Consider the following 72,089-nt stretch of genomic DNA (forward strand, 5'->3'; position numbering starts at 1 on the left):
AGAAACACACCAAGACACATATTAATCGAACTATCAAAAGTTAAATACAAAGAAAAAATATTAAAAGCAGTAAGGGAAAAGCAACAAATAACATACAGGGAGTTCCCATAAGTTTAACAGCTGATCTTTCAGCATAAGCTCTGCAAGCCAGAAGGGAGTGGCAGGACATATTTAAAGTGATGAAAGGGAAAAACCTACAACCAAGATTACTCTACTCTGCATGGATCTCATTCAGATTTGATGGAGAACTTAAAACCTTTACAGACAAGCAAAAGCTAACAGAATTCAGCACCACCAAAAAAGCTTTACAACAAATGCTAAAGGAATTTCTCTGGGGAGGAAACACAAAAGAAGGAAAAGACCTACAATAAGAAACCCAAATATTTAAGAAAATGTTAATAGGAATAAACATATCGATAATTACCTTACATGTAAATGGATTATGTGCTCCAACCAAAAGACACAGACTGGTTGAATGGATACAAAAGCAAGACTCATATATATGCTGTCTACAAGAGACCCACTTCAGACCTAAAGACACATACATACTGAAAGTGAGAGGATGGAGAAAGATATTCCATGCAAATGGAAATCAAAAGAAAGCTGGAGTAGCAATTCTCATATCAGAAAAAAACACTTTAAAATAAAGACTATTACAAAAGACAAAGAAGGACATGACATAACGATCAAGGGATCAATCCAAGAAGAAGATATAAGAATTGTAAATATTTATGCACCCACCATAGGAGCACCTCAATACATAAGGCAAATGCTAACAGCCATAAAAGGGGAAATTGACAGTAACCCAGTCATATTAGTGTACTTTAACAACCCACTTTCACCAATGGACAGATCAACCAAAATGAAAATGAATAAGGAAACACAAGCTTTAAATGACACATTAGATCAGATGGGCTTAACTGATATTTATAGGATATTCCATCCAAACACAACAGAATACATTTTCTTCTCAAGTGCTCATGGAACATTCTCCAGGATACATCATATCTTGGGTCACAAATCAAGACTTAGTAAATTTAAGAAAATTGAAGTCATTTCAAATATCTTTTCTGACCACAATACTATGAAAAAAAGATATCAATTACAGGAAAGAAACTGTAAAAAATATAAAAAACATAGATGCTAAACACTATGCTAGTAAATAACTTAGAGATCACTGAAGAAATCAAAGAGGAAATAAAAAAATACCTAGAAACAAATAATGGTGAAAACACGAAGACCCAAAACCTATGGGATGCAGCAAAAGCAGTCTTAAGAGGGAAGTTTATAGCAATACAATCCTACATCAAGAAAGAAGAAAAATCTCATATAAACAAAAATACCTTACACCTAAAGCAATTAGAGAAAGAAGGACAAAAAAGTCCAAAGTTAGCAGAAGGAAAGAAATCATAAAGATCAGATCAGATATAAATAAAAGAGAAATGAAGTAAACAAAAGCAAAAATCAATACAAGCAAAAGCTGGTTCTTTGAGAAGATAAACAAAATTGATAAACCATTAGCCAGACTCACCAAGGGAAAAAGGGAGAAGACTCAAATCTATAGAATTAGAAATGAAAATGAAGAACTTACAATGGACACCACAGAAATACAAAGGATCATAAGAGACTACTACAGGCAACTATATGCTAATAAAATGGACAAACTGGAAGAAATGGACAAATTCTTAGAAAAGTACAACCTTCCAAACTGAACCAGGAAGAAATAGAAAATATGAACAGACCAATCACAAGCACTGAAATTGAAGCTGTGTATAAAAATCTTCCAACAATCAAAAGCCCAGGAGCAGATGGCTTCACAGGTGAATTCTATGAAACATTTAGAGAAGAGCTAACACCTATCCTTATCAAACTCTTCCAAAGTATAGCAGAGGAAGGAACACTCCCAAACTCATTCTGCAAGGCAATCATCACCCTGATACCAAAATCAGACAAGGACATCACAAAGAAAGAAAACTACAGGCCAATATCACTGATGAACATAGATGCAAAAATACTCAACAAAATACTAGCACACAGAATCCAACAGCACATTGAAAGGATCACACACAATCATCAAGTAGGGTTGATCCCAGGAATTCAAGGATTCTTCAATGTATGCAAATCAATCTGTGTGATAATCCATAATAACAAATTGAAGGATGAAAACACATGATAATCTCAATAGATGCAGAAAAAGCTTTTGACAACATTCAACACCCATTTAGGAGAAAAACTCTCCAGAAAGTAGGCATAGGGGGAAACTACCTCAACATAATAAAGGCCAATTATGACAAACCCACAGGCAACATCATTCTCAATGCTGACAAACTGAAACCATCAGTTTGCAATCAGGAATAAGACAAGGTTGCCCACTCTGCAACACTATTATTCAACATAGATTTGGAAGTCCTAGGAGTGGCAAGAAGGGGAGAAAAAGAAATAAAAGAAATCCAAATCAGAAAAGAAGAAGTAAAACTGTCACTGTTTGCAGATGACATAATACTATATACATAGAGAATCCTAAAGATGCTACCAGAAAATTACTAGTGCTAATCAATGAATTTGGTAAAATAGCAGGATACAAAATTTAGGCACAGAAATCTCTGGCATTCCTATACACTAACGACAAAATATCTAAAAGAGAAATTAAGGAAACTCTCCCATTTACCATTGCAACAGAAAGAATAAAATACCTAGGAATAAACCTACCTAAGGAGATAAAAGACCTCTATGCAGAAAACTATAAGACACAGATGAAAGAAATCAAAGACTATACAAACAGATGGAGAGATATACCATGTTTTTGGATTGGCGGAATCAACATTGTGAAAATGACTATAATACCCAAAGCAATCTACAGATTCAGTGCAATCCCTATCAAACTACCAATGGCATTTTTCACACAACTAGAACAAAAACTTTCACAATTTGTATGGAAACAGAAAAGACCCGGAAGAGCCAACATAATACTGAGAAAGAAAAATGGACCTGGAGGAATCAGGCTGTCTGACTTCAGACTATACTGCAAATCTACAGTAATCAAGACAATATGGTACTGGCACAAAAACAGAAATATAGATCAATGGAACAGGAGAGGAAGCCCAGAGAAAAAACCATGCACATATGGTCACCTTATCTTTGATAAAGGAGGCAAGAATATACAATGGAGAAAAGGCAGCCTCTTCAATAATTGGTGCCGGGAAAACTCTACTGATACATGTAAAAGAATGAAATTAGAACACTTGTGAACACCATACACAAAAATAAACTCAAAATGGATTAAAGACTAAATGTAAGGCCAGACACTATAAAACACTTAGAGGAAAACATACGCAAAACACTCTGACATAAATCACAGCAAGACCCTTTTTGACCCACCTCTTAGAGAAATGGGAATAAAAACAAAAATAAACAAATGGGACCTAATGAAACTTAAAACCTTTTGCACAGCAAATGAAACCAAACAAGATGAAAAGACAACACTCAGAATGAGATAAAATATTTGCAATTGAAGCAACTGACAAAGGATTAATATCCAAAATATACAAGCAACACATGCACCTCAATAGCAAAAAAAAAAAAAACCCAAACAAACCAGTCCAAAATTGGGTGGAAAACCTAAATAGACATTTCTCCAAAGAAGATATACAGACTATCAACAAACACATGAAAGGATGGTTAACATCACTAATCATTAGAGAAATGCAAATCAAAACCACAATGAGGTATCACCTCACACCCGTCAGAATGGCCATCATAAAAAATTGTACAAACAAAAAATGCTGGAGAGGGTGTAGAGAAAAGGGAACCCTCTTGTACTGTTGGTGGGAATGTAAATTGATACAGCCACTATGGAGAAGAGTATGACGGTTCCTTAAAAAAGTAAAAATAGAACTACCATATGGCCCAGGAATCCCACTACTGGGCATATACCCTGTGAAAATCATAATTCAAAAACACACATGTAAGCCAATGTTCATTGCAGCTCTATTTACAATAGCCAGGACATGGAAGCAACCTAAGTGTCCACACAGAATTCAACAGTACCTTAAAAGGATCATACACCATGATCAAGTGGAACTTATCCCAGCTATGCAAGGCTTCTTCATTAAATACAAATCAATCAATGTGATACACCATGTTAACAAATTGAAGAATAAAAACCATATGATATTCTCAGTAGATCCAGAGAAAGCTTTTGGCAAAATTCAAGACAAATTTATGATAAAATACTCTCCAGATAGTGGGCATTGAGGGAACCTACCCCAACATAATAAAGGCCATGTACAACAAACACACATCAAACATCATTCTCAGTGGTCAAACACTGAAAGTATTTCCTCTATCTAACATCAGGAAGAAGACAAGGATGTCTTTTCTTGCCACTAGTTTTCAACATAGTTTTGGAACTCCTAGCCACGGCACTTAGAAAAGAGAAATAAATAAAAGGAATACAAATTAGAAAAGAAGAAGTAAAACTGTCACTGTTTGTAGATGACATGATACTATACATAGAGAATCCTAAAGATGCCACCAGAAAACTACTAGAGCTAATCAATGAATTTGGTAAAGTAGCAGGATACAAAATTAATGCACAGAAATCTCTTGCATTCCTATACACTAACAACGAAAAATCTGAAAGAAAAATTAAGGAAACACTCTGACTTACCATTGCAACAGAAAGAATAAAATACCTAGGAATAAACCTACCTAAGGAGGCAAAAGTCCTGTATACAGAAAACTATAAGGCACTGATGAAAGAAATCAAAGATGACACAAACAGATGGAGAGATATACCTTGTTCTCAGACTGGAAGAATCAATATTGTGAAAATGACTATACTACCCAAAGCAATCTACAGATTCATTGCAATCCCTATCAAATTACCAATGGCATTTTCCACAGAATTGGAACAAAATATTTTTACAATTTGTATGGAAACAGAAAAGCCCCTGAATACCCAAAGCAATCTTGAGAAAGAAAAATGGAGCTGGAGGAATCAGGCTACCTGACTTCACACTATACTACAAAGCTACAGTAATCAAGACAATATGGTACTGGCAAAAACCCCAGAAATATAGATCAGTAGAACAGTATAGAAAACCCAGAGATAAACCCACATACGTATGGTCAACTAATCTATGACAAAGGAGACAAGGATATACAATGGAGAAAAGACAGCCTCTTCAATAAACGGTGCTGGTAAAACTGGACAGCTACATTTAAAGGAATGAAATTAGAGCACTCCCTAACACCATACACAAAAATAACCTCAAAATGGATTAAAGACCTAAATGCAAGACCGGACAGTATAAAACTCTTAGAAGAAAACATAGGCAAAACACTCTTTGACATAAATCACAGCAAGATCCTTTTTGACTCACCTCCTAGAGTAATGGAAATAAAAACAAAAATAAACAAATGGGACTTAATGAAACTTAAAGGCTTTCTCACAGCAAAGAAAGGAAACTATAAAAAAGACAAAAAGACAACACTCAGAATGGGAGAAAATATTTGCAAACAAAGTAACTGACAAGGATTAATCTCCAAAATATACAAACAGCTCATACAGCTCAATATCAAAAACAAAAACAGCCTAATCCAAAAATGGGCAGAAGACCTAACTAGACATTTCTCCAAAGAAGTCATACAGATGGCCAAGAGGCAGATGAAAAGATGCTCAACATCACTAATTATTAGCGAAATGCTAATCAAAACTACCAAGAGTTATCACCTCACACTGGTTAGAATGGGCATCATCAGAAAATCTACAAACAATAAATTCTGGAGAGGGTGTGGAGAAAAGGGAACCAGCTTGCCCTGTTGGTGAGAATGTAAATTGTACAGCCACTATGGAGAACAGTATGGGTCCTGAAAAAACAAAAATAGGACTACCATATGACCCAACAATCCCACTACTGGGCATATACCCAGAGAAAACCATAATTCAAAAAGACACCTGCAGAGAGGAAGAGAGAATAAACTTTTTCTTTAGAAAAAAAAAGACACATGCACACCAATGTTCTTTGCAGCACTATTTACAATAGCCAGGTCATGGAAGCAACCTAAATGCCCATCGACAGACAAATGAATAAAGAAGATGTGGCACATATATGCAATGGAATATTACTCAGCCATAAAAAGGAACGACATTGGGTCATTTGTAGAGACATGGATGGACCTAGAGACTGTCATACAGAGTGAAGTAAATCAGAAAGAGAAAAACAAATATCGTATATTAACGCATATATGTGGAATCTAGAAAAATGGTACAGATGAACCAGTTTGCAAGGCAGAAATAGAGACACAGATGTAGAGAACAAACGTATGGACACCAAGGGGGAAAAGTTGTGGGGGTGTGTGTGATGAATGGGGAGATTGGAATAGACATATATACACTAATATGTATAAAGTGGGTAACTAATAAGATCCTACTGTGTAGCACAGGGAGCTCCACTTCTCTGTACAGTAGAAACTAACACATCATTGTAAAGCAACTATACCTCAATAAAAAAATTCAAAAAAAAACTTTATTAAAGTCATTACAGAAAATCTGCCTTATCTCTCTGTTTCTGATGACCTGAGTGCTGGCTCATATTTGGCTAAATTAAACCTCTGGTAATGCTGAGGGGAATGGATAAAGGACAATGAATCTGGAACAAATTTTTATTTGTATCTTCCAGGCACCAAAGGACAATACCAACCTTTAATCACAGTAATTTTGGGGGCTGGGAATTTTTTCTTCCAAGAAAATACACCAGCAGAATCAGCAAGAATAATCAGTCCAATGATTATAAATTCTCAGAGGATTCCATTATTGTTTTCAATGAGCAGGTAAAGAAACAGATTTCCTCATTTGAGACCTTTGCAGGAAGGCAGATTCTCCCACACATAATCCCTCAATGAGAGTACCCTTGAGTGTCTCATATATAAGAAAGTGCTTCTTTACAGCCTAAACCTGCTTAGAGGTAAAGCTGATATTCCAATTCCCAGTGGTTATTCTTCTCACAAAGGGTGATTTAGCATGTCTCTCTGTTCTCTGATGGACTTTTGATTGATGCTCTCCTTGCATCTATGTTAAAAAAATGTTTATTGAACTCTGACTATGTATAGACTATACCAGGTAAACTGGAATGAAACACAGATACCAACTATACGATAGTTTATTATCTATTTAGTGTTATGCATTACTCATGTCTAAAGAAATAACTACAAAGTCAGATAACAAAAGATGCATATTGAAAATAAATGTATCTAACAGCTTATGCAAACACCGCAGGAAAAAACAACAACAACCTCCCTGCAAACAAAAGTCCAGAACCCTATGGCTTGACTGGGGATTTCTACAAAACATACAAAAAGAGCTTATATCTATCTTTCTCAAACTACTCCAAAAGATTGAAGAGGAGGGAATATTCCCAAAGTCACTCTATGAAGCCACCATCACCCTGATACCAAAACCAGACAAAGATACTACCCAAAATAAGAAAATTACAGGATAATATCTTTAATGAGTATAGATGCAGTGTAACTATATTTGAAGATAGGATCTGTAAGGAGGTAATTAGGGTTAAATGAAGTCATAGGGCGGGTCCTGATCCAATAGGATTAATGTCCTTTAAGAGAAGACACAAGACAGCTCACTGTCTCTCTGTTTGCCATGTGAAGACAGCACCAAAATAGCTGTCTGCAAGCCAGGGTGAGGGTTTCACCAGAAACCAAAGCAATCAGCATCTTTTCTTCGAGTTCCCAGCTTCCAGAACTGTGAGACAGTGTCTGCTGTTTAAGCAATCTGCAGTATTTTTCTGCAGCAGCGCAAGCAGAATACTACAGTAGAAAAATAACAGCTCATCTCTACCTAGTATGTGAAGATATATTAATAATACTACAGTACCCTGCATATGAGAATCTCATGTTCGTGTTTAAAACAAGAAACCAAGACTCTTGTTGTTATTTCTTGGGATAATGTTAGCTTTCTCCTAAAATCTTTATTGTTTTATATTTCAGGTTCATATCTATATTTCTCTTGAGATAATGTTGTATGCATATTATGAGACAGGGATCAAGTTTCTTTTTTTAAGTTATTTATTCAGTTGACTCAATACCATTTATGGAAAAAACTGTCTTCAATACTCTGAAGTTCCACACTTGTTAAGAATTAAACGTCCTTGTGTGGGGGTCTATTTCTGAACTCTCTGTTTTATTCAGTTTTCCCTCTATGATTGTACCAGCATCCACTCTTTTAATCACAGTTAGCCTTGAAATGCATTTTGATGTCTGGTAAAAGCAATTCTTCTTTTTTTTCTCCTTCAAGGTTGCCTAATTATATTTGGTTATTAGCATTTGCATATGCATTTCCTCTGACCCTTTCAAGTTATACACACAGACTCATTTTTTTTTTTTTTTTGCAGTATGCAGGCCTCTCACTGTTGTGGTCTCTCCTGCTGCGGAGCACAGGCTCCAGAGGCGCAGGACCAGTGGCCATAACTCACGGGCCCAGCCACTCCATGGCACGTGGGATCCTCCAGGGCCGGGGCACGAACCCGTGTCCCCTGCAACGGCAGGTGTACTCTCAACCACTGCGCCACCAGGAAAGCCCAACAATTGGTTTTTATATACTGATTTCTTCTCAATGGCTTTGCTAAATTTATTACTTCAAGTAGTTCAACTGTAGATTCTTCTGGATTTTCCACTGTCCTTCTGTTAATAACTCATTTCCAATTATAATAACTTGTATTTCTTTACTTGCCTTATTACAGTAGCTAAGACCTTAAGTAAAAATTTAAATATAAATGTTGGTTGATGGCATTGTGGCCTCATTCTTGGTGTCAGAGGGAAATCTTTGTACATTTCAACATTTATATAAATCAATATGACTTTTATCTAGAGTTCTTAAAGAGGATCTCTTTAATCAGTCAGGGAAATTCTTTTCTATTCCTAGTGTCCCAAGAGCTTTATCATAAATGCATATTGTTTAAACATAAAAATCTGGGTTTTTGAGAGTTTATTACTTTATTTTTCTCCTTTAATATTTTAATGTTGTTGTTTACACTGACTGATTTTGTTTGTTTTCATCATTCCTAGAAATATCTTTATTTCAAGTGCTCTTAAACACTTCTTTGCATGTATTACAGACGGATATAACTTCCACTCACTGGTATGGCGCTGTTCTCAACGCATCTCACAAGAGGAATCTTAGAAATGTCTTAACTACAAGTATTCTCAAACACTTCTCTGAATGAATTTCAGAATGGTTGTAACTTCCATTCACTGATATAACACTGTTCTCAGTGCAGCTTGCAAGCAGCATCTTAGAAACATCTTTATTACAAGTGTTCTTAAAAACTTCTCTATGTGCTTAACAGAATGGGTATAAATTTATTTCACTCATAAAACACTTTTGAATGCAGCTTACAATTAGTGTTCTGAGAAACACCCTTGTGTGTTTGTGTGTGTGTTGTGTGTGCGTATAAATCAGCTCTTTCATTTTATTTATTTTTTATTGATATATGCACAACTTAAACCATTATATTAGTTACAGGTGTACAATCAAATGATTTGATATTTGTATATGTTGTGAAATGATCACCACTATGAGTCTAGTTACAACATCCATCACCACACAGTTACAATGTTTTTCTTGTGATGAGAACTTTTAAGATCTACTCTCTAAGTGACTTTCAATACACAATACAGTATTATTAGCTATAGTCACCACGCTGTACATTACATCCCCAGGACTTATTTATTTTAGAACTGGAAGTTTGTACCTTTTGGCCACTTTCACCCATTTCACTCAGCCCCATCCCTGCCTCTGGCAACCACTAATCTGTTTTCTACATGCATAAGCTTGTTGTTTTTCAATTGATTTTCAAATATTGATATTACCTTACATTATGAGAACAAACCCTTTTTGGTTTTGTTATGTATAACCCTTTTATAGATCATTGGACTTCATTTTTCAATTTTCCTGAAATTTGCATCAACGTTTATGAGCACCGTGTGTCTGTAATGATCCTTCTTACATACTTCATAGAATTTATTGTGAATCTATCTGCGCCTGGAGTTTTCTTTTTAAGAAGGTGTTTATTTATAATTAATTTCTTTTAAAAGCTAGAAGGCTATTTATATTTCCCATTTACTTCCATTTTATTTATGATAATTTGTATTTTCTAGGAAGTTAAACATTTCAACTACATTTTTATATTGAATGGCCTAATGCTGTTCATGGTACATTTTTCATTCTTGATATTGGTTAGTTGAGAAATCTCCATTTTATTTTTTCAGTGAAACATACTAGAGGTTTATCTGAATTATTAATCCTATTAAAGAACGAGCCTCTGGCTATTCTACTTGTTATATATTTGCTTTCTTTTATTAATTTCTGTTCTTGTTTTTGTTATTTCCTTCCACATATATTCTTTTGGCTAAATTTGTTGTCAATTTTGTAATGTAATGTACATTTGTAATTACCCGAATTTAGTGATTGTATCAGAAATAATATTACTTTCTCACTTTCTAATATATTCATTTCAAGCTACAAAATTTTCTGCAAGCATTGCTTTCCACCCAGCGCACAAACTTTTATATAAGCAAACTCATTATTAATCAAAGCATAATATTTTCTGATTGCTTTTGTGATTTTTTCATTGACCTGTGGGTGATTTAGAAATATAATTATTAATATCCCGACCTATAAATTATTTTTCTAATTTTTTTTATTGATCTCTGGCTCAATTTCAATCTGGGGTCGGAGAATATACTCTGAATTATTTCAATCCTTTGAAATTATTAGACATCTATAGGCCCAATATGTAAATTGTAACAAATGTCTGGTGTGCAATTTTCACGGACTATATTTGGTGAATGTAGTGTTTTTATACACAGTTAGATCAGCAGTATTAATAGCGTATCACAATCTATCACTTTACTGGATTTTCCCCCCCCTTTGCTTATTCAATCAATTACATCCACGTCCTCTAGTAGCCATAAATAATAATGCACTTTATAATGTTCTTGTGGGAAACCAACATTTGTCTGGTCAGTCGTGCGTGATTGTTCACAATTCTCTTTAATAATTGCCTAAATGTTTTGGAGGAGGAAAGAAACAGGGCAAATAACATGGAAAACTATGAGTATTTTTATGTTTTAAAATATAAAAATCACTCCTTCTTCAAGGAACGAAGATTCAGATTCTGTCCTTTTTTCCCTGTGGCCACAGCATTCAGGTCTGAGTGTACACCTGGCATAGCATCTATGTCCTCTTCTAAAGGGGAAGAGGCAGTAGGACTCCAGCGTCATCACATGACATTCCCCTCCCATCTCTGTTCATCTTTCTTTTCCTACCACCTGGAAGCAAAGTTTCTTCCTTCCTTATGAATATATTTAAGGCTATACATTGTGCCTCTATGCATGGCTGTAGGTGTATCCTAAGTGTTTTCATAAGTCATATTTTCGTTGTCATTTGAAGTATTTTTCATTTTCTTTGTGATTTCTTCTATAACTCATAGGTGATTTAGGTTATTTAATGCCTCTTGAACTCTCACCATATTAGCTATTTTCTAAGTCTTTCAAGCATTTACTTTTCATATTTATCCAGTTTCTATCATGGTTCTGCATGGAGCTATCAGCCTTATAAAAACTATTTAATCTGGGTTATGGCTAGAAATTAAAATTTAAGTATGTTTTAGGTCTGTAAAATAAATGAATATGAATAAATTCTGTTAACCACACTACAGTATACACATAGCTTAATTCTTGGCACTTATAGAAAAGCTTTCAGAATATTTCTTGAAATTTTCTGTGTTTGATTACAATATAGATAGCTCAGTGTAATTTTCATAATCAGAGTTTTGTGATACTGTATTTGAATGGCTTTAAGATAATTTATACCTTTTTATGTCCATATTAAAATATGGAATTAGAAAGACATCTTTGAGTATATTTCTTTTTATCAAGTTGTTCACTCATGGTGACTAGATTTTTCAAAACAGTCTACCCTCTCCTAGGATAAGCCTAGAGGACTCCTGTCCCATGCAGACACCCATGCAATTACAAATGATGTGGGGACAAAAAGTGCTGCACAAAGGTACCTAAAACTGAACTTCTTTTTGTGATAATATATTTAATTGTGCCTGGTTTTAAGTTATTTACAGCTTTCTTGAGGTATAATTGATATACAAAAAACTGCACATAATTAATGTATGGAATTTGGTGAGTTTGGACTTCTGAACTGGAGTTGGAGAAAAATGCCTCTGTAAATTTCAAATAAAAATCAGTTTGTCCATCAGTATAAGAAAATACGTACTTATTCCCTATCTCTTATGTGCCAGGAACTTGCAGGGATCCTATAGACATATTACTGCTGTATCCAGACAGCAGAAAATGGAGCTTGACACGGTCACTCTAGTCACAGTGATTCTAAAATACAAAAGAATTTTATCTCAAATATTGTCCTTGTAACAGGCACTGTTCCAATAATTTTATAATAATTATTTCATTTATTGCAACAAACCTGTGAGTTGATTGCTCTTATTATTGGTGGTGGCTCTTGTTGTTTGCCAGATGAGATAAAAGAGTGATTAATTTGCCCAAGATGAATTCCTCAGAGAGCAGTGCATCCTGGATTTGAACCCCTGATGCCTTATTCTAGACAATTGCTTTTAATTCGCCCTCCATCCCCCCCAGTAATGTCTAAATGTCAGACCTGAAGTAGGTGTGTGTGCTGGAGGAAACTGCTTGGAGACAAATGTGTCTCCTTTAAATATGGACACATGAGCCACTTGGGGCTGGGCCCAGCAGGCCTGAGATGTTTAGAATAAAAGACTGGGGGCATCTCTGGTTCTTTTCCACCCATGGCCATAGTCCACCTCATAACTAGTCTCCTGCCTGTCAGGCTTCTGTTACACTGCCTGGACTGTGTCTCAGCTCTGTCAGCCACCTCCCCCTTGTCATCTGTTCCCTGGTAACCAGGTTCTCAGCCCAGCCTGCTCAGGTGGAACACTACTTCCCTTTGTTCCACTTGGACACCCCAATGCTGACCATCCAGGAGATCTCCTGCTGCCCTGCACACCACTGTGTACACAAATTGGTCTCAGCCGGGTCCCAGACCTGGAGGCCCTCAGTGGTTTTTTGGGAAAAGAGGGCTCAGCTGAGCCAAATAACTGGAGCAGGATCAGATGTGTATTCTCAGAGACTGTGTGAAAGCAACATCAGTGCTCACATTTTAAAAAAATCAGGATAAGATTTTGAAGTATGATGGTCAGAGAAAATTCTCTGAGGATAGAGATTTGACTGGGATGGAAAATATTTGATTATTTCTCTCAAGATGCATTGCCTAATATTTCCAGTTATTCAATCTCAGATGATATTTAAAATCATGGGGTACAATTTTAGTTTCTAATAGTGAGCACGGAATATGTCATTGTAAAACGAGATGTGCTTCACTGTGAGATGGCAGGACACAAACATGATTGGGAGCCACACAGGCGGGGATCTGAAAGCAAATACTGTCCCACGCCAGCTGCATAGCTGGGTAGGTTAGAAAATATTATTTTTCTCCATTTCTTCATGTTTGAGGAGAAAGATGGTCAGATACTATCTGGAATTTTGCTGTCCAACAGTAGCTACTACTCAGCCACATTTCAAGTGCTCAAGAGCCATGTGAGCTAATGACTACTGTGCAGAACAACACATAAAAAATCATCATGGAACATCCTATCTGGTGGTGCTGGTCTGTAAAACGTCAATCAAATTAATTTAGACATGGTGCTGAGAACATACTACCATTAAACAAATAATAGATTTATATTCAGGATTTTTATGTTTGTGAATTTGTGGAGAGCCTGGTATATAAGCCCAATATCTGTTTCAAGCCATTTTCTGTAAAAATTTGGGGGGCTGTCAAAGGAATATTCATTAACCAATGAATTTAGAGGAGAAAAAAGAATGCAAGTGAGCCAAACTTTGAAAGAGTTGGCATCCAAAATACAAAACTCAATATAAAGGAGGAAAACATAACATCACCAAGATTTCCTAGATTTGCAGTGGAAAACAGCAACATTCTCGCATGATTTATCTAATGAGGAAAAGTTTACCTTCTGAAAATACTGAGCCTTCTACTGCATGATCAGAATAAACCTCAATTTCTTTAGGTTTTCAGAAATAAAATGATTTTAATGTTTTAGAACTTTAATTCCCAGGATAGTTAACTTTTAATGTTATAAATGTTATGAATTCTAAATGTCTATGTATCATTGATTGTATACATGAATATATACATATAAATATAAATACAAATGATTGTGTATTGCAATACCATTCATTGTCCTTGCTAAATGTGTTTAAGTCTAATAGTTTATCAGTAAATTATTCTTAATTTTCTGCTGTCTTCCATTAATAATTCCTTTGCAATTCTAACATCTTCTATTTCTTTGTTTGCCTATTGTACTGGCTAGGACTTGCAATAACACATATAGACCGTTTTGTCTTTCTATTTATTTCAGATGGAAAACCTTAAAAGCTTTCATTTATGGAATTATTTTTAATTACAGATTTAATTTATCTAACAGATCAATACTTACGTTCTTTATTTCTGGTCCTGTCATTTTTATTAATAAATGTTTCTAGAAATATGACCATTTCACACAGATTTTCAAATTTAATGGCCTAACCTTGTATCTGATATCCTCACATGATTTTTAATATCTGTTATTAATGTAGTGATACTACTTTTTAAATTTCTGATCTTGGTTATTTGAGCCTTCTTCATTTTTTCTTGATAAATTTCACGAGAAATTTATCAGGTTCAATAATCCTTTCAAAGGATTTTGATTAATTCCCCCTACTTCATGTTTGTTTTTCTTTAATTTCTTATCTCTATTATTTACTTCAATGTAATTTCTCTGCTATATTCATACTTTCTTCCATTTTAAAATATAAATTTGGCCCATAAAATTCCCTCTACGAAACTTGTTTAAGCAAACAGAATCCAATAATATATAAAATGATAATAAATCATACCAGAAAGCTTTATTCTTGGAAAAAAATGGTAAGTTAAACATTTGAAAAATCTGTCAGTGCAAATAACCGCAATAACACAATAAAGAGAAAATAACGTGATCAGCTCTTAAGAAATGCAGAAAACTACATGACAAAATTCAGTATACATCCATAAGTACTCTTATATTTAGGAAAATAATTTTTTTTTTACTAATCTATTAACATATATCTGCAAAATGACAGCTCAGGCGTGGAAATTAAAAAGCACCACTCATGGGCAGAAGGGTAGAGAATATACTATGAAAGGCTGACCCAGCACAATACCGTACAAAACTGGGTGAAAGAAAGAAAGGGAAACAAAGAGCCACTGTGAGTTAACCAGAAAGAGAAAATAAAAGCCAAAGGGGACAGTGGCTTATTAGGCCAGCATCAGGACCAATGAAGTCTGCAGCTTCTGCACAGTGGGAGGGGAGCCCTGCAATCCACAATAACCTAAGAGCTGAAAGGCGCTAAAGTGGCCTCAGATCAGAACCCTGCTCATGCCTCACTGGCGAAAAGCCTTTCCAACCTAAGCCCGTAAGAATTTCCAGAAAACAAAGAGCAGAAGGAATCAGGTCTTGTCAACACAACTAAATAAATAAGGCTTCCAGCAGTGACAGTCAAGAAACCCAGAAATAAAAATAATTTAAAAAATAAGACCCACAGACATAAAACGGAGTGAACAGACAAAGCCTTTATAAAATGTGTGAGATGGTTCAGAAATAAGATGAATTTTACACGGGAGCAATAAAAAAACGCGAGGATTATGATGCTTTCAATAGACATTATGAAAAAGCAACCAAATCAATGCGTATGAAAGAACACTGGAACAGATTACATTAAAAACCTCAAACGGCTGTGCTTCCTTCGCTCAGAAGAGCCGCGGAACGGCGAGAGGCCTAGCGCAGCAGAGCAGGGACAGCGCCGGAGCGGAGAGCGGGCCGCGATGCCGGCTGCGAACACAGGAGGAAGCCGGTCACCATTCCTGCCGGACCGACCCCGCGCCGACCCGGTGGACGACTGACGTTGCCCGCACAGGAAGTGTCCGCCGCGCCTGCCCAGAGAAGGAAGTAGGAACACAGACACAGGAAGCAGGGAGCGGGGGAGAGGGAAAAAAGATGCACATCTTCTAGGGAGGAGCCCAGGAGCTGGCTGGCGGCCTCCGGGCCTCAAGCCCGAAAGGAAGAGATACCAGGGAAGTTCCGGCACCATCTGGGGGACAGGAATCTGCCATGGAAGAGCCTGCAGCTCCCACAGGGCCCCACGAGGCAGCTGGGGCCTCTGGGGGTGCCGAGGCAGCGGGGGAGGGCGTCCCCCGGCCCACCGTCCCGGTGCGCCCAGCCTCCCGGTGGTCTTCGGCTCCAGGCCCGGCCCCCTTCCGCCCGTCACGTCTGAGGCCCGCCCAGGCCTCATGGGGAGGGGCTAGGCCCAGATGGCTGCAAGGCCGGAGCAGCGGCAGCTGGACAAAGCAAGTCGTCTGCAGGTATTATCTGCATGGGCTGTGCAAGGAGGGGGAGAACTGCCGATACTCCCACGACCTCTCGGGCCGGCAGGTGGCCAGCGAAGGCCACGGTTTGTTGCCCCAGGCCTCTGCAGACAGTGGCCCCAGCACGGCTGCGCAAATGGAGCCCCTGCCTCAGGAAGTGGCGGAAGCCCCCCCTGCTGCGGCCTCACGCTCCTTGCCTCTGATTGGCTCGGCTGCTGAAAGGGGTTTCTTTGAAGCTAAGACAGACAATGCAGGCCTTGAAGCTGCCGGAGGAGCAGGTGCAGAAGGCTGGGAGGGTGCCTTTGAGTTTGTTCCGGGGCAACCCTACCGGGGCCGCCTGGCCCCTTCTGTCTCCGAGGCTCCTCTGCAGAGCTCGGTGACTGAGAGGGAGCAGATTACCTTGGGCATGGGGAAGCAGCTTTGCCGCGATGCTATCGTGGGGCAGTGCTTTCGTGGGCAGAGTTGTATCTATCTCCACGGAGATATATGTGATATGTGTGGGCTGCAGGTCTTGCACCCTGTGGACGGTGCCCAGAGGGCAGACCATGTAAAGGCCTGCATTGAAGCACACGAGAAGAATATGGAGCTCTCGTTTGCTGTGCAGCGCAGTGCGGACAAAGTGTGTGGCATCTGCATGGAGGTTGTCTATGAGAAAGCCAACCTGAATGATTGCCGCTTTGGCATTCTCTCCAGCTGCAACCACACCTACTGTCTTAAGTGTATCCGCAGGTGGAGGAGTGCCAGACAGTTTGGGAGCAGGGTCGTCAAGTCCTGCCCGCAGTGCAGGGTCATCTCCACCTTTGTCATTCCCAGTGAATTCTGGGTGGAGGAGGAGGAAGAGAAGCAGAAACTTATTCAGCAGTACTTGGAGGCAATGAGCCACAAGACCTGCAGGTATTTTGCTCGAGGCAGGGTCTGCCCATTTGGAGAGAACTGTTTTTACAGACATGCGTTTCCTGAGGGCCAGGGAGAGGAGCCTCAGAGGCAGGGTGCTGAGGCGTCCGGTACTGGCCGCGGTCAACGTTTCGAGCCTCTGCAGGTGGGAGAGGGCAGCATGCCCTTTAAAAGCAGTAAAAAAGAGCTTGTCATGCTTTGGCTGGCCAATCTGTTGTGTAAGTGTTTTCTTTCACTGGGAGCTAGTGAGCTCCCCTTCACAGAGGCCCTATGGGATTTGCGTCATTGTGAGCTGGAAGAATATTTCAATTTGAATCTGTGGCATTATGCTGTGGCATGTTGTCTGGTGTGCTGAAGCTCTGTCATCTGCTCTTGCCTGTGTTTTGTTTATAGACACATCTGTCACTTACAGGGGCTGCTGAAACCATTTGTATAGAGCATCCATCACTGTTTCCTTGCCCATTCCCATTTCTTGCTCCCCAGGATTATGGTGTTTCACTGTGTTAAAAAGTAACAAAACGTCCTTAAAGTTACTGTTTGGAGAAATTAATATGACTGTCAGTTTATGGTTTACTTTGTCATCTCTGTTTTCAACAGGATTGACTCAGTTCTAGTCTAGTGTTTACAGAATTTCCACACTCATTTTGAAGCCCCTCAAGAATAAATGTGACAGGGTGAAAGGAGAAGTCTTAACTGAACAAGGAGCTTTTTGCTACTTCAGTCTTAAGAAATGGACCCTCGTGGGGCTTTGTGGTGCAGCTTCAGCATCTCTGTTGTTTACACGTCTGTTCCTTCCCCTGTTCCCCTTCAAGTGCACTCTTTAACTTGTGGTTACCTTGTGGTTTTGTGTTTTACTTGACCAGAACCAGGTGCATATGTTTACATGTTTTTATCCTGTTTAGCTTGATGTGAAATTATTTATATTTGGAAGTATATATTTAAGAATTCTATATATACATACATATGCATATTAATGTGTATGAAAGTTATGTATTTGAAAATATATTTAAAAGGTGTATACCATAATATAATGTTTATTTAATAAAATAAATACAGAGCTGGAAGCTGAAGGTCAAAGGCTGATAGGATTTGGTGTTGTGTGAGTGTGAGGTACATGAATAATCATTCTGTCCCTTTCACAGCTTCAGTGATTAGCATCTAATGAAAACAGCTATTTGAGTGGCTGTATCCAAATGTGGTAGACATTTACAAAATACGACATTCGTAATTCCTGTGATGGCATTAATAGCTCATTGCTGTTATTAGTACAGAAATGTGAATTCCCGTGCAGTTCAGCCACCATCTCATTGATCTTTATAACAGCACAGTCCTGGACTCAGATACACAGTTCTTTGTGTTCAATATTTTGTGTCATCTCTAGACATTCCAAAGAAGGGGCTTTTGACAAAAGTTTTCAACATAAAAGTGACAAGATTTTAAAAGATAAAGAACAATAAACCTTTTGAAATCAGTCAGAATGCAAGAATAGAAAGATAATAAATGAAATATAGAAAGTGACAAAAGCTAAATGCAATAGTGATTTGGAAAGTTTAAAACACAAATACACCGTAATTATATTAAATGGAATTGTTTTAAAAACTAAAACTCAAAGATTAGCAGACTTGATTAAAATTAAAATGAAACTATATGCTGTTTAAAATACACACCTACAATAGAAGAATACAGAAACATTATAAGTAAAGGATGAAAAATTAATCAGAGGTGCTGTGACTTTTGAGCACAGATGGAGTTCACATTAAGGATAAATACATGGCTGGAGATAAATAAAGACGATATATAAACATGAAGTTATAATTTACCAGGAAGATAAAACTATTCCAATTTTAAGTTTGGTACCATAAGATTAGATATACAAATAAATAATTGATAAGAAAACTACAGAATCTTGGTAGACAATTTGAATACCTCTTCTCAGTAACTGAACAAGCAAAGAAAGAAAGAATGTGAGTTGAATAGCACAATTTTAATAGTTTACCTAATTGACCTGTATAAAATGCTGTATATCAACTGCAGAAAGCTCTCCTCCTGGCTAAGATAGCTGAAAGTATCCTAGGGGCATAAGTCACAGGAGATACGACTTCCCTGACTGTGCAACAAAGACAGGGTGCATTTACAGCATTTATACTCTTCAAAACACTGATTTAATTCTCAAGACCACCTTATGAGGTACTTGCTATAATTTTTAGCGCCGTCATGATGAGATAAATAAGATAGAGGGGTTAAATGACTTGCCCATATAGCCCTGACCCGTAGGCATGAACTAGTGGAACAGCGAATGGACCTCAGGTAGTATATTTCCAGAGCATTGGCAGCATGCTGCCCCTTGCCCCACGTGTATAACTGAGAGCAGGTGGACCCACTGAATATAGGTACTGGAAACACATGTGCAATATTTACATATGGAGGTTCAGCTGGGTGGGACAGAGATGGGCATAAATAAGCTACAGAGTGTGGGAGCCCTGGCACTTTATCTGTGGGCTGCCAGACTCAGTATTTCTTAGTCCACTGCTCAGAATGTGCCTCAGCTGCCCATATTGGTACACTGCCTCTCCCTTCTTACATGATTCCTGATTCTGTGGGTAAGTATCAGCCTGTTTCACTGGGGTCCTTCCCCTCTAGATTCTTGATATCCAAATAATTCATCAGTCAAGAGGCCCTGGATGTCTGGCTGTTGCTGGCATGTAGGGTGAGTGAATCCAAATGAAATCCAAACATATTTCTACCCCCAGGCTTCCCTAGTCATGCAGGGGAAAGGGGGCTTAGATAACCAAACAACCAAAGAATAGGACCAGATGGGGCACTCTCAAAGACCACACTGACACCAGAGGCTCAAAACATGAGCACTGAGTGGTGGCGATGCTGTCAAGGACGGCATTTTAAACCAAGCACAGAAAGCTTTGAAAAGTTTGTCCTAATATGCACTACCTAATGTTGTGAAATATCACATTTCTATTCAAATAGTATCTTGAACCAAACAATCATAATAAAGATCGGGAGATAGTGTGTGACAAGGGTGTATAGAAGATAAAATGGTTTGGGAGACAGACAAAGGATGACTAGAATCCCAACTCTGCTTCTTACCAGCCCTGCAGTCAGGAGCAAGTTATTTAAGTTTCCTATACCTCAGTTTCTTTATATGAGAAATGGGTATAACACCACCTATTTTGCAGGGTTGTTGTGAGGATCAAATATAACCTGGACAAAGCTTGAAACATAGGTGGTATTTTTAAAACAGCATGTATAAAAGTGGTATTTATGTGTGTTTGTAAAACTGAGAAAAGCTTGCACAAGAATTAAAACTCCACCAAGTTTTTCTCTTTGGGAAACTTTGGAACTTGTGTTAAGGTAACATTATTATTTTATGATTATTTTCTTAGGAAGTAGGAACATTACCTTTATGTTCATAATTTCAAAAAGACCAAGCAATTTTTTTTGGCAAAAGTCAGTTAAAACTAAAAATGTGCTATTCAATTCCTGAAAATATAACAAACAAGAAAAAAAAATCATATTATTTGTGACAGATGCCTACATGAGGAAAATAAGTAAGATGATATTTTTAAAAAATGGGATTCCCTTTTCCCTCATCAGCTCATTCAGAGAGAGATCGAATAACAGGGATGTCAGTACATCCAAAGCTGGGTGAAGTGTCCGAAGGGCCTGCCCATAAGGACAGCTGAGCCACCCCCGCTGCAGTCAGGAACAAAGGAGCCCTTGCCATACAAAGCTTTGCTCTGTGAGTGATTCAGAATGTATGCTGCCCCTCCTCCAGGAGACTCATGTATTCAGACCCTGGGGCTTGTGCCGTATATAGAGTGTCATTCTAACCAGACAAAGAATGCCTGGGTGAAGCAAATCTGATTTTCTTATTCTTCATGTATCTAAATTCGGTGGATGTAAAGACTTACAAATATGCTAAAAATTTACCTAGTACTCCTTCACTAAATCCGTTTACTGAATATCAGTGACTTAAAGGCAGAGATTTCCAGTTCATAATTATGTCTATATGGTGTTCCATTTTTCACTTTTGTGAACATCACGGGGGTGTGGTTTCTGTTTCCACAGCAAATGCTAAACTACAGCCTAAGTGTGGAATGAAGTTTGGGTGGGGATGGAAAAGGGATGTTTGGAAAATAACCCAACACTAGTGCAAAGAAATAAATTAATACATGTCAGAATTTTGCCATTAAAAATTATAGCATATCACATTTTCCAGTGTTGATCACTAACAAAAAATAATTGACTATGTATTAGATCACAGTGGAACTTTCAAATTGAGAAATTAGTAGTACAGGCAACATTCTCTGATGTCAATACAAGAAAATAAACCACTACCACATGAAACTTCTTTTAAATATCTCTCTCAAAAAAATTTTGATGAAAGAGTGAATTCAAAATCTTCCAGAAGGATAGAATAAGGTAATGAAAATTTATATATACCATAATCTATAGGATAGTGCTGAATCTGTGCTCAGAGTAAAACTAATCTTAATATTAATATATAGTATCTAGAAAGACAAATTACATAATTAAATAGATATCCAAATCTGTAAATTTTAAAGAAACTACAACATTCAGACACACACACACACACACACACACACACACACACTGGGAAGCAGAAGGAATTAAGAAAGATTAAAGCAAAAATTAGTGGATCATAAAATGCAGATGTAAAAAGCTGCTTTTTAAAAAAAATCGATATACAGATAAACCACTAATGTAATCACAAATAAAGGTAGAAGTGCAATTAAACAAAATAGGAAACAATGAGTAGGAAGTAATCAGAGAAAAGAAGACACCAAAGAAATGGGAGATAAACCCTTGTTACACTGATGCAAGTGCACTTGGAAATGTGATAGGAATTTAAATTTTTCAAAGTAATTTTCCAAACAACAATCTAAAATACAAAGTAAATCAAACCAAACCAATTGCTAATGAAAAATTAAAGAAAGTTATCAGGAATGTACTTATGTTCCTGACTGCCCAAAAAAGAGAAGAGCAGAAGACATTTGTCCCAGAAATTTACTAAAAGCTTGAAATAGATTGCAATGATATATATATAAACCATTCCAGAGAAGAGAAGAAAGGGGACACTTACAAAACGTATGAATGACACCTAACATTGGTATCAAAATGTTTCCAATACAGTACAATACAAAGTTAATTAGAGCCCAATCTCATTTGTGAATATTGATGTCAAAAAATCTCAAATGAAGAATTAACAAAAAAATAGCACGGTAGAAGAAGAGTACATCAGGAAAGAGTAGGTTATATTCCAGGTAACAGGATGGTAGAACATGAGAAAATATTTTTATCTTAATACATCGAAAGAAATAATGATTTTAGCATCTTTGTATATCTGAAAAAACACTAAATTCATGATGTATATAATTTTATGTACAATACAGGTGTATGAGGTATGTTAACTATATATGTATATGTGTACATGTATATAGTATACATCTATAATTTTTTAAATGCACAGTCACAAAAGCATATAACTAAAGAAAGCAAAGGAGATGAAAACAATAAATAATAGAGAAAATTTAAATATTAAGACTGATTTGATTTTTTAAAAAATTATAAAATAGATAAACCATTATCCAACTTAAGAAAATGAAAAAAGAGAAACAAAGTGCCCATACACAGTTGCACACACATTCACCTAATAGGGGTTCACCACAAAGAGAGATTCTATTAAAGAAACATAAGAAAGAACATTACTCAATCAGATGCCAATTAATTGCAAAACTTGAAAGAAATTGATAATTTTCTAGGCACATGTAATTAATTAAACAGTAGCTTCACAAAATATAACCTACCATTTAACATGAATAAATTATTTCACAGAATACAGTTTCCCCTAAAAACAGGGATTTTCATAAACCTTTAAAGAACAAATAATTTCAGTGCCATTTTACACAATTTGGAAATTATTATCAAATGGAAAATGGAAAGTAGGACAACTTATGTGGTTTTATTTTGTTTTGTTATTTTTTTCAGCTTTACTGAGATATAATTGACATAAAATTGTGTAAGTTTAAGTTGTAAAATGTATGATTTGATATATGTATATATTGCAAAATGATTGCCACAATAAGTTTAGTTAATATCCATCACCTCACATAGTTACAATTTTGTGTGTGTGTGGTGAGAACTTTTAAAATCAACTGTTTTAGTCACTTTAAAATATACAATACAGTAGTATTAACTATAGTCACTATGCTGTACATTACATCCCCGGAACCTATTTATCTTATAACTGGAAATTTGTACCCTTTGACGACCGTCATCCATTTCCCCCACCTTCCACTCCTCTATCTTGGCAGCCACCAGTCTCCTCCCTCTTTCTATGAGTTTGTTTTTTTTCAGATTCCACCTATGAATGAGATCATATAGCATTTGTCTTTCTCTGTCTAATTTATTTCACATAGCATAATGCCTCAGGGATCATCCATGGTGTTGCAAATGGCAGGATTTCCTTCCTGTTTATGGCTGTATGATATTCCATTGTATGATGCATAATTTATACCAAATTATTATTTCATGGTACTGTGTAGTACACATGCACATTTACACACAAATGATTAAGTGATTTATTGAAATATGGTTTATTTATGAAAATCATTTCATAATATGAAATATGATTTATCATGAAAAATACAAAATTTAAAATTAGTAAAAACCAGAATAAAAAAAGTATTTCAGCATTTTTATTCTTTTAATAAGGCAAAGGAATATAATCATAAAATTAGCTCCTGTGATCAGGCAAAAACAAGTAGACCCCACCCCTGCACTGCCAGTTAGTGTTATTTTGATAACCAGTGCAGTTGCATGCAAAATAAAACAAATGAGGCATACAAAACTTTCAAAGAAGGATGTAAATTTATCTCTCTGAGGTAATATAATATTTTGTGTTGAAAATCCAAAACTATCTGGAAAACTTAAAAAAAATTCAGTAAGATGCTAACAAAAATTAATGTGTTTCACATATAAAGATATAGAAAATTTAATGGACACATTTTCTATGGAAACAGTACTTTAAAGTCTATAGAAATAAGTAACAATAAATCTGAAAAAGCTATGAAAAGAAACACTTTAACAAGATAAGCAATTATTCTTAATACTTGAAGTGAAAATGTATACCATGGAATTTGATAGGAAAAATCATCATATTAATGTGTCAGTTCTTTAAGTTCATTTATGTACTTGACAAAATCCTAATAAATTACTCCTTTGGATTGAATGTTTGTGCCCCCCCATTCATATGTTGAACCCCTAATCCCCAATGTGGTGGTATTTGGAGGTAATTTGGTTGATTACCATGAGGTAATTTGGTCATTCCTCGAGAATGGGATTAGTGCCTTAATAAGAAGAGACATAAGAGAGATGGTTACTCTCTCACCACAACATGAAGATACAGCTAGAACGTGGCCGTCTGCAAACCAGGAAAAGAGCCTCACCAAGAACCCAACCATGCTGGTACCTCGACTTCAACCTCCAGAACTGTGAGAAATAAAGGCTTGTTGTTTAAGCCACCCAGTCCGTGGTATTCTATAGTAGGCTCTACTGAGAAAGACAGAAATGGGGGGGTAGTGAGAAGTGGGTGCTTCTGTAACAAATACCTAAAAATGTGGAAGTCGTTTTGGAACTGGTAATAGGTAGAGGTTGGAAGAGTCTTGAGGTGCCTGCTAGAAAAATTGATACTGCTGTGGAGGCTTTTAAAAGTAACTGGTGAGGGCTCAGAAAGGAAGGCAGAGATATACAGGGAATACACACAAAAAGTCATATACAGAATATTGGTAGAAATAAGGATGGTAATAGCCATTCTGATGAGATCTCAGGCAGAAATAAGGAATATGTTACTGACAACAGAAAATGTAGCCCTTGTTATAAAGTGGCAAATAAAACCTGTGAGCAGTGAAATGGACATTTAGCCAAAGATATTTGTTACCAAAGTGTTGAAGGAGTAGCTTGGTTCCCCCTGACTGTTCATAGTAAAATATGAGCAGACAGAAATGAAGACAGCATTGATAGGGAAAAGGGAAACAATATACAGATTTTGGAAATTCTCAGCCTGTTCATATTACAAAAAACAAGGAAGCTCCTTCAGAAGAGCAAACTTGGGGTGTGGCAAACCAACCAGTTGATGAGGTTAGTGTGGGTGTGAATCGCCAGCCTAACCTGCTGCCCCAGCAGGAACAATGCCAGTTTGAACCTAAGGGGGCAGAGATGAGACAGAATGAAGCCTGTCAGACTTCCTGGATTTGACAGGCAGGACCATAAGAACTGTTTGGCTCTGAACATGCTCTGTTCTTCAAGACAGGGGAAGATGACCCCAAAGCCTATTCAGAAATCAGGGCCACCTCTTCAATTTCAACAGGCCCAAACAGACTAAGACAAGTAAAAATAGATCATATATAGCTTAAATAAATAAGCACATACATGCGTACATACGTAGGTAAGTCTGTGAAAGTTCATATGAAGGAAAAAAAACAGTACAGCTTGAATATTTTAGAATTGAAATATAAGTAACTATTAAACCCTACCAGATACTAAAACATAGTATCATATGCCAGCAGTGTGAAAAGTGAGGTATTGGCACTTTAATTGTGAGATCAAAGACGTATATAAAAAAGGTCCAGAAATGGACACAGACACATATAGGAATTGAATTTATGAAAAAATATTAAAACAAAAATAACTTGAATTATTAAATAAAAATTGTTGGATAAGCTCTGGAGTCACCTTTAAAACTAATGCATTGGCTCCAAATATCATACGTTATATACAGTGTAAATTCTACTTACATCAAAGTTTCAAATGTAAATATGAAACCAAAAATGTACAGAAACGACATAGGATTTTTTTCTTTTAAAGTCCTAGAGTCAAAAATGCCTTTCTATGACATGACTGACAGAAGTCTTAAAGGAAATTTTGACAATAACTGTAGCAACTGTGCAGAGCTTACTATGTTCCAGTTTCTTTTCTAAGATACATTATCTCATTTAATCCTTCCAGCCATCCTAAGATAAGTCATAGTGTTATCCCCTTGTAGGGAGGTTAAGAGATATGCCCATGATGAAGTGATTCCAAGGCCCATCCTCTCACCACTGCACTACCTCACAAATGTGACCACCTTGAATTGAGCCTAACAAATTTCACATGAGCTAGACCAGAAGAAAGTATCAACCTACCAAAAAAAGGAAATCATAAAACAGGGCAGATGCTTATTTCCATACATTATAAAATGATCCAATAAAACAAAAGACAAACAATATAATGAAGAAATTAATAAAAGTATGATGAGACCTTGCACAGAAAACAAACTGCAAATAGATTTAAAGATAGGAAAAGTTGTTAAACATCACCAATAATAATGTTTAAGTTTTCTCCTTTCAATTTATCAAATACGCAAACATTTGAAAGCACACTGGTGACAGTTGGGGAAATAGTTACCTTCATATATTGCTTGTAGGAGTGTAATTGGTACACTTTCCATAGAGGAAAACTTGATACTATCAAATCATAAATTTACATATGCATACTTCTTGACCAGTCATTCTATTTATTTAAATGTGACTTATATGTATATTCTACATGTATGAAATAATTCAAATACCAGGATGTTAATTGCAGCCTTTGTTATAACAGTATAAGATTGGAAATGCCTAAAAAATCCAACAGTAGGCAACTGGTTAAAAAATAGCAGAGACAAACAGTGGAATATTATGAAGTCACATTTAAAAAGTGAACAAACAAAAAAGCAGAAGGAAATTTGCATGGGCTGACCTGTAAATGTATAGTGGTAAGCAGGAATTAAATGTGCAGAAGTTTACGAAATTATATCACTTGTATGTAAAGGCAGCAATAATTATATATAGTGTCTTTGCTTATATATATAGTTATATTTGGTGTGTTTGATTATATGTACATAAAAGTCTCCTGAGAAATCATTTGTTTATGAAAGAATATAAGTTTTTTTTAAAAAAAATAATGTATCTATAGATATACATACATATACATACATTGTGTAAAATATATATAATTAAATATGAACACAGGAGAAAATGTATACATATATAGGTATGTATGTAAAATAAAATAAATGTAGACCTGAAAATTGAATGTCAGTGGTTAGTACATTTGGTTCCTTTATGAGTGTGGGTTGTGTGGAGAAAAGATGCAAAGATATGATTGATTAGACTCCACGAGAAAAATTGTTTAAACGGTTTCAGCCAAATACAGCACACTCTCATTGTAAGGACCCAGCAATGACTATTATCACTAGTCACTATGGCAACAGAGCTGACTCTCAGGGATCCCACAGATGTAGACACACATTCACTAATAAGGCTTGGTACTATCTACTATTGCCATGTGATAATTCAGTCTGTGACTCATGCACAGGTCTTTATACTCAATATTCTGTATTCTCCTGATTCTCAATGAGATGTTTTTTTAAAAAAATAATGAAATAGTAGCTAAAAGGTGAAAAAAGGAGAATACAAATAATAAATTTATAAAAAGGTAAGAAAGAAGAGAAAATTGACATAGAACAAGCAAGAAAAATAGAAAGTAAACTGTAATATTGGAAATTAAACACAAGTAATGCAGAGGAAAGATTTCCTAGATTTATATCAAAGTTAATTTTAAGGCAAAGGTGTTAGTAGAAAAGGTGAGAAAATTTCAATGCTTCGGGAAGTTAAAAGCAAATTAAATTTGTATTCATGTGATTACATAGCCTCCGAAAATACAAAGACAAAAGAACCAATAGGGGAAATACAGGAATCCACAAGCTTAGTAGATATTTTTAACACATCTTAATCAGTCACTTATTTAAAAAGAAATAAGGATAAACTAGATTTAAATAGCAATGAACACTATGGACTTAATTGTCACATTTAGGATCCTATAGTCATAAAATTAAAAAATTAATTTCTCATGGTATGGATGGCAGATAAAAAAGGAAGATGCCTGGCCAGAAGCCTTGACCCAGAAACCTTTGCATGACCTGTCTTTCTTATAAAAATATATACCACGAATAAGTTTTTACCATGTAGTAGGCAAAGTGCAAATGGAGTCTATAAGCATGATCTGATTTTCATAACACCCAGTGTACTAGTACTCTTCCTGATATCTATGGAATATAATGCTAATGATGGGGAAGTTAAGTAATTTGCCCACCTCAGGACCACATCCAGAAAGTTGTGGAGCCAAGATTTGAATCTGGCTTGTCTGATTCCCAAACACTTGAGTTGACTGGCCCCTCCCATTCTGCCTACCCTTTGATCTGGAGTGAGTGTACCAGTGTGGGGGTGGGGGTGTCTCCTACAAAAAAGCTGCTTGGGGAAAAGCACACACATGTTCACTGTAGATGGGCAAGTCACAAAGGTAAGGACAAGTATCACTGAACTGCTGGGAATAAAAGACACTCCAGATCTTATCTTTCCATCTCATCTGCCTCTGAACAAGGGGTTAGTTGTTCTGCTGCCAGGACTCTGCCCAGTTCCTCAGATTTTGTGTTCTCTTTGCTATGCTTCTTTGCTTCCTGGTGCAATGGTTCAGACTCATTCATTGTGGCTTTCCTTATTTCTTCCAACATCAACCCTTCCAAAAAGATACCATCCAAATGGTTAACAGGGGGTAGTAGTCTGGGTCCTCTGAGAAGCAGACACCAAAACAGAATTAAGTGTGCACGGATGTTATTTGGGTAAGTTCCCATGAGAGAAGTTGGAGAGAGGTCCAGGAAGGCAGGGAGATACTTCAGACCAAGTCTGACTGAAGGTGACAGAGAGAGAGGCGGAAGGTAGGATGGAATCATCCTGGCCTGCTGTGTAGTCTAGTGGAGTCTCAGCAAGGCCATCCAGGAGTCCTCAAGCCACAGCTGGCCATCACTGGAGTCCCCTAATCTCTCAGAAGTAGACCTTGTCACATTCAGTCACTAGCTGGGAGCAGCCCATGGGAAGCATGGCTTTGACATAAACACAATCATGGATTTCAGAGCACAGCAGTTGGGGTCCTTGGTCAGTTAAACTCCCCATAGTTGGAAGATTTCCAGATATCTGTTGAAGGAGCCAGAAGCTCTTAACTGTCCCACCTGTGCTGCAATACCTGGTGATGGGCATACAGTGAGATCTTACCATGACCCTTCCTTTGAGACACTCATTTGTTTTTGTTGTTGTTATATCGACAAATTTTTTTAATTGAAGTGTAGTTGATTTACAATGTTGTGTCAGTTTCAGGTATACAGCAAAATGATTCAGTTATATATTCTTTTTCATATTCTTTTCCATTATAAGTTATTATAAGATATTGAGTGTGGTTCCCTGTGCTATACAGTAGGTCTTAGTTGTTTATTTTATATATAGTAGTGTGTATATGTTAATCCCAAACTCCTAATTTATCTCCCCCCTGCCCCCACTATCCCTTTTGGTAACCATAAGTTTGTTTTCTATGTCTGTGAGAGACACTTATTCTTAATAGAGTTTCTTTTTTAGGGCTTCAGTCAGCCAAAGAACCAAACAATGAGAGAATCTGGCCAGATATCATGTGCTCTGAGACTCTGTAATAATGAAAGCAGATGCTACAAAAAATAAAGGCAGAGTAGCAGGCTAGGGCAGTTGGGGCAGATCTAAAGAAGAGGCATTGAGGCTGGTCCTGGGCAGTTTGAAAATTTTCTCCTAAGCTACATTCCTCATCACTGGAGTTGTCATATTTTCTTTTACTAACTCTCTGTCTCTCTCTCTCCCACCCATCTCTCCAGATAGATGGATATTTTTACATATATATTTTATATAATGGTACCATTTATCCAGACTGTTACATAAGAGGCAGAAGAAACATTAGACTATGCTTAGAGAAAGGGAAGTTATTTGGGGACAGGGTACGGTGGAGGATTGGAAGCTAACACCATCTCTGTGTCTTAGTAACCTGGGCAAGTTACTGAAGTGTCCTACAGCTCAGTTTACTCATCTGAGAGAAAATGGGAATAACAGCACCTCATTTTTGGTGTTGTTTATATGAAATCTGGATGAAGGGAATCAAATGGAATCTAGATACAGTATAAATGAGGAACTCATGAGTGTCTGTAGACCAAAGATGAGCATGATGTTTGCACTCAAGGATCTGGACTCCACCAATGTTTTTGAGGCAAGATCTATGGAGTTTATTATTCCCACATGAATAATGATTTAGACAGGAGACATATTAACCCAGTGCCCCTCCCTCAAATTTTAATGATAGGGGATTATTATGTAATATATTTCAACTAAGAGCATAAATGTTAAAACTGTGATATTGAAAGTCTTACAAAAATTACTTTTCATTTTCTAAAAAACAAAAAAACCTAAGTATGGTTTTGGGGGCACATAACTATTTAAGAAAACAGCAAAATTAAGAGATGACAAAGTAATATTTTTAACAAAAACATCCAGATAGTTAAGAGAACATACCATATGAATTTATTTATAAAAAGTTAAAGAAAAGGAAAACCTAATTTATTGTGATGGAAATCAGAACCTGGGTGATCTATGGAGATAGAGATTATCTCGAAGGGGCCATAAGGGAACATGCTTAACTGATGGAAATGTTCTGTATCTCGTGTGGGTGTTGGCTGCACACATCCAATCACGTGCTGGAGTTGGACTAATGGCTAAAAAGAGCCAAGTGCACATCCCCTCCCAACTTCATACTCAGCAATACTCAGTGGCTCGAAACTGGACGTGGAGAGAGTATTTACACCATAGACATTGACAAACAGCACATCAGTGATTGTTCAGAGAGCTAGTTCACCACCACAGCACTGCACAGATTTATACATTTGCCAAAAGTAATTACATTTATATGGTCTTAAAAGTCTGGACACTTCAATTTTCATGAATTTTAACTTAATAAAAATAATAATGGAAAGTTGTCTTCCACTTAAAGTACAGTCTTTTAGGACCTATTAGACAGTGGGGCCCAAGTCACTGTCATTACAGACAGTGCCTCTGAATTTACAAAAGGGGAGCCCACAAAAGGGCATGCCAGTAAAACAATCAAAGGTGTACAGACCCATTTGGATGTAACCAATGAGACATTTACCTCAAACTGCTTCCTCTCCTGATTGCCCCTGGGCTTATTCTTTCCCCGTAACAGGCATGGATGCGTTAACATGGCCCCATGCCACATGGAACAAGTTCTTAGCCTTCCTGGTGGGCACCAGTGACTCTTCCTCGTCAATCAAGGTGGCAAACGCCCCCAGTACCGACTTAAATAAGGCACTGAACGTCTACACCCTGTCATTATCAATGTGCTTGAGACTGGGGACATTAAGCCATAATCTTCCCTTTCAATAGCCCCTTTTGGCTAAAACCTAAGCCAACCGCTAATGTATGGCACCTGGCTATTGACTATCGAAACTTCAATACTCCAGTTCCCCCGATTAAGACTCCAATTCCTGATACTGCAGAATTGATTGAGGACATAACACTGGTGCAAGGAGTGACCTTGACCTAGCTAACATGTTCTGTTCCCATCATGGGGAAATTCCAGGCCTACTTTGCTTTCACTTTTGACAGGGTTCGATACACATTTACACAGCTCCTTATGGGCTATTTAAACAGCTCTGCAATTGCACATAACTCTGCTGCCAGGATTTAAATGCCTTACAATTGGAAAAGTGTCATTTTTGGCATCATATTGATGCTGAGGGTCCCTACGAGGAAGTTGGAAGGGCAAATGTGCACAGCCTCACACACCACCTACACCAATACACCTGGGCAATCGTCCCTCACAAGATCCCATGTCCAGCCTCATCTGTCAAGATGTGGTTTCACTGGTCACTGTCCTTCTACTGGGGCTTCTACATATGCTGTCACAATCACTGATATGGGACTGCTCTTGGTGACCCCCACCTGGCATTCCTCTTGAAAACAGTGTAATCTCCTTCCTTACCAAATTTATTCTTATTCTTTTCGGATCACCAGACATTAACTCTGACCTACCTACGTACCCACTTTACCTCTTGGGAGACTCAACAGTGAGCTCTCCAACATAGCAGTTTTGGAAAGTCCATCTAGGTTACTGCCCCCAGGCAGCTGGCCTCACTGAGCATCTTAAGGGCCTCCTTAAAGAGACACTCCTTAAATTACTTCCAGGCATGTGGTCCTTGAAATGGGTTGAATTCTTATCACAGGCCCTCATATTACTTAACTCTCACCCCTGGGCCTTTATATCCAACATATCAGTTATTATCCATTCCTCCCTCCCCCCCCCCAAATGTCACTTTTGCTCCTCTCTGGCAAGCCTCAAGCGTTTGCCCTCCAAGACGATATCCTTCTCCTTTTATCCTCTGACTCCACTTCCCTCTTTCAATAATTTTGCAGTCATCTCGCCATCTGCTTCACTCTGGTGACCTGATCAAGGGCAGATCATCCAATTGACCCCCTCCTCACTGAATGCCATCCTGTCCCAAAGCCCACCAAGTTGGTGCAAAATTGTTTCTTTGGAAACCCTGACAATGGTGAGGACTCTTCGAAAAGAGCCTCTCCGTACTGGCTGCTCTTCCCAAATATAGAAGATACAAAGGCTGGCCAATTTAAACTTAATTCCCTAGTAATTTAAGGGAGTGGAAATCATTGCTACAGGACCAACCAGGGGCACAAGTTTGGGTGTCTGAAAGAGGGAAAGAAACTCTGCTCGGTAGGTGCAAGCCATATTTGGAGATGAAAGCTACAAGTCACAGCCGTACTTCACGCCTGAGGAGGTAACCCATGACTTTCTCACGAAGAGCAATTATACTGAGCCGTTAATCAATACATAAATAGTTCAGCCAGAAGCAACCTGACAATTGCTCATGAAATGCCAGTGCTCTGTATAACTATGGCTATTCTTATTGCTTTGTATTGCCTGGGTGACACAGCTACTGGTAGACCCCTCAGGGCTAACCATCACACAGATACAATGCTGGACCAGTCCTGCTCCAGACTGCAATTGCACCACAGGGTGGAAAAGTGGAGAGTGTTGGAGAGTCCTATTGGAAGGGCTGAGGCCAGCAGGCCACCAGGTCTCCTGGCAAAGAGATTGAATTCCTTTACAGACGATGGACCCTCTGGAAGTGATGTCTAAATGATGCTCTTCTCCCTATTTCTGTACATCAAATATTGTTACAAGCTAACCAGACCAATGATGATCATACGTAAAACCCATCTGGTTATAGGATGTAATAGCAGGTAATGTTGGAGAGCCCCATTGGAAGGGCTCAGGCCAGCATGCCACCAAGTCTGGGCAGTGAAGGGATTGACTCTTTTGCAGAGATTGGCCTTCTGGAAATGATGTCTAAATGACACTTTCCCTTCCTCCTGATTTCTGTACATCAAATACTGCTTCAAGCTAGCTGGACCTTTAAGTGCCCATACATAAAACCCACCTGGTTATGGGAACTGTGGTCCCGTGATTTGCCAATTGCCCTCACAGGCCAGTCCCAGGAATGCCTAAATAGCATCCATAAAATCCTCCTTAGCAGGGATATAACTGTGTCCACAATCTTTACGTACTGTGGATGAGCTCGTCAGGGAATAAAAGGGTAGCCACCCATTCCTGTTCTAATTGTGCCCTTGATGTCCCCAGGGAGTCTCTTAAGAATGTCTTGCACTCGCAGCAGGCCCAGATATGTTAGCTCAGTCCTCAGGGAAGCCTCCAAGGTATATCAGGCTACACTGCTCCCAGCCCATGACCGTGACCCCAAATGCATAGCCCATGGGAAGGTCACCCACACCCTTGCCAGCCACCACTCCAGAGCACCTCACCCAGCCCGAGTTCACCATTGGAGGAGCCTACACCTCCTCTAGCAGAGATGACTCCTCAGGGACACAGCACCATGCCACAGACCTCACTCCTTGCCCAGTTTATAGTGAACTCAGTGAATCCCCATAGTGGGGACTAAGACTTTCTGGGAACAAGGGACTAAATGTACTGCCCTGATGGAATTGTGGGATTCAGTGAAATATTATTTTGCTGAATTTTCCCATTGTTTGCCTGCTGACCCTACTCTGTACCAAGAGTCCTGTCAGACTATGAGTATTTCCCCTGCTGACCACAGGGCAGCACTGTATCCTATTTCCCCACCGAGTCAAGCCAAATTGTGCATTCTGAACCAGATAGCTCCCCGGCCTGCAAACACTGCCCATTTGGACCTGGTCACCTTTACCTTCTGTGTCTGTGTGTTGTGTGCTCACTTGGGAATTCCCAACCCCTGCTGGCCACCGCGAGCCCCCATCATGGTTACCCCTGACGCTATTAGGATATCTTCCACCACATTTCCCCCATGCTTTCCCCAGACCACGTGTCAGGTGCTTCACAAATACCACCCATATTTTTACCCCATGAACTAGGAAGGCTACCCACTCAGTGGGAATCAGAAATTACAAGTCTGTCACCTGGCCCCCAGTTACCTGCACTCCACCTTAAGTGCTTACTCTGCTGATCTTTCCACTTCAGCCAACTCTAACTAACAACATCTTTGCCCTGGCTTCCCTTCCATTAGATGACTTTCCCCCCCATTTCCCACCCCAACTGCTCCTCACAGACCCATGTGGGAGCAGCCTTGCAGGCCACTTCGGTGGTTCTGTGCCTAGGCACAAGCAGCTCTTGGACCACAGATGTTTAACCGCTCCACCAGGACTCACGTAGCCGGGATAACCAATGAATGGTGTGATTTCCCAAGTTTCAGAGTGGAGGCTTCAATGAACTCTACACTGGGAACTTCTGCCTTCAGATTGCATTGTGGGCCCACTTTGCAAGCTCTCACCTTGTGCGCCATTCTCTCCTCCAGCCCTCTGATCCTTCTCCCTGGGCCACACATTACAATGCACGATTGTCTCCTTGGCCTGCCACTGGAGGTTTATTGCTCGGTCACAAACCTCTGTGTAACCTACTCTGGCTGACTACCACCAACCCAAAAGAGCCATTTTCATTCCCTTAGTCCTGGACATTGCAGTCCTACTAGGGTTGATAGGATTGGCACTGATGCAAGGGCCCCTGCCACCGCAATCAGGTCATTGAGGTCAATCAGCAATTATCAGCCATCTTATCCTAACATGTACAATGACTTGATGAAACCCTGTGCCTTGTGCAAGGGTTTTAGACAATTTCTTGTCCAAATGGTCTTAGACAATCCCCTGGCCAAGGAAGGAGGGGCTGGTGCCCTCCCCCGGACCACTTACTGCCTATACCTCAACGACTCGGGACAGGTTCAAATCTTCTTATACCAGATGGTCCCAGCTATTAAAATATTCCACAATATTACCCAAAGCTTTGAACAGATTCCCAGGGCACTAAGTTCACTGATATATTTTGATGGCTGCACTCTTCAAGTTTGGGACAATGGCTATGAACTAGATTTCAGACCATCACCTGTGTAATTATTTTGAGATTTGTTACTATAACCCTAATTAGATGTGTACTCTCTTAGTTATAATGTGCCCTGCCCTCAACTGTTAACATATCTGCTACCTGGGCTGGTAATGTCCTCACCATTTACTCTGATGCCTGGGCATCACAGGGTGGATTGTGGTGTATCTGCCTGACAATTAAATTTTTGGATTGTAATATAAGTGCCTGACATTAAGATTTTGATTGTCAAGGCATCCATTTCAAAGACATTCATCTTGAATAAATTTATTGCCAGCTACACAACCAGATAAAGAGCCAGGCCACCCCACTCATGAAGTTCCCCTTTTTGGAAAGCTCTGGTTGACCTACATAACTGACTGCTTGATGACCCTGTTTTTCCCTTCCCATGCTTCAGTTCCTGCTCTTATGTTTTGCATTCACCAATAGGGAACCCACAAAACCCTAGGTACCCCACCCTTGACCACAATAAATGCAGAGTCCCAGGCCGAACTCTCTCTCTATCTGTGGCCTTGCTGGGTGGCCACAGCTGTGCTGTGTAACCTCCAGGATCTGTGAGTAATAAATCTTGTTTTTTCCAAGTCCCCTGATAGTTGTTGCTGAGATACACCTTGCAATCATAAGAACCACAGGCGCTGGTCCAGCCACATTGGCTCAGCAAGGGGAGATGCCTCTAAGGGCTGCTATAAGCAGGATGGGCCCAGGTGAGCACCGCAGCCATTCCTAGATGATAGCATTACTACAGAATGAGACCAACACAAAACAGGGTGTAAGGTAATCGAGGTGCAAAACAAGCCCATAAAAATGAAGAATAAGGATAATCCTCATAATGGGTGTCTCCTAGTGAAATGAAGCCTTTGCAAGAGACAGACTAAGGCTTAAATATAAATATACGTATAATATAGAGACAGAACAAATAAGAGAACAGAAAGGGATCCCATAGCTCAATAAATAACTTTCAGGAAATTTATACAGGATTATTTATAACTAAATAATCAACAAGCTGGTTAGAAGAAAGGGTTCATGGACTTCAGGGGTCCCAGAACACAGTTGAAAATTAATAAATTTTTATTGAATAAAGAGTTCAATGAATGAGTTGCTTGGTGCTTCACTTTGAAGAGAATCAAGGAGAATAAAGTACTTTTGTGTGGAGTCTAACCCTTGTTTTCCTGAAAATTTTGTTCAGTGATTTAAAAGAATCTTTACAAAGTCTGACCCAGAAATGGCAGGTAATCCCTAATTTTAACAGGTCTGGAAGAATCCAAGAGGCTGCATGATTTGAAAAATCTAGGCTAAAACTATTAAGATCAACATAGTAAGCTAACTATTATTATATTAATTTTATTTATGACAATGCTGCAAATAAGAGATTTTAAGTGAAATTACTAATGCTGTGATGTCACTGAGGAGTGTCAAGACAAGATTCTGTTATATGACCTCTTTACATTTATTTATTTATGCGTGCACACACACACACACACACACACACACACACACACACACACAGATTTACTTCCCCTTGCCCTCCATCTACTTCCAGATATTTTCTTCTACCATTACTTCCATTTAGAATTCATTTCTAGAACCTCACTCCTTCTACTTATTCATTTTTTCTTATTCTTAAACCATTGTTATCAGAGTTTCCCTTCCTATTACCTTATTACTGCTAAACCCAATGAATGATTTTCTATCACCATCTAAATCTGTGAGCGGTGCCTGATTCTCTCCTCTCTTGGTTCATTTAACATCACATTTTCCTAGTGCCTCTGTCAATCTTTTGGATCATTATTTTTCTTATTTTTCTGTTGTGGACACTTCTTCCACTGCTTGCATATTCCATATCTGCTTTCTGAACTTCCCATCCCTGACTCTCTACTCATTTTGTATAATCAGTCACCATCTAAATTCCATCCAGGGTTTCAACCACTGTCTCTATGCTGACTCCCATATTTTTATCTCCAAGCACATATGGAACTAAACCCACAATTGAATATATGAACGCCTTCTAGATCACCCCAAGTGCTTTCCAGAATAAAGCAATAAACAAACCAACAAACAAATGAATGCATCTGCCTATGTGAATTATTTCCTAGATATGTGATACAAATATCAGAAACTGAATACCCACGTCAGTAGCTACCTTTCTGTGTTCCTTTACCCAAATAAGCACACCTGTATACATCCAGTCACTCAAGCCAGAAAACTTAGAGCTGTATTTAACTTTGATAGCTTTCCATATCTCTCTTGTCTTTGAGTGCAAGGTAGTTGGCAAGGGATGGCTCCCTTAATCTCCAAATCTATTGCTTCTCTCCATCTCACTGCCACTATCTTACCTTAGCAAGCTTTTACTCTTTACTGGATTATTGGACTAGCTTCCATCTGGTTCCCCTGTCTCCTTAATTATTCCCACTCAATCCATTCTCTTCACCCTAGTCAGGATGATTTTTCTAACCTTAGAGGAAAGACCCTCTGTTCTTCCCCTCAGTGTATGTCACAAATTTGACTCTGGGGATAGAGGGGCTGAGGGTAACCTTACAATTTTCCAGTTGGGAAATTAACCAGTTGATACTTCTTACTGTCTAAAAGGGCATAGTTGGGTGCAACCTAGTACCACGTGACAGTCTCGGAGAGGGATCTACCCTCCCAATTAGGGACGCAGGTGGTTTTTCACCTTCCTTCTTCAAACCAAATAGCTGCTAATTCACAAAGAATGTTCAAACTTTTCTTTCCTGCAGAGTTCTGCCAATACCTTAAGCTGATCTGGAATTTTCAGTCTGAGACAGAGACTTTTGAATCTGGTTGTGCCTTGACTCATCAATCTCCTGTGCAATGTCTCACGTACCAGACCTGAAAGGAGGTCTCATGTGAAGAAGGTTCTATCATATCTTAACTCCTGTTTTCTCTGTGTCGTTTGCCACAGTCATCTCCCTTGAAACTCTGCCCCATCCAGGGGTCTGCCCTCTCCTCCTCTGCCACTTCCTCTCCTTGTCACATAATGGTATCCTGGCCACCAAGATACTTTTTACGCCACTTCAGATGCCCACTGCCTCTTAGTCATTTTTGCTTCAGCTCAGTTTATATTGAGCCAGTAGTTGGTGGAGAGGAGAATGGTTAAGATTTTTTGTTTGTTTGTTTTTTTCCCACTGCCTAATGGCTCCATAGGGGAAGGGGAAGATGTACTCTCATTCCAGGGGTGTTAGAGAAAAGGGTCTCTTTTCTGAGGCAGAGCTGGTTTTCTCCATGAGAATCTGAGTCTACACAAAAGCATCAAAGCCAACCCGGCTTAGTGTAATGGTCTCATTATGCAAAAGGTGCTTTCACACCTTCTGAGCCCTTGGTTACTTTTAAAGCCTCCCTACAATGTTGACAGTGATTCATGACTTGCCCAAATCAGTTATCTTTAAGCCCCAGGATTTTCAGCCAGATAAAAGGAGTTCTAGGAGGTGGGGGAACCAGGGAGTATGGTAAGACTCATTTCATCTCTCTCAAAAAGTAAATCTGATTACACCATTCTCCTGATTAAGTGCCTTCAGAGGTCTCCTATTACTATTAAAGGCCAAACCTATTATTATAATGTACAAGATCTTTCATTGTATTCCTTCTTCTTATGTTTCCAGATTCAACATTCTCCATTCCCAGCTCCTTCACATACACACACATACACTTGAAATTTTAGCAACAGTGATCTGCTGTCAGTTCTTTGAATGCAGAATACCTTTTCCAGAATACATCATCTTCTCCCTCCCCTCCTGTCTCTCAAATGCACCATGATCCCTTTCCCAGGCTTTCATTCATGCTTTCTCTCTGTCTGGAACATCTAATCCCTGAGTGTTTTACCATTTACTCAGCCTTCAAGTTTCAGTTTTTGTGACACTTCTGCTGATGGCCTTCCCTAATCTCCTTAAATTTTTAAACGTTCCTGACTTGTGATGCATGATCCACTGTAATTTTGCTATCATTGAACTTATAGTCCTCCACTAGTCTGGGAGCTCCAGAAAACATGGTTTGTGTCTCTTTTGTTCAATTTATACCCTAAACTATGCATGTCTTAGGTGGTCTCTCTACTCAGAAACCATCTCCCATCTAATAATTGCTACCAATACAAAAAGGTGGTCACAGCACATAAGTCTAGGCCATATAGTTTGTTCCCCCAGAGCTCAGTTGTGATACATGTCTTAGGCTTTTCTTTCCAAGAAAAAACAACCATCCTCCAACCCAGGGATTTCTTCTAGATAATGAAATTGAGTTTGTTGTTAGACACAGTGGCTCCCATATGGCCAACCCTAAAGATTTTAAGCAGACAACATTCAACACAGCCAATTCTTTCTAAACAAGGTACAAGGAGCTCAAATATGTGCCATAGGCATTTGACTCTGAGCTGCAATGTGTACATACACAGAGAACATACAGGCTTCACTGCCTGACTCTCATTCAGTTTAACAACGATGGCTACAGGAAATTTATTCATTTATTCAACTCATATTTACTGAAAATTTACTGTAAGTCAGGCACTGTGAGAAGAGCTGAGAAATCGACAGTGAGAAAAGGAGACACCACTCTTGCCATCGTAAAGCTTGCAGCCTGGTAAGGAAGACAAACAATCATCATAGATCACCAACAACTATGGGGTATCCTACAGAGCAAGGGTCCTTTTCTAAATCAGAGGATAATTTCTATGTGGATTTTTCTGAGCTGATTATGATTGGGCGTTTAGGCTTTCTTATTGCTCTGCCTTCCCCAGTATGTCGAAACAACCTACCCTCTCTCCTAGAATTACAAGTTTCTAGAATCTTTGGACACAAACAACAAATTAGATAGAAGCATTATCTCAGACTAGATACTCAATGGCTAAAGGGCTGATCTCTCCCTAGAGAGGGTCCCAGGAGAAACGGGAAAGATTAAGCATTGAGTTGGGACCCATGCTATAAAATAGGGGTCCCCAACCCCCGGGCCATGGACTAGTACTGATCTGTGGCCTGTTAGGAACCAGGTCACACAGCAGGAGGTGAGAAGCGGGTGAGCAAGTGAAGCTCCATCTGTATTTACAGATGCTCCCCATCACTCGCATTACTGCCTGATCAGTGGCGGCATTAGATTCTCATAGGAGCGCAAACCCTACTGTGAACTGTGCATGCAAGGGATCTATGTTGTGCACTCCTTATGAGAATCTAATGTCTGATGATCGCAGGTGGAGCTGAGGCAGTGATGCTAGCGCTGGGGAGTGGCTGCAAATACAGATTATAATTAGCAGAGAGGTTTGACTGCACAGAGACCATAATAAATCAATTGCTTGCAGACTCATATCAAAACCCTATCAGTGAGTGGCAAGTGAAAACAAGCTCAGGGCTCTCACTGATTCTGCATTATCATGAGTTGTATAATTATTTCATTATATATTACAATGTAATAATAATAGAAATAAAGTGCACAATAAATGTAATTCACTTGAATCATCCAGAAACCATTCCCTCCCTGCCCCACCCCGGTCTGTGGAAAAATTGTCTTCCATGAAACCAGTCCCTGGTGCCAAAAAGGTTGGGACAGCTGCTATAAAAGGATCCCTGTTCTGAATGAACATTCCTTTTTACTGAACCATCAACTTCAACCCTCACCTCACTGCTCAAGATCACATATTACCCATTTCTATCTATCTTCCATCCACATTTTCTATCCCTTAAGTCCTCTTTGAACTATCAAGAACTGAAAAATTAGACATGCGGTTGCATATGTCTTTTTACATTCTTTTCAGTCTTTGAGTTTCATTCTTTGGAGTCAGAGTTTTGGTTGCTCCTTCAAAGTAAGTGCCTCATGCCTACAAGTGGTCTGACCTTCCAGGTACAAATGGGAGAGTGGGGTATGAAACACATGTGAAACACTCAGACAAAGAATTCAACATGGAATCAAGCCACAACTCCTTTCTCTGCTCAGCATTTAAATGTAAAGAAATGTAGTAATTATTTTAGATCTTCCATTTTTACCCACTTTACTCAAAAAGGTAGGAACTAGGATTTCATCCCACAACTATGTCCTTCTACAATATTACTTCTCACTTGCATCACAGGCATCACCGGTGTCAGTTGGATCCCATAATTCCTACGGGTCCCTGGTAATTGTGTGTCTCCTTTGCTTTTCCAAATGAGAATTTTCATTACGGCCAGCCTTTCCCTTTCTCTGATTGACTATTTGATGTTGAGAGAAAATAACATATCCAAGTCCTTGACCATGAAAAACCACATCAGGACTCCAGTATCATTCAGAAATCCTGAACTTTGAACTGGCTTCAATACGTAGATGAACTTTGGGTTGTCTCCCTTAGGAAAGGGGTTTGCTCAACATGTAAGGAGACAGTGAAGTGAATATTCGACGAACAAAATGGCCACCTTGGCAGAGAAAATGCTATATCTTCATCCAATCTTATTTTCCCCGGTACTCACAGCTGGCCTACATTCCAGTCCACAGTCATAGTTAGTTGACACCATGTGGTTGAATTCCAACTGATGGGATGTAGGCAGAAATAAAGCACTCCACTACCATATCTGGTCCATAAAACCCTCTGACAGAATCCTCCACACTCTCTTACTTCCTCTGACAGGTGAATGGCATAGATTCTAATAACCAGGTGCCAAGCAGAGTCGTAAGTGAGCAGGTGCCTCAGTCCCTGAATAATTACATGGAGCAGAGCTTCTCAATCTCCACTCTCTTTAACCCATACTGACATTTGCATAATCAAGAATAATGTGATATCATATAACATGACAAGACATGACATCTCACCTAACATACCATAATGTAACATGACATGACATAATATAACCAAATGTCTGAGATTTGGGGGTTTCTTTGTCGTTGCGGCTTAGTGTTAATTTATCTGAGCAACCCAGAAGTAATCAGAGAGGGGATACATCTCTGAGGACCTGGTATTTGATCTGAGACCACCCCATGGTTTTAGAGAAAAGCAATCCATTTAAATACCTGGGAACCAGTCATTCTAGGTAGAGGGAACAACACACAAAAACCAAAGTCTGGGAGGCTGTGTTTAAGAAACAGAAAGAAACTAGTCCATCTGGTTTCTAGTGAATGAAGAAGAGAGAGGTAGGGGATGAGGTTGACAGCATAGGTGGAGACCAGATCATGTAGGACTCTGTGGGTGATTGTGAAGAGCCTACACAATTATCCACAACAATTGTGATGGAACATCACTGGAAGATTTTAAGCAGGGAAAAAACATGACCCTATTATGATACATATGTTTCTAAAAGTTAATTTGGGCTACTCTGGGAAATGTCTCAAGAGGGGAAGCAGAGACACTACATAGGAGAAATGTTCCAGGCAAGAGATGCTAGGGACTTAACATAAGGCAAACGTAGTAGAAAGGGGAGAATGGATATATTGCATGGAGTCATTTAATGAACAGAGTTCAGAGAAATCATATGGATTATACGTTTATGTAATTTTTTTTTTTTTTTTTTTTTTTGCGGTACGCGGGCCTCTCACTGCTGTGGCCTCTCCCGTTGCGGAGCACAGGCTCCAGACGCGCAGGCTCAGCAGCCATGGCTCACGGGCCCAGCCTCTCCGCGGTATGTGGGATCTTCCCGGACCGGGGCACGAACCCGTGTCCCCTGCATCGGCACGCCGACTCCCAACCACTGCGCCACCAGGGAAGCCCCATTTATATAATAATTATATGTAAAATATATGGAGCGATAAATACATTAACAAAGCATATGGCTACTGAATTCTGCTAAATGTTCAGGAAGCTTACAGATAGTCTGTAGCAAGCCCTCATTTTAGAATTTTTAGACTTCTTAGTAGAGCTTTAGTGAAGCTAAAGTTCTCCAGAGAAACAGAAAATACAAAAACCTGCTGGTTTACCCAGTGGCCACCAGATGGCCCTAATGGGATCTATTTCGCAGACCATGGATCACAGACAGAAGGAACTCTGTACTTGGACAGACCCAGATCTCACAGAACACTCTGCGGTATAAAACACGTTTGCTGTTGTTTACTGAGAATGGAAAATAATCCTTAAAGACATTCTAAAAATAAACTTGTTCACAGCCTAAGATGCTGTGTTATAGGATGCTACAAAACTGGAATTAAATGAGATCTTCCTGAGGTGGGAAAGTATTCACTTTAGGATGAAGAATAGTCATGTGCATGTGTTAAAAACATGTAACCTCACTCTGGGGAGTCAGCTAGAAAGTTGTCTAGACCTCATTGCCCTCTTCTAGGATAGCTTCTGGACACTCCTATTTAGAAACTCTATAGATAGTAAAGGGTACAATGAAGAAAAAAAGTGTAAAACTAAGGCTTGCTGCTGACTATCTACAAGTGTGTTGAAAATTTTTTGTGAGATGTTCTTTTGCCAATTTATTCATTGGGCTATTCATTTTCTCTTTATTGTCTTTTCAGAGTTCTTTGTATGTTCTGAATACAATTTCTTTATTAGATATGCGATGTACAAATATATTATCCAAGGCTGGGACTTGTCTTTTCTTTCCTTCAACAGTGACTTTGGCAGAGAAAAAGATTTTATCTTTAATAAAGTCCAATTCATCAATTTTTAATACCGTGGATTATGCTTTTTTGTTGTCTCTAGGAACCCATCAACAAATCCAAAGGCATGCAAGCTTTCTTCTCTGTTTTATTCTAAAAGTTATATTGTTTAACATTTTATATTTAGTTCTATGATACATTTTGAGTTACTTTTCGTGTAAGATGTGGGATCAGCATCAAAATTTACTTTTTGCATACGGACTTACAATATTTCCACCATCATTTTTTGAAAAGAATATTCTTTCTTCATTGACTTGCCTTTGCATCTTTGTCAAAAAGTAGTTGACTATATTTGTGACAGTCTATTCTGGGTTTTCTCTTTTGTTTCATTGATCTGTGTGTCTATACTGTCACCACTGCCATGCTGTCCTGATCTTAGAGGCAAAGTGTTGAGTCTCTAATCATTAAGTATGATGTTAGCAGCACATTTTTCATATAAACATTTTATTAAGTTAGGAAGATCACTTCTATTTCTAGTTTTTCAGGAGTATTTGTCATGAATGGGTGTTGAATTTCAGGGCCCTTTGTACTGATCTTCAGAGAGATTCTGCAACTTGCAACTCTTGCACTAATCCATTGCTCTTGTTGGAGGTTTGTTAGTGAGGAGGTGGAGCGTGGGGCAGGAGTTTTCTTTAAGCTTCTGATTAAGTCTCAGTCTTTCGGGGGTACAGTGTGCTTCTGTCGTGGGGATCTTTACAGATGTCTCTGTCCCTCCCTAGAGTTTTTCCCATCTCCTACCTTCTTTCTTGACTGTGATGCCCCCAGCCTATTTCCCTGGAGCTCTCTCACCTGTTGGCTTCAATTTTCTTATTCCTTAGATGACACAGGAATACTGGAGTGAGGCTGGAGTGGGTAGACATCCTTCCCCCAGATGGGATGAGGTTTCAGCACTGCTCTCTGTGAAGGCTTTCCTCCAGCCTCTGGCTTCCAGAGCTTCTGCCCCAGAATTTCACATCTTGCAACTCACTGGAGTTTCCTTCTCTCTACATTTCTGGGTGCTTGTATTGCTTTGCAGCCTCAGTTCTCTGAAGTGTCCAAGAAAACTCATTGATTGTCTGTTTGTCGAGGTTGTTCTTCATTTAAGTACAGAAAGATCTTTGCATGTTAGAGCTGAAACAAAAAGTTGATTTTTTTATTACCTTGATGGGGATGCATTAAAAAAAATCAAAACTTGTATGAATTGGTAGGAAGCCTTTCGTGTGCTTTCACAAGACCTTGATTTCAGACAGTGTATTTCATCTCATTGTCTCCTGAAACAATCAGGAATTAGTGACTTTATTATGTGATTCTCTCCCTCAGTGCAACCTGCTTCCCTTTCATTCCTGCAGACTCTGGGTTCCCTTTAAAATGTATTTCTTTCCCCCACCCTCCAGAGATCAGGAATCATAACCAAAGTGTAGACTTTAACATGGCTGTGGGGCCCCAGAGGTGTTAACCCAGGGTTCAGAATGACCAGTGATGATGGACTGGAACTCCTAGCTTTATCTTCTAGGCATCAGCACACAGCATGCCCCTAGGAAGGGCATCTAAGTCTCTGGTGGCTCCTGGTTTCCAAGAGCATAGGAATTCATTTTGATCAGTACCATGCTCTCTACATGCTTCCCTGGACGAGGAAGTCACTAGCACTGTCTGCCTCTCCATGAATACCATATAAACTCTTCAGGGAATTCTGCAACACAGACCTGGACTCATTTTGGTACCTAAACCACACAGATGAAACTCAGACAGCCTTAAAAGGAGATGGCTCATCTATTTTTCTAGAATTATTTGAACACAGCTGGCCCTTTCCTCAAACTGAGGTAGCTTTCTCTGAAACTAGTATTAATTTTTGAATAATGCCTCCTCTCAAAGACTTCAAGAAAAACTTCCCTTAGGTATATCCATTTTTTGGGTCATTTTTTAGGTGTTTTATTATTTTAAAAAAAATTTCTCAGGCACACCCGTCGATGTCTCTCTTTCTCTCTCTCTCTCTCTCTTATTTTTTTTTCTGGCTGCGCAGCATGTGGGATCTTAGTTTCCCCACCAGGGATCAAACCTGGGCCCTAAGCAGTAAGAGTGCATAGTCCTAACCACTGGACCACCAGGGAATTCCTTTAGGTATATCCTTTTTACAATGTACCCAAACGACTAGGAAGTACGCATCACATTAGAGACAAGTGAGGTTACATCCATCTTATCGAAGTCATGGAAGAAGTGACAAATGTGATCCTAAGGCCAGCTGGCCCCAGTAGCCTTGGCCAGCTGCACAAACCTGATTCATATATCCTCAGCCCACTCATTTCCACAGATGGACTTCTTAAGGGATCCTGTGTGCAATCTGTAGACAAGGATATTGTGCACCAACCCCTAATCAGCTAATGGGAGAGCAAGGCAAATCAATGTTCCCAAGTTACCCTCCTCATTTATGGGTGCCCATCGCCAAAAAAAAGGGCAAGCACTCACACCAACCTTGACCACTCAGTCTGCTCCAGGCACACTGAAATATGTTCTGTACCCAGTCCATGAATACCTCCTCCTGATGACCTTGGCACTAGGCAATTCCTCTTCTTAGAATGCTATTGTCCCAGCCTTTTATGTGGTCTGACTCCATTCTGTCTTTAAAATATCAATGTAAATATGAATTTCTCAGAGTCCTTTTCTGATCACACTATCTACAGAGCCCCTTTATCTCCCTATAATTGGTCTTGTTTTAATTTCTACACAGTATTGTCACTACTGACATTTCCTCATTTGTTTGTGACTCACCTCTCTTCACTATAATGTAAGCGCCATGATAATGGGGACTTTTATCTGTGTCTTCACTCTTTTGTTGCTTTTCCAGAACCATGTGAACCCTAATAGTAGATGTTCCCCTTATCTAAGGGTAAGTGGTCAACCCATGAAGCAGAAACAAAAGAATCTTGAATGGCACCTCATCTGAATATAAGCTTTCTTTAACCACTATTGCCTTTGGCTATCTCTGTAAACTTACTGGTTAATATAGAAATAAATTAACTGAAATGTTGATTTTCCTCTTGCTGAACACTTCTGCCTAAACATGGAGCTGGGTAACAGGATGATGGCATGAAGTTGCAAATGTATGCTATCAGCCTACTCATTGCAGAGAAACCTCAAAAATGTACTGTAGCAAGTGTAATGATAGTACCTAAGTCCCAGACTATAGAACTCACTGCCTTTACCACCACTATATTTGAGTATATTTTGAGTATATTTTCAATTCTTTTTTTTTAATATCTTTAATGGAGTATAATTACTTTACAACGGTGTGTTAGTTTCTGTTTTATAACAAAGTGAATCAACTATGTATATATACATATATCCCCATATCTCCTCCCTCTTGCATCTCCCTTCCACCTTCCCTATCCCACCCTTTAGGTGGTCACAAAGTGCGGAGCTGATCTCCCTGTGCTATGTGGCTGCTTCCCACTAGCTATCTATTTTAATTTGGTAGTGTATACATGTCCAAGCCACTCTCTCACTTTGTCCCAGCTTACCCTTCCCCCTCGCCATGTCCTTAAGTCCATTCTGTATGTCTGCATCTTTACTCCTGTCCTGCCCTTAGGTTCTTCAGAAATTTTTTTTTTATATTCCATATATATGTGTTAGCATACAGTATTTGTTTTTCTCTTTCTGACTTCCTTCACTCTGTATGACAGACTCTAGGCCAATCCACCTCACTTCAAATAACTCAATTTTGTTTCTTTTTATGGCTCAGTAATATTCCATTGTATATATGGGCAACATCATTTTTATCCATTAGTCCTTTGATGGACACTTAGGTTTCTTCCATGTACTGGCTATTGTAAATAGAGCTGCAATGAACATTGTGGTACATGACTCTTTTTGAATTATGGTTTTCTCAGGGTATATGCCCAGTAGTGGGATTGCTGGATCGTAGGGTAGTTCTATTTTTAGTTTCTAAGGAACCTCCATACTGTTCTCCATAGTGGCTGTATCAATTTACATTCCCACCAACAACAAGAGGGCTCCCTTTCCTCCACACCCTCTCCAGCATTTATTGTTTGTAGATTTTTTGATGATGGCCATTCTGACTGGTATGAGGTGATACCTCATTGTAGTTTTGATTTGCATTTCTCTAATGATTAATGATGTTACCCATCCTTTCATGTATTTGTTGGCAATCTGTATATCTTTGGAGAAATGTCTGTTTAGGTCTTCTGCCCAATTTTTTTTTTTTTTCGGTACGCGGGCCTCTCACTGTTGTGGCCTCTCCCGTTGCAGAGCACAGGCTCAGGATGCACAGGCTCAGCGGCCATGGCTCATGGGCCCAGCCGCTCCGTGGCATGTGACATCTTCCCAGACCGGGGCACGAACCCATGTCCCCTGCATCGGCAGGCGGACTCTCAACCACTGCGCCACCAGGGAAGCCCTTCTACCCAATTTTGGATTGGGTTGTTTGTTTTTTTGTTATTGAGCTGCATGAGCTGCTTGTAGATTTTGGAGATTAATCCTTTGTCAGTTGCTTCATTTGCAAATATTTTCTCCCATTCTGAGGGTTGTCCTTTCATCTTGTTTATAGTTTCCTTTGCTATGCAAAAGCTTTTAAGTTTCATTAGGTCCCATTTCTTTATTTTTGTTTTTATTTCCATTTCTCTAGGAGGTAGGTCAAAAAGGATCTTGCTGTGATTTATGTCATAGTGTTCTGCCTATGTTTTCCTCTTACAGTTTGATAGTTTCTGGCCTTACATTTAGGTCTTTAATCCATTTTGAGCTTAGTTTTTTGTATGGTGTTAGGGAGTGATCTAATCTCATACTTTTACATGTACCTGTCCAGTTTTCCCAGAACCACTTATTGAAGAGGCTGTCCTTTATCCACTGTACATTCCTGCCTCCTTTATCAAAGATAAGGTGACCATATGTGCATGGGTTTATCTCTGGGCTTTCTATCCTGTTCCATTGATCTCTATTTCTGTTTTTGTACCAGTACTACACTATCTTGATTACTGTAGCTTTGTAATATAGTCTGAAGTCAGGGAGCATGATTCCTCCAGCTCTGTTTTTCTTTCTCAAGATTGCTTTGGCTATTTGGGGTCTTTCGTGTTTCCATAAAAATTGTGAATTTTTTTGTTCTGGTTCTGTTTCAATTCTTATTTTATCCTTAACAATTTCAACTCTTCTGGGTAAATATGCTAATATCTTCTTTTAAATTGTAGAAATTCATAAGAGAGTGAAAATGAGCCACACACTGGGTAAAAGAGAGCGAGAGCTCAGAGACCAGGGCCAAACGCCCTGCTTGGCAATGGAAGGCAGAAATGGGGAAACCTGTGATATACTTGGAATTTCAGACATCAGTCATATGCTGCAGTCCAGGCTGGACTTTGCCCTTGACTCTGAGGTAGGGGCTGGTGCTGACCCTGGGTTCTCCCAAAGGAGAAACAATGACACCCATTCTTGGATCATCTTCAGGTATAGGCTGGTATCTTCTCTTTGGAAACTCCACTGGATGTTATACTTATGTGCAGCAGAATTCCCTCCATCCTGAAGCAAGACTATATTAGAAACTAATTTCTTGTAAAATCGATGGTTTCATTAGAGAATTCTGTTTAAAGAAGATTTAACACAAATTTTATACAATCTCTTCCAAAAAGCCAAAGAGGAAAGAATGTTTTATGAAATTGGTAATGCTCTGGTACCAAAATCAGACAAACACAGTACCCCCTCCCCCATACCTCCCAAAAAAAAGAAAGAAAGAATGAAAAACTACAGACCAACATCCCTCGTGAACATGGTTGTAAAAATCCTAACAAAATATTGGTAAATAAAATTCAGCAAAAGTGGGGTTTATTCCAAGAATGCAAGGCTGCTTTAATTTTCAAAAATAAATTAATGTTATCTATCCTGTTAATAGGTTAAATAGCAAAAATCACATGATCAAAGAAATCAATGCAGAAAAAACATTTAATAAAATGTTTAACACTCTTTTATGATAAAATCCCTAAGAAAAATAAGAATAGAAGGGAACTTCTTCAACTTGATAAAGCACATCAGGTAACCTACAGGTGACATTATACTTAAATGGTGAAAGAATTTTTTCCCCCACCATCAAAATAAGGCAAGGATATCTGCTTTCACCCCTCCAGTCCAATATACTATGTGAAGCTCAGCACAAGACAGTAAAAGGAAAAAAAAGGTATACAGATAGAAAGGAAGAAATAAAATTGTCCCTATTTGCAGATGACGCAATGGACTACATAGGAAATCCTAAGGAATCAAACTCTCAGAACTAACATGGGAGTTCAGCAAGCTGCAGGCTACAAGACCAACATACAAATCTCTATACACTAGCATTGAACACATGGAAACTGAAATGTGAATGTAATATAATTTGTAATCACTCGTGAAGAATGAGATGCTTAGGTATAAATCTAACAAACATATCCAGTACTTGTACACTGAAAAATACAAAATGCTGATGAAAGACATCAAAGAAGATCCAAATAAATGGAGAGATATACTGTCTTTATGGATTGGAAGACTCAACATAGTAAAAAATGTCAATTCTCCCCAACTTCATATATAAGTTTAACTAAATTTCTTTTAAAAATCCCAGCAAATTTTTTATAGACAATCTTATTTTAAAATTGGCAATCTTATTTTAAAATTGATATTGAAAGTCGAAGAATCTAGAATAGCTAAAAATAATTTTGGAAGAGAAGAATAATGTGGGAAAAATCACTGTACTTGATTTCAAGTCTTATAATAGCCACAGTAATCAAGGTGGTGTAGTTATCACTGGAGGGATAGATTCACAAATCAATGAGACAGAACTAGCCCACACAAGCAGAGCTAAACTATTTTTTGACAAATGTGCTAAAGCAATTAGATGTTGAAAGCATAGTCTTTTCAATAAATGTTACTGTAACAACTGGACATCCATAGCCCCCCCCCAAAAAAAGGAAAAAGAATATGGAAAAGAAAAAGGATCTCGGCCTAAATGTCATACTTCATACACAATAAATTCAAAATGGATCATAGATTTAAATATAAGATATAAAACTATTAAACTTATAGAAGAAAACAGAAGAAAATCTTTAGGACCTACAGTCTGATAAAAAGTACTTAGATATGAAATCATGATACATAGAAGAAAAAAATCAGTAAATTGAACTTCATCAAAATTTAAAACTTTTGCTGTGTGAAAGGCCCTGTTACAAGGATAAAAAGCAAAACTACGGACTGGGAAAAAAACACTTTCAAATTGCATATATAATAAATGACTCAGATCTAGATTACATAAAGAACACCCCAAATCCCATATTATAAAACAAACAAAAATTTATTTAGAAATTTTTGTGGTATTAGGACACACCTACTAGGACAGCTACATTTTTTTTTTTTTGCGATACGTGGGCCTCTCACTGTTGTGGACTCTCCTGTTGCGGAGCACAGGCTCTGGAAGCACAGGCTCAGCGGCCATGGCTCACGGCCCCTGCCACTCCGCGGCATGTAGGATCCTCCTGGACTGGGGCACGAACCCGCATCTCCTGCATCAGCAGGCAGACTCTCAACCACTGCACCACCAGGGAAGCCCGACAGCTACAGTTTTTTTAACTGACTACACCAACTGTTGGTGAGGATATGAAATAAATGGATCTCTCGTACACTGCTGGTGGGAATGTAAAATGTTACAACCACTCTGGAAAGTAGTTTGGTAGTTTCTTTAAAACAATAACCATTCATTTACCATACCACCCAGCGATTACACCCAGGGGCATTTATCGCAGATAAATGAAAATTTATGTCCATACAATATTTATGTCCATCCCATGCACAGGGATGTTCATAGCAGCTTTGTAGGAGATCAAAGCTGGAAACAACCAAAATGTCCTTCACAGGTAAATGTTTTTGCAGCACTGCAAACGAATGAACTATGTACTGATACACACAACAACTTGGATGGATAACAAAGGCTTTATAGTGAGTGGAAAAAATGCCACTCAAAGGTAGATTCCATTTATATAACATTCTCAAACTGACAAAATTACAGAGAAGAAGAACAGGGCAATGATCGCCAGGGGGATGTTGGGGAAGTGATGCACATGACTATAAAGAGCAGCATGAGAGAAATCTTTGTAGTGGTGGAACAGTTCTGTATGTTGATTGAGGTGATGTTTACAGAGTCCACAGTTTTTTGTGATAAAATATCATTGAAATATACATAGTACCAATGTCAATGTCTTTGATATTGTACTACTGTTATATAAGATGTAAACATTGGGGAAAATTAGATGAAAGATGCAGAAGACTGTCCTGTACAATCTTTGCAACTTTCTATGAATCAATAATTATTTCAAAACAAAATGTTTTTAAGTATGTCTTGTAGAAGCCAAGAAAACCAGCACTCAAATCCCACAGCTTTGTGGCCCCAGCTGGCTCTGTTTCAGGGAAGAGTCTGAGTCACTAGAAAGCACACCCCAGGAAGGCTACTAGATAGGAAATGCTTCTGTGGTTATTGCTGGTTGATTGGACAACCTCAATCCCTCTATTAACCCTCTGAGAACCTCAAGCTGAAGTTACTCTGAACAAGTGAGGGCAAAGAAAGCCAGTCTTGCTGGGAAATGGATGGGCAGTTTGCAGAGTGAAGTCATTTGTACTGAGAAGGCATCTCTCTGAGACCCCAGGAGGATTCCTGCGGTGCCACCAAGCAAAATAGGAGAAAACTTAGAATGAAGGAGGCTCCCCATGTAGGCTTCATCTCTTAAAACAAAAAGGAGCCAGAGTAACTTTCAGAATCTTAAAGGATTAGGGGATCAGACCAGTGGCCTAGTAGTGTTATACATCTCTCCATGGGATTCACAATAGGACCCTTTGAACAATTTGGAAGAATGACATTGCTTGCACTATAGCTTGTGCTCTAAAGATGGATTGCTAGGCTTCCTTTCCCAGAGATTCCCTCCAGAGAAGCCAGATCTACTATCCTGCATGTCTTTCTTGTACACACAGGACTTTCTGGATTGGAAACAAAAGAAAACAGGAAGTTTGTGATCTAAATGTTAGAGGCTTCTTTCTGTTTTTTTTTCAAAAAATATTTTATGTTGGCATATAGTTGATTAACAATGTTGTTAGTTACAGGTGTACAGCAAAGTGATTCAGTTATACATATACATGTATATATTCTTTTTCAAACTCTATTCCCATTTAGGTTGTTACAGAATATTGAGCAGAGTCCCCTGTGCTATACAGTAGGGCTTCTCTCTCTCTCCCTCTCTCTCTCTCTCTCTCTCTTTTTTTTTATTTTGATATACCAATGTACTTATTTATTGGTACCAAAAAATGTGCCCACTCACTTGAATTTGTGGTGCACCCATGGGATTAGTTACCATTCCCTGCTTTACCATTCCCTGTATTATTCTAAAATTCAGATCATCATTTCTAGGTAAGCATCCTAAGATATTACCTTGCTTATAACTTAACATCCTGTACAACAGTGCCTGGATTCCACCACTTTGGGAAACATTTTAAATTTCTCTTCTTGAAGAGTCTACAGCTTAATCGGAAATGGCTGAGATCATTCCACAGCTTTGATGGGAACCTGCTAGCACCCACTTTCAAATTTTTCAGGCACAGATTTCATGTCTCTGCTTTGCTGCACACAATTTTGTGCTGGAGAAAACTGCACGTGGTTTTCTGAGGAAGCCTTTGGTCTTTTCAGCAGAAAGCTCACTGGACCACCTTGATGCTAGTATGTTTGTATGGGGGTGGAGGGCAGCTGTGCATATCATAATGTCTCCTCCACTTTCCTGAGTAGTTTTCCTTGTGAAAAAGCTTCTGCCCCCACTACAGATTATTTCCATTCAATATATTCCTATATGAAGAATTTGTAGGTAAGATAGTGTTAATATTTTTAAATCTCTTGGAGATGCAGTTGACTGAATTTATTTCAGGGTAATTTGTAGTAATTTATAGTTTCATCAGCCATATAAACTGGGTGCCAGTTTCATGATAACTTTATTTGCATTGGATATTCCATGGGCTTTTATTTCATTCTATGCTAATTTAATAAATGAAAGCTGGAATACTGGTCTAATATTTATAATAGGTAATATTGTCCTCACGTATTAGTGAGGTGAAACAGTTTACAATGTCATTTTCCATTTGTATTTCTTTTGTTTTTTGTCACCTGTTATCTTTTGCCCATTTAGTTTATAGAGGTTTTAGGTTTCTTCATTTTACAATAAAAATCTTCATACTAAATTTATCTATATTTTAGAACTTTGAAATAATGGGTCTTGAATTTTCTCTCATTGCTTCTTACCCTGTAGTTTCCCATTTTCCTGGATTTTTGTTTTCTGCCTTCTGATTTCATAATGTCAGCTGTTCTTTCTTAAACCTTTCAGTGGAATATTTGGTCAAGTTTGTTTGTTTGTAGTTACAATTGTATTATTATTGTAACTTATCTTTAATTACATTTTAACTCTAGTCAGGTCTTAAGCCCTTGACATTGCTTAAATTAGGTATTTGCTTTATATCCGATGATGGGATAAATGAGATTAAGGATTGTCAATGGGAAGTGAGCCTTTCTGCCCTGAAGTAAAGCCACACCTTAAGCATGGCACCAAAGTCATATGATGCTACTTTCCAAATTTTGCTCCACAAAAAGCCACTTGCTCAAGTCCCCCATGAGTGAATGATTTGGAGAAAACTATAAAAAACATAATAAATAAACTAAAACCAAATAAGAAATACTAGACCTATGTGTCACTTTTCTGGCCCAGCAAAGCCTCTTTGGGGGATACTTCTCAGTTGGGACAGGGCTGTTGCCTTCAATGGGCATTTGCTGTTGTCGTCAAAATAACTAAAGACTGATTGGGGCAGTAGCCCAATACTCTCTGAACCACAGAGCTTACAAGAAACTTCTTCAGAATTTCTGGAAAACCTGGTCACTTGGACAACTTACCAAAGATCCCCTGTAGCCAGGCAGGTCCCAGGGTGGGGGCAGTCGGGGAATGGACTCTGCATCTTATGAGTTCATCTCCTCTTCTAGAAACTCAGCTTCCTAAATGCAACTGGATTGGACGTGGAGAGGAGGTTTCACCTTGCCCTATGACATAAGAGAAAAGAAGAAACGTTTGGGCCCAAATGCAAGTAGAATTATGGGCAAGGGTTATGAAGCAAGTACTAGCCTAAACCCAGGGTATTTGGGGTGTTTCTTCACTGCGGCAGGGGCTGCACTGAGCCACTGCAGGAGCAACAGAACTGTGGCAGGCCACTAGGGGGCAGACGAATACCACTTTTGCCATTTACCTCCTCTCTGGAACTTCATCTTCACCAAGAGAAGGGGGGTTTAGGGGTGGGGTTCTGGATCCTTCTAGGACAGTAGAGATGGCAGAAGCGCTGATGGTCCCAATCCACGTGAAGACAGTGGTACCTTCAGGAAAGTCCTTTTGCACACACCAGCCTGGTCAGGTGTGCATGAATATCTTTCTCCGAAACTCTCCTGTCCACATCCACTCCCTCCCACACCAGGCCCTGCACCCAAAGGCTGACTAAGGCTATTTAGCACATCAGACGTTGCCAGCTGAAGTCCCCTGTATGTTACAACTGATGGCCCCTCCCAGGAGCTTCAGCTAGACCTCCGTGTTGTCCGCCTCCTTCCCCCCTACTGCCTGCAATCTGCAGGATCCCCAGTTCAGTGAAGCCTGGTATTTCCTTTTCCCTGTTCTAAACCTGGATGTTTTGCAGGGAGTGTGTTTCAATGCCCGTGTCAATGTGTTGATGAAACCCACATTTCCTGAGCTGCTGGACACCCACCACCCACCACCTGACTGACCAATGCCCCTTTGGCCAATTCATCCCTGTGGCTAACAAACTTGGTAGCTGTGGTCCTGCAGGCAGATGGTCCTCACTTCTCACATAACCTTAAGAATGTTTTCTGCTCCAAATTACAACATTATTGCCTTGGCACAGACATGTCCCATTTAATTATTCTACTTGAGCCTTAGACACTCACCTACAAAATGGGAATAATGCCTACTTTGAAGGATTATTGTGAGGAGTCAAGAGGATTAAAAACCTCCTCTTGATCCAGCCTTGCTGACTTAAGTTTTACTTTTGCTTTAATCTTACGTTTCACCACCCATTGCAATCGCTGCCTAATTACAATGCATGTAGCACTGTCTTTGAAAAGCAGTTTCGTCACCGTGGTTTCTACTATCACTGGTAGTTGTCTTGATGTTCAGCTGTATTTGGAGAGTACGGTAAAACTTGGCTCGCACTATCTAGAATAAAAATTAGAATAAAGACAAACACTTCCATGTTATGCTGAAATTATATTTATATATAGATATAGATATAGATATTTACTTTTCTGCAGACAGCTTTTACTGATGAGTCATTTTAACGTTCGAAGAACAGCCTATTTTGATGCTACATAATCTGTACCAGAATGAGATGGATAGCTTCTCAAATTCATTTCACAAAGCCAGCACAACTCTGATAGCAAAACGTAACAATTATAACACAAAACAGAGAATCACAGATCTCACTTAAAAATACAGATGCCAAAATACCAAATAGAACAGTAGCCAGTTGAAATCAACACCACATGAAAATGTACAAAGCTTTGGCAGATATGAAAGCAAATTGAAATTCAAACTTACACACAGAGAACTGGAACATAAACACCAGAAACAAAACGTCCCCCCCACCCCACCCTGTCAGTGGCCTCAGGCCGGGGACCCAAAGGAACAATGAGATATCGGCTAAACCACATTAGCGGGGAGGGGGGCTGCTGGTGGGGTCATCGGCTTTATCATCGGGGCCAGGCTCATCCTCATCCAAATCTTCAGACTCACACTCTGCCAGCGCTTCATAGTACTGGTATGGCCAGCACCGTGGATCTTTCTTATAGAGCTTGGCCAAAAACTTCAGGACAAGCATCTTGCTGGTTTCGAGGAATGCTCGGGGGCCCCAGAGGAACTCATATTCTGCTGGCTCAGTAAAAGGGATTCTCCTGTACTCTAGGTACTTCTCTCTTACAAACACTTCGGTGATGAGCTTCTTTGTATTTCCGAAGAGACCATGTGTCTCCCGGACATCCAGCCCTAACTTGTACAGAAAAGTAAAGATCAGGTCCTCCCTGACACAATTGCCTTTCATAAAGATGAGGCTCAGAACCACCATCAGGAGTCCTACCTTGGGCCTGTCTAAATAGGATGACGCTGCTTCACCCTTCCGACCCTTGTTGATGAGAATATAAGAGTGGTTTTTGGGATCAATTTCCTTCAATTGATAACCAAAGACACACTCCAGCTTGTGGCTGGCACGGCTGATGATTTCTAAGCACTCATCTTTATATTCACGGATGATGAATTTCACCATCTCTGAGCGCTTGATGGGCACCTTGGCTTGGTCCTTGACCAAGAGGAACTGCACCAGTGCGTTTGCTCTCTCATCCAAGGGAGACAGTGGCTGAGTCTCCATCTTGGGGCCATCTTGGGTTGCACCAAATCCCTGAGCAAGATTAGGGAGCTCAGAGATGATCAAGGACGGAGGGCTAACTGGGCTTTCCCAGAGACCCAGGGCCCTTGAGGTGCTCGGGCCCTCCCAGGCACTCAGGGCCCAAGAAGTGCTGGGTCCTTCCCAGCCACTCAGGATCCGGGAGGTACTCGGGCCCTCCCAGCCACTCAGGCCATGGGAGGTGCTCAGGCCCTCCCAGTCACACAGGACCTGGATAGGGGTTTGAACCTCCCAGTCATTGAAGTCCACACTTTCCCAGGGCCTGGGGGCCTGCCAGCTGCGCATGCTCAGCATCTGGCCCCTGCCATCCTCCTCTTCGGTATTCAGATGCTTCTTCTTCCGGGTAGCCTTGCCCGAACGACGCGGAGGCTCAGCGGAGGTCTTCGAGGCCTCTTGAGTGGTGGCCATTGCCTTGGGGGCAGCTGCCGTCGCCATCAGGATGCTGGGCCCTGCCTTGGACGCCTTCGAGGCATTCACATTGGGCTGTGGAACCCATGGGACTGCAGGCAAGGCCTCAATGCAGGCAAATGGATCCTGCAGAGCAAGTGGCAGTGATTTTGGGGTCTCTGAGGTGGCAGACGGGCCCTTGAAGGCATTAGAAGAGGCAGGCTGGAACTGGGAGGTAGATGGAAAGACCCTTGGGGTGGCAGTAAAGGTCTCAGATGTGGCAGGCAAGTTTTTCCAGGGAGTTGGCAGGTGTGCTCCAGCAGTTGGCATTACCCTGGGAGCACAAAAAGTGCCACCGAAGATCATCCGGTCCTTTGAAGGAGCCTTGCGTTCCTTTGAAGAGGTCCTACGTTCTTTTGAAGAGGTCCTACGGTCTATAGAGGAGGCCCTGGATTCTCCTGATGGAGTCATCAATGATTTAGCAGAGCCCATGGGAAAATTTGCCCCCACTAAGGGGGCTCCGGGCTGGCCCTGCAAGGCTGAGGGGGGGCCCTGCCAGGAGGGCTGGAGTTGCATGGCTGGCAGCTCTGCCTGCGAGCCCGAGGGCTGGGCCTGCTGGGTGGGTAGCTGGATTTGCAGGGCCTTTTGGGAGGCGGAGGCCCCGTGAAAGGGCTGGTCCAGTTGAACCAGTGGTGGGCCCTGCCTCTGGGCCTCCTGGGTGGGCAGGGCCTGCCAGAATTGCCCGGGGGCCTTTGGAGCCTGCCAGGCCAGGCTGGCCTGGGCTTGCTGAACTTCCTGGAACTCCATTGAGGTTGGCATCTCGTGTGGCACCGGAGCTTGGCCTTTCGGGGCCTGCCAGATGATGGGTGGGCAGTGCACAGCCTGCGGGGCTGACAGCGCGGCCGGCAGAGGGGCTGGCATCACGGCCGGGGGCGCCTGCGGAACAGCGGGAGGTGCGGTGGGCATCTGCAGTGCTGGAGGGGCCGTCGGCACCTGCGGGGCCGCCCGAATTGGTGGAGCCGCCCTCAACTGCGGGGTGGGCAGCCGAGCTTGTGGGGCCTGCCGCAGAGGTGGTGGGGGCGGCAGAGCCTGCCAGAGAGGCGGCGGGGTGGCCAGGACCTGCGGGGCAGGTCGGATGGGTGGCGGTGCCTGGCGGATCAGTGGAGGGGCCTGGCGGATTGGGGGTGGGGCCTGGCGCACCGGCGGGGGGCCCGGGCGGATGGGCGGTGGGCCCGGTCGGATGGGTGGTGGCCCCGGGCGCACAGGTAGAGGTGCCTGCCAGGCAATCGTTGGAGCAGGCCAGGTGACCTGTGTGGTCTGCCAGCTCAGGGGCGTGGCTGGCCAGCCTTGCGGTGGGGCCTGCCATCCCGGCGAAGTGGTCTGCCAGCCCGGGGGTGTGGCCAGCTGCGCTGGCGGGGCCTGCGGACCCTGGGGAACCTGCGGAGGAGCCCTTATAACCTGTGACTGGATCTGCAGGATCAGAGGCTGAGCCTGTGGGGCCCAGGAAGCCATAGGCTGCGCAGGTGGGGCCGGCGCAGGCGGCTGCACCATCGGGGCTCCTGTAGCTGGAGGCTGGGTGATCGGAGCTCTTGAGCCTGCAGGATGGATCATCAGGACTCCAGGACCTGGAGGCTTGGCCATCGGGGTTCCTGGAGGCGGAGGCTGGGCCATCAAGGGTGCCGGGGGTGGAGGCTGGGCTATCGGGGCTCCTGGAGCAGGAGGCTGGACCATCAGGACTCCCGGAGTCAGAGGCTGGGGAATCAGGACTCCTGGAGCTGGAGGCTGAGCCATAGGGGTCCCCGGAGGGGGAGGATGGGCCATCGGTGTCCCCGGAGGGGGAGGGTGAGCCATCGGTGTCCCCGGAGGGGGAGGATGCGCCATGGGGGTCCCCGGAGGGGGAGGATGCGCCATGGGGGTCCCCGGAGGGGGAGGATGCACCATCGGGGTCCCAGGAGGGGGAGGATGCGCCATCGGGGTCCCCGGAGGGGGAGGATGAGCCATTGGGGTCCCCGGAGGGGGAGGATGCGCCATTGGGGCTCCGGGAGCTGAAGGATGCATCATCAGGACTCCCGGAGTTGGAGGCTGGGCCATCGGGGCTCCCGGAGGGGGAGGATGGATCATCAGGACTCCCGGAGTTGGAGGCTTGCCCATCGGGCCTCCCAGAGGGGGAGCCTGGACCATCGGGCCCCCTAGGGCCGGAGGTTGGGCCATGGGAGCCACTGGGGCAGGCGGCTGGCCCTGCGGGGCCTCCCAAGCAGGCTGAGGTGCCTGCCAAGCGGCCAATGAAGCCTGCAAATCAATCGGAGGTGGATCCCAAGGGACTGGTGGAGCCCGAGAGGAGGCGGGCGGAGCCCGCATCAGAACCGTAGGGCGGCTATAGACCGGAGGCTTAGGGGCCTCCGCCGGGGGACTCGAATCACCCAAATTCTTACTTAGCTGCGACATGTCCTTTTGCTCTGACAGCTGGTGAGCCTTTTCCTCCGACAGCTGCTGGGCCTTTTCCTCCAGAGAGAAGAGAATGCCTACGTGGCTGCTGAGAGGATTCCTCCCTGCTGACTGGTGAATAGGAAGTGAGTGCCCTTAGCTCTGCAGCTTTCCGCAGTAAGGAGGAGGGGGGAAGGGGGCTCAATCCCGCCCCTTCTCCGCCCCCGACCACCACAAGTGGATAGTGCATAGGGGCGTCTACCAGAAATCCTGGCTGACACAAGATCCCTCCTCACTCCGTCCAGTCCCCAAATGCAGCCTCGTCAGACTCCCCATGGATGAGTTTTCACAGGGGAGTGACAGGAACAGATTTATGTTTTAGAAATCACTCTACTGCATTATAGAGTTGGGAACAGACCACTGGGAACATGGAAGGTATCCATGAAGGGGGAGATGGTGTGGTCTGAGCTCAGATACAGCAAAACTGGAGCCGGAGGAAGGGAAATATATATATATATATATATATATATGTGTGTATATATATATATATATATATACACACACACACAATATATATATATACATATATATATTTCAAGAGTGATCGTAGGCAGCTATTATAATTTAATGTAAGTGTGAAAGAGACGTGTGTCCTGGGAAAGTGGGAAATTGCTGGTGTAGATGATTCTCTTAGGGACACAGTGGAAGCTGGTAGGAAGAGAGATTGATGGGTATTGGATGGGACACGGGCATTTACAGTGCTGTGGACCTGCCAAAGAGAGATACCCTGCAGACACTCCTGTATAATGGCTTGAGATTCAGAAGATAAGTGAGCTGGGAGTCCAGATACTCTTCATGGAAATAGAGCTGTTGCAGGGATTGTGGATGCAGAAGAAGAGTGTTTAGGGTGAAACTCCTATGAAAGGTCTTTCTTGGAGGATACAGGCATTTTCAGACCCAGGAAGAGAAAAAAGATGGCAAAGAATAGAGAAGGAAAGAGATCCTGGAAATTGAGATGTTCCAGACATCCATGAGAGGAAGCATTTTTAGTATGGTGGATAATTCCCATGGAATAACTGGGATGAAAGAACCAGGTATGTTTCCTGTTACTTGTTTATCAGTTGCAGAGCAAGAAAGAAATGGTAACAGCGACAACCAAAAAAAATGCACTAGAAAGTAATAAAATGGGTGAATGAATAGATCCATGGTTCATATACAGGAAAAACAGATGAAGAGTAACACACAGAATTGGGGGGACATCTACTCAGCCAAATCAGTTTAAAAATTAGACAAACAATGTATTAACAGATAAAGCAGAAGACATCAAATGTATTGAGTAACACTATACTACTTCATGATGAAAGGAAATGACAGTCTCAGCTCTAGTTGGATAGTTTTCTGGAAATGTACAAAATACTAAATATCAAAGATGTTTAGTTTAGAAGAGGCTATTTGCAGCCTAGGGCAAGAGTCTGGAGTGACCAAAAAAAACCCATGAAAGATGCCACAAGGGGGCAGACGAGAATGATGAAGGCTACACCCCACTCCTCCTCAAATTTGATAATTTATGAATCCCAGTGAAGGCATATACACACTCCCAAGTTTACTATTGCCTTAAATAATGAAATAATAATTTGGGAGTGAGGTTTCAGTAGTTTTTCTGGCAATTGAAGGGATGAGAAATGTTGTTATCCCCCAGGAACATCTTCTTTTCAGAGGCCAGCAGCTCTTGCCTGGTGGCTGTTGATGTGCCATGCCTATATAACCCCAGAAAGATGCTTATACAGAATGGATATTCCATGTCTCATGGTTTCAGATCCCTCCTGTAGGTTAATAATAGTCAATCCATATAAGAGTTCTCAGTTTGATGGGGTTTAGAGCTAACGACTTCATGGGCGCCAACTCTGGACCCATAACCCTCATGTTCCCCTATTACCAACCTTGTCACATAACAGTTGCTGGCTGTGGATGGCTTTGGGAAAAATCAGTTTATTTTTCAGCCTATGACATTTCTACCCTCAATAAAGCACTTTTTCCTCCTCTAATTCCAATATATAAATTCATCAGAGATCAAGTTCTCCCACTAACCATTTTTTTTTTCAGGATTATGGCGGATTTAGCTTTTGGTCCACCATGCTGTGGATCATCCCACACAGTAAATGGTTACCAGCAGGGCCCAATTGTTCTCACGGAGGTTGGAGCTTAATGAATAGCACTGCCTCACAACGTCAACCCCCACCAAATCCATTATGTCAAAGGAGGCCCAGTTTATGCCCACGGATGATACAGAAGCCAAAAGCAAATTATCAGGAATTATGAAGGTGTGGGCAATGTAGGTGTCATTGTAAATGGAAGGTAGTCAAGGTAGCACCTTTGCAACTCTTTGGTTAATGTTATTGAACTATCTGAGAAAAATTGGGGTATGAGAATCCAGTGGTTCTGCTGGGTACAGTAATGGTGGGTGAATCGGGTTTATTCTTCCCTGGAAACTACATCTGCCTGTTTTGGACAATCAGTGTTCTCAGACCCAGGCCACTTGATGATCTAGCTACCCACAAATTTCCTATTCCCAATGTCAGTAACACCTGAGGAATCGAGTGACATATAGCCCCTTTGTGAAGGTCGACTGTTTTAATATTGATAAAAGGAAAACCCAATAATGTCCTGAGTCTAGTGGGTTTGAACTACAAGCTTTAAATAGGTCTCCAAAAACCCCTCTTCTCCTTGTGGAATGTTCTAGCTTCCTGAGGCTCCCACCACCCTTTTGTGCATATGCTTTCCCATCTCCATACCTCTGATCCAAGTGTTGTCAAATTCCCTTTCCTTCCTTCTCCATGAAACAGCTTAAAAATCCAAGGTGCATAGAAAATAAAAGACACACACACACACACACACACACACACACACACACACATATATATGTATATACAAAACATCCATGGAATGTAGGTGTCTGTCTTCTAATTAGAAAGGAGTTTTCAGTATTTGCATAAGTATATAACAAAAGGATAACACAAGTAATGGAAAAGATTGGGGGAAGGAGAAATGAGGCGAGACAAACAGGAATAGGAAAATCACTGAGCCAGATGTATGAAGAATTTGTCCATTTCTTTATTGTCTGCAACATGGAAAGAATAGAGACTGGAGCCTTGTTTTACTTACTCTTCTATCCCCAGATCATTCTGAGTGTTCAGTAAGGAGCTAGTGAATGAAAGTGTAAGATTAGCACTAGAAGCGCCCATCTTTCACTCCTCGATAGCTGTTAGACTTGGTGTAAATATTGATAAGTGAGTAAAATAGTTACGATTTTCACAAAGTCTAAAATTATTTACTTATGAAATGCCTTTTATTAAGGATTTAGTATGTGCCTGACATGGTGCTATGTACAGAGAAAAATCTGACATTGGATCTTATAGACACAGAGGGATACGAATATGCTATTTTTTAGTGCAATAAAGTATTGTTGTTTGCATTGTTTAAAATTCATATTGGTCATAGTTGATGCAAATAACTGAGTACTTACTTCTGCTTGGAGTGTGGGGGTAAGGGTGTGATGTTGGCAACAGCAATGAAAAGAAAAACAAATCCAAAGGTGTGGGAGATTCATGAGTGAACAAATAGAGCACTAAAAGAAAAAAGAAAAACAAAAACAGGGTATGTCAGAAGTACAAGGCATTTGAAAGAAGAATTGTGAGAGATTCATTAAAATTGTGTAACTACTATTTATTGAATGGTGATTATTTGACCAAATACCACCCTAAAAGCTGTCAAACACTGTACATTCCTCACAAAATCCACAAGTGTTTGGCCCCATTTTACACATCAAGAAATTGAGGCTCAGGATGGTAATTAACTTGTCACAAATCTGGAAATCTATAGCAGATTCTGGAATTGAAGCCAAATCTATTTGTTGCCAAAGGGAGCTTTCTTGGCCATTATACCAGCGTTGCCAAAACTTAAAAAAAATTTAAGACATAATTAACATACAGTTAAATGCATAGATATACAGCATTCTGTTAAATGAACTTTGTCACCAAGTAACCATCTGTCAAAACAAGATGAAGACCACTTTCTTTACCAAATAAATGTCCATGTGCCCTTTTCCAGTCAATTCCTTCACCTCCAAAGGCAACTGCTATTTTTTAATATTATTTTCCATTATCAGTTATTATAAGATATTGAATATAGTTCCCTGTGCTAAACAATAAATCCTTGTTGCTTATCTATTTTATATAGAGTAGTTTGTATCTGTTAACCCCATACTCCTGATTTATCCCTTCCCCACCACCCTCTCCCCTTTGGTAGCTGTAAGTTTGATTTTTATGTCTGTGAGTCCGTTTCTGTTTTGTATATAGATTCATTTGTATTACTTTTTTAGATTCCACATATAAGTGATATCATATGATATTTATCTTTGATTTACTTCACTTCATATGATAATCTCTAGGTCCATCCATGTTGCTGCAAATTTGATTATTTTTTATGGCTGAGTAATATTCCATTGTGTGTGTATCTGTATGTGTATATATGTGTGTGTGTATATATATATATATATATATATATGCACACACACATACACACACACCCAAACTTCTTTATCCGTTCATCTGTCGATGGGCACAAGGGTTGTTTCCATGTCCTGGCTCTTGTAAATAGTGCTGCTGTGAACATTGGGGTGCATGTATCTTTTCGAATTAGAGTTTTCTCCAGATAGATGCCCAGGAGTGGGATTGCTGGATCAAATGGAAACTCTATTTTTAGTTTTTTAAGAAACCTCCATACTGTTTTCCATAGTGTCTGCACCAACCCAACGACAGTGTAGGAGGGTTCCCTTTTCTCCACACCCTCTCCAGCATTTGTTATTTGTAGACTTTTTGATGATGGTTATTCTGACTGGTGTGAGGTGAGACCTCATTGTAATTTTGATTTGCATTTCTCTAATAATTAGAGATGTTGAGCATCTTTTCATGTGCAAAGGGAGCTGCTTTCTGATTTCTCTCACCATATATCAGTTTTACCTGTTCTTGAATTTCATATAAATCTGATCAGTATAGTGTATACTCTTTTTGTGTCTGGATTCAACTTTTTTTTTTTAGATTTAAACATATTGCATGTATCAGAAGTTTGCTACTTACTGATGCCAACTAGAACTCCAACTTTATATACTGCACAGTTTGTTTATCTATTACCTGTTGACATTGAGACATTTACAATTTGGAGCTAGTATAAAAAAAGACTGCTTTGAAAATTCTTCTAAATTTCTTCTTTTGAAAGTACATGTTCATGTATCTTGTGTAAATGTCAGACTGGATGACTGGTTCATAAAGTAGATACGTGTGTATTTATAAGGAACTGCAGCAGTTCTCCACCATTGGGTTAGAATGTTTTACATACACTCTTCCAGAACTTATGAGAATTCCAGGTGCTTGACAGCCTTACAAGATTTTGTATTGTCAGTCATTTTTATTTTGGTCATCCTAGCAGATGTGAAATTGTGATTGTACCATTTTGTACTCCTCTTAGCAATGTATGAGAGTTCTATTTGCTCCAAATCCTTGCCAAAATTGATGTAATTGGCCATTTTGATTTTAAGCTTTCTAGTGGGTGAGAAATGGTTGTATCGTATTTTTGTTTGTCTGTATGCTTGTTTATTAATATAATTTTTTTTTCTTTTTTTGTGGTACGCGGGCCTCTCACTGCTGTGGCCTCTCCCGTTGTGGAGCACAGGCTCCGGACGCGCAGGCTCAGCGGCTATGGCTCACGGGCCCAGCCGCTCTGTGGCATGTGGAATCATCCCGGAACGGGGCACGAACCCGGGTCCCCTGCATCGGCAGGCGGACTCTCAACCACTGTGCCACCAGGGAAGCCCTATTAATAGATAAGTTTTGAGCAGCTGTAGGCTTCCAAAAAATTGAGGGCAAAATTGAGAATTCTCATATAATCTTTGCCCGTCCCACACTCATACACAATATCAACATCCTGCACCAGAGGGTCATGAGTTATAATCCATGAACCTACAGACACATCATTATCATACAAAGTCTGTAGTTTATATTAAGTTTCCCTCTTGGGGTTATACATTCTGTGGGTTTTGACAAATGTATAATGACATGTATCCACCTTCATGACATACAGAATAATTTCAATACCCTAAAAATCCTCTGTGCTCTACTATTCACCCTACCTCCGCCCTAACCCCCAGCAAATGCCCAGACAAACCCTACCTCCCCCCAAACCCCCTTTTTAAGATCTCCATAGTTTTGCCTTTTCCAGAATGTCATATACTTGGAATCACACAATATGTAAACTTTTCAGATTGGCTTTTTTTCCCCTACTAATATGCAATTAAGATTTCTCCAAGCTATCATGGCTTGATAGCTTACTTCATTTTTAGCACTGAATAATATTCCATTGTCTGGATGTACCACAGTTTATCCATTCACCTACGAAAGGACACCTCTGTTGCTTCCAAATTTTGGCAAATATGAATAGAGCTTCCATAAACATCCGTGGGTAGGTGATTCATTTCTTTTTATCTTGGCACAACATTCTACTGTGTGGAGGTGCCATAGTTTATTAGCACTCACCTATTGTAGGACATGTTGGTAGCATCCAAGTTTGGACACATATGAATAAAGCTGTTATAAACATTTGCATGAAGACTTCTTTGCTGACATACATTTTCAACTCATTTGCATGAATACCAGGGAGCAAAATTGCTGGATTGTATGATAAGAGTATATTTAGTTTTGTAAGAAACTACCAAAACTGACTTCCAAAGTGGCTGTATTTTGAGACCATTTGTATATCATCTTTGTGCATTTCATTCTCTTTCCCATTTATTAATTGGGTTGCCTTTTTTTTGGGGGGGTACACGGGCCTCTCACTGTTGTGGCCTCTCCCGTTGCGGAGCACAGACTCCAGATGCACAGGCTCAGCAGTCATGGCTCACGAGCCCAGCCGCTCCGCGGCATGTGGGATCTGCCCGGACCGGGGCACGAACCCGTGTCCCCTGCATCAGCAGGCAGGCTCTCAACCACTGTGCCACCAGGGAAGCCCTGTCTTTTTTTTTAATTTAAGAATTTTGTTTATTTTTTTATTCAGCAGGTTCTTAGTAGTTATCCATTTTACACATATTAGTGTATATATGTCAATCCCAATCTCCCAATTCATCACAGTACCACTCCCCCACCACTTCCCCCCTTGGTGTCCATACGTTTGTTCTCTACATCTCTGTCTCAATTTCTGCCCTGCAAACCGGTTCATTTGTACTTTTCTAGGTTCCACATATATGTGTTAATATACGATATTTGTTTTTCTCTTTCTGACTTACTTCATTCTGTATGACAGTCTCTAGATCCATCCACATCTATACAAATGATCCAATTTCGTTCCTTTTTATAGCTGAGTAATATTCCATTGTATATATGTACTACTTCTTTATTCATTTGTCTGTCGATGGGCATTTAGGTTGCTTCCATGACCTGGCTATGGTAAATAGTGCTGCAGTGAAGATCGGCGGGCATGTGTCTTTTTGAATTATGGATTTCTCTGGGTATATGCCCAGTAGTGGAATTGCTGGAACATATGGTAATTCTATTTTTAGTTTTTTAGGGAAACTCCATATTGTTCTCCATAGTGGCTGTATCAATTTACATTCCCACCAACAGTGCAAGAGAGTTCCCTTTTCTCCACACCCTCTCCAGCATTTGTTGTTTTTAGATTTTTCTGATGATGCCCATTCTAACAGTTGTGAGGTGATACCTCATTCTAGTTTTGATTTGCATTTCTCTAATAATTAGTGATGTTGAGCAGCTTTTCATGTGCTTCTTGGCCATCTGTATATCTTCTTTGGAGAAATGTCTATTTAAGTCTTCTGCCCATTTTTGGATTCGGTTGTTTGTTTATTTAATATTGAGTAGCAGGAGTTGTTTTTTTATTTTGGAGATTAATCCTTTGTCCGTTGATTCATTTGCAAATATTTTCTTCCATTCTGAGGGTTGTCTTTATGTCTTGTTTGTAGTTTCCTTTGCTGTGCAAAAGCTTTTAAGTTTCATTATGTCCAATTTGTTTATTTTTGTTTTTATTTCCATTACTCTAGGAGGTGGATCAAAAAAGATCTTGCTGTGATTTATGTCAAAGAGTGTTCTTTCAATGTTTTCTTCTAAGAGTTTTATAGTGTCCGGTGTTACATTTAGGTCATTAATCCATTTTGAGTTTATTTTTGTGTATGGTGTTAGGAAGTGTTCTAATTTCATTCTTTTACATGTAGATGTCCAGTTTTCTGAACACCAGTTATTGAAGAGACTCTCTTCTCCATTTTATATCCTTGTCTCCTTTGTCAAAGATTAGTTGACCCTAGGTGCGTGGGTTTATCTCTGGGCTTTCAATCCTGTTCCATTGATCTATAATTCTGTTTTTGTGCTTGTAACTGATTTTTACTCTCATAGTGTTGTGGTCAGAAAAGATGCTTGATATTATTTCAATTTTCTTAAACTTACTGAGGCTTGATTTGTGACCCAAGATGTGATCTATCCTGGAGAATGTTCCGTGTGCATGTTCCATGATCCATTTGAGAAGAAAGTGTAATCTGCTGTTTTTGGATGAAATGTCCTATAAATATCAATTAAATCTATCTGGTCTATTGTGTCATTTAAAGCTAATCTCCAAAATTTATAAGCAGCTCATGCAGCTTAATAACCAGAAAACAAACAACCCAATCCAAAAATGGGCAGAAGACCTAAATAGATATTTCTCCAAAGAAGATATACAGACTGCCAACAAACACATGAAAGAATGCTCAACATCACTAATCATTAGAGAAATGAAAATCAAAACTACAATGAGACATCATCTCACACCCGTCAGAATGGGCATCATCAAAAAATCTGGAAACAGTAAATGCTGGAGAGGGTGTGGAGAAAAGGGTACCCTCTTGCACTGTTGGTGGGAATGTAAATTGATACAGCCACTGTGTAGAACAGTATGGAGGTTCCTTAAAAAACTACAAATAGAACTACCATATGACCCAGCAATCCCACTACTGGGCATATACCCTGAGAAAACCATAATTCAAAAAGAGTCATGTACCAAAATGTTCATTGCAGCTCTATTTACAATAGCCCAGAGATGGAAACAACCTAAGTGTCCATCATCGGATGAATGGATAAAGAAATTGTGGTACATATATACAAGGGAATATTACTCAGCCATAAAAAGAAACAAAATTGAGCTATTTGTAATGAGGTGGATAGACCTAGAGTCTGTCATACAGAGTGAAGTAAGTCAGAAAGAGAGAGACAAATACCATATACTAACGCATATATACGGAATTTAAGAAAAAAATGTCATGAAGAATCTAGGCGTAAGACAGGAATAAAGACACAGACCTACTAGAAATTGTACTTGAAGATATGGGGAGGGGGAAGGGTAAGCTGTGACAAAGCGAGAGAGAGGCATGGACATATATACACTACCAAACGTAAGGTAGATAGCTAGTGGGAAGCAGCCGCATAGCACAGGGAGATCAGCTCTGTGCTTTGTGATTGCCTGGAGGGGTGGGATAGGGAGGGTGGGAGGGAGGGAGACACAAGAAGAAAGAGATATGGGAACATATGTATATATATAACTGATTCATTTTGTTGAAAAGCAGAAACTAACACACCATTGTAAAGCAATTATACTCCAATAAAGATGTTAAAAAAATAAAGCTTGTTTTTCCTTATTACTTTTCTATTTGGATGATCTGTCCATTGGTGTAAGTGAGGAGTTAAAGTCCCTCACTATTATTGTGTTACTGTCAATTTCTTCTTTTATAGCTGTTAGCAGTTGCCTTATGTATTGAGGTGCTCCTATGTTGGGTGCATATATATTTATAATTGTTATCTCTTCTTCTTGGATTGATCCCTTGATCATTATGTCGTGTCCTTCAGTGTCTCTTGTAACATTCTTTATTTTAAAGTCTATTTTATCTGCTATGAGTATTGCTACTCCAACTTTCTTTTGATTTCCATTTGCATGGAATACCTTTTCCATCCCCTCACTTTCAGTCTGTACATGTCCCTAGGTCTGAAGTGGGTCTCTTGTAGACAGCATATATATGAGTCTTGTTTTTGTATTCATTCAGCAAGCCTGTGTCTTTTGGTTGGAGCTTTTAATCCATTCATGTTTAAGGTAATTATCATTATGTATGTTCCTATTACCATTTTCTTAATTGTTTGGGTTTGTTTTTGTAGGTTCTTTTCTTGTCTTGTGTTTCCCATTTAGAGAAGTTCCTTTAGCATTTATTTTAAAGCTGGTTTGATGGTGCTAAGTTCTCTTAGCTTTCCTTGTCTGTAAAACTTTTGATTCCTCTGTCGAATCTGAATGAGCTCATTGCTGGGTAGAGTAATCTTGGTTGTAGGTTCTTCCATTTCATCACTTTAAGTATATCATGCCACTCCCTTCTGGCTTGGAGAGTTTCTGCTGAGGAGTCAGCTGTTAACCTTATGGAATTTCCCTTGTATGTTATTTATCGCTTTTCTCTTGTTGCTTTCAATAATTTTTCTTTGTCTTTAATTTTTGTCAATTTGATTACTATGTTTCTCAGCATTTTTCTCCTTGGGTTTATCCTGCCTGGGACTCTCTGCATTTCCTGGACTTGGGTGGCTGTCCTTTCCTGTGTTAGGGAAGTTTTTGACTATAATCTCTTGACATATTTTCTCAGATCCTTTCTCTCTCTTCTTCTTCTTCTGGTAACCATATAATGCAAATCTTGTTGAGTTTAATGTTGTCCCAGAAGTCTCTTAGACTGTCTTCATTTCTTTTCATTCTTTTTTCTTTATTCTGTTTTGCAACTGTGAATTCCACTATTCTGTCTTCCAGGTCATTTATCCGTTTTTTCTGTCTCAGTTATTCTGCTGTTGATTGCTTCTACTGTATTTTTCATTTCAGTTATTTTATTGTTCATCTCTGTTTGTTTGTTCTTTAATTCTTCTAGGTCTTTGTTAAACATTTCTTGCATCTTGTTGATCTTTGCCTCCATTCTTTTCCCGAAGTCCTGGATCATCTTCACTATCATTATTCTGAATTCTTTTCCTGGAAGTTTTCATATCTCCACTTCATTTAGTTGTTTTTCTGAGGTTTTATCTTGTTCCTTCATCTGGTACATAGCCCTTTGCCTTTTCATCTTGTCTATCTTTCTGTGAATGTGGTTTTTGTTCCATAGGCTGCAGAACTGCAGCTTCTGCTGTCTGCCCTCTTGTGGATGAGACTATCTAAGAGGCTTGTACAAGTTTCCTGATGGGAAGAACTGGTGATGAGTAGAGCTGGTTGTTGCTTTGTTGAGCAGAGCTCAGTAAAACTTTAGTCCACTTTTCTGATGATGGGTGGGGCTGCGTTCCCTCCTTGTTGGTTGATTGGCCTGAGGCGA

General features: G+C 40.0%; 2 protein-coding genes and 1 non-coding gene across 3 annotated transcripts; 1 reads left to right on the forward strand and 2 right to left on the reverse strand.

Moving 5' to 3' along the window:
- Positions 1-16,052: 16,052 nt before the first annotated feature.
- Positions 16,053-27,699, forward strand: MKRN3 (makorin ring finger protein 3). Its single transcript, XM_067755656.1, has one exon. It carries the CDS (start codon positions 16,272-16,274, stop codon positions 17,772-17,774), a length of 1,503 nt encoding a protein of 500 aa, XP_067611757.1. The 5' UTR covers positions 16,053-16,271; the 3' UTR covers positions 17,775-27,699.
- An 18,704-nt stretch (positions 27,700-46,403) lies between these two features.
- On the reverse strand, positions 46,404-46,477 carry TRNAK-CUU (transfer RNA lysine (anticodon CUU)). Its single transcript has one exon. It is a non-coding gene; the product is annotated as a tRNA-Lys (tRNA).
- Positions 46,478-56,664: 10,187 nt separating this feature from the next.
- Positions 56,665-60,992, reverse strand: MAGEL2 (MAGE family member L2). The gene has a single exon (XM_067755665.1). The coding sequence runs from the start codon at positions 60,698-60,700 to the stop codon at positions 57,122-57,124; it is 3,579 nt and encodes a 1,192-aa protein (XP_067611766.1). The 5' UTR covers positions 60,701-60,992; the 3' UTR covers positions 56,665-57,121.
- Between the last annotated feature and the right edge of the window lie 11,097 nt (positions 60,993-72,089).

Source organism: Pseudorca crassidens, chromosome 1 (genome assembly GCF_039906515.1).
Source record: "Pseudorca crassidens isolate mPseCra1 chromosome 1, mPseCra1.hap1, whole genome shotgun sequence".
NCBI lineage: Eukaryota > Metazoa > Chordata > Mammalia > Artiodactyla > Delphinidae > Pseudorca > Pseudorca crassidens.

Excerpts from the sequence above, each read along its gene's own strand:
- MAGEL2 (XM_067755665.1), bottom strand. The coding sequence starts at position 60,700 with ATGTCGCAGCTAAGTAAGAATTTGGGTGATTCGAGTCCCCCGGCGGAG.
- MKRN3 (XM_067755656.1), top strand. The coding sequence starts at position 16,272 with ATGGAAGAGCCTGCAGCTCCCACAGGGCCCCACGAGGCAGCTGGGGCC.